The sequence below is a fragment of the Aegilops tauschii genome, chromosome 3 (assembly GCF_002575655.3).
Source record: "Aegilops tauschii subsp. strangulata cultivar AL8/78 chromosome 3, Aet v6.0, whole genome shotgun sequence".
Taxonomy (NCBI): domain Eukaryota; kingdom Viridiplantae; phylum Streptophyta; class Magnoliopsida; order Poales; family Poaceae; genus Aegilops; species Aegilops tauschii.
The window spans coordinates 34002718-34072948 of NC_053037.3; the positions used below are offsets into that span (position 1 = coordinate 34002718).

General features: G+C 45.2%; 5 protein-coding genes and 1 long non-coding RNA gene across 17 annotated transcripts; 2 read left to right on the forward strand and 4 right to left on the reverse strand.

Annotated features, from left to right (window-relative positions):
* Positions 1 to 6266: 6266 nt before the first annotated feature.
* LOC109734819 (BTB/POZ domain-containing protein At3g19850-like) lies at positions 6267 to 26681 on the reverse strand. Its single transcript, XM_020294001.2, has 3 exons — positions 26619 to 26681; positions 25550 to 26515; positions 6267 to 7067 (listed from the first exon to the last, which is right to left on the reverse strand). The coding sequence occupies exons 1-3, from the start codon at positions 26679 to 26681 to the stop codon at positions 6813 to 6815; spliced, it is 1284 nt and encodes a 427-aa protein (XP_020149590.2). The 3' UTR covers positions 6267 to 6812.
* Positions 7226 to 19177, forward strand: LOC109734818 (protein FAR1-RELATED SEQUENCE 5-like). 5 transcript variants are annotated; one of them, XR_005771798.3, is made up of 12 exons: positions 7229 to 7644; positions 7737 to 7870; positions 8165 to 8426; positions 8533 to 9223; positions 9331 to 9788; positions 9881 to 10168; positions 10277 to 10861; positions 11555 to 11639; positions 17883 to 17924; positions 18062 to 18139; positions 18220 to 18623; positions 18716 to 19177. XR_005771798.3 is itself a non-coding variant. In XM_040403365.3 (9 exons), exons 1-9 carry the CDS (start codon positions 17273 to 17275, stop codon positions 18789 to 18791), a joined length of 702 nt encoding a protein of 233 aa, XP_040259299.1. In that variant the 5' UTR covers positions 17233 to 17272; the 3' UTR covers positions 18792 to 19177. The 5 variants fall into 5 exon arrangements, 4 of the variants coding, with proteins under 4 accessions (XP_040259297.1, XP_020149588.1, XP_040259299.1 ...); XM_040403365.3 differs by lacking the exons at positions 7229 to 7644; positions 7737 to 7870; positions 8165 to 8426; ... (3 more) ...; positions 10277 to 10861; positions 11555 to 11639 and adding exons at positions 17233 to 17422; positions 17512 to 17568; positions 17705 to 17802 and having other exon boundaries at positions 18220 to 18295; positions 18409 to 18470; positions 18561 to 18623; XM_040403364.3 differs by lacking the exons at positions 7229 to 7644; positions 7737 to 7870; positions 8165 to 8426; ... (3 more) ...; positions 10277 to 10861; positions 11555 to 11639 and adding exons at positions 17240 to 17422; positions 17512 to 17595; positions 17705 to 17802 and having other exon boundaries at positions 18220 to 18295; positions 18409 to 18470; positions 18561 to 18623.
* LOC120976408 (uncharacterized) lies at positions 15218 to 16410 on the reverse strand. The gene is made up of 2 exons (XR_005771801.3): positions 15872 to 16410; positions 15218 to 15713 (listed from the first exon to the last, which is right to left on the reverse strand). It is a non-coding gene; the product is annotated as an uncharacterized lncRNA (long non-coding RNA).
* Positions 20339 to 21361, reverse strand: LOC120976407 (uncharacterized). Its single transcript, XM_040403361.3, has 3 exons — positions 21095 to 21361; positions 20770 to 20845; positions 20339 to 20650 (listed from the first exon to the last, which is right to left on the reverse strand). The coding sequence occupies exons 1-3, from the start codon at positions 21352 to 21354 to the stop codon at positions 20546 to 20548; spliced, it is 441 nt and encodes a 146-aa protein (XP_040259295.2). The 5' UTR covers positions 21355 to 21361; the 3' UTR covers positions 20339 to 20545.
* On the reverse strand, positions 21361 to 25401 carry LOC141042240 (uncharacterized). The gene is made up of 9 exons (XM_073509949.1): positions 25044 to 25401; positions 24862 to 24931; positions 23861 to 24589; positions 23571 to 23735; positions 23363 to 23481; positions 23024 to 23246; positions 22065 to 22899; positions 21701 to 21896; positions 21361 to 21552 (listed from the first exon to the last, which is right to left on the reverse strand). Exons 5-9 carry the CDS (start codon positions 23378 to 23380, stop codon positions 21427 to 21429), a joined length of 1398 nt encoding a protein of 465 aa, XP_073366050.1. The 5' UTR covers positions 23381 to 23481; positions 23571 to 23735; positions 23861 to 24589; positions 24862 to 24931; positions 25044 to 25401; the 3' UTR covers positions 21361 to 21426.
* Positions 26682 to 28460: 1779 nt separating the features above from the next.
* Positions 28461 to 34873, forward strand: LOC120976409 (uncharacterized). Of its 8 annotated transcripts, none has more exons than XM_045234605.1 (7): positions 28461 to 28687; positions 30203 to 30315; positions 32318 to 32390; positions 32437 to 32535; positions 32743 to 32911; positions 33979 to 34174; positions 34257 to 34873. In XM_045234605.1, exons 1-5 carry the CDS (start codon positions 28600 to 28602, stop codon positions 32835 to 32837), a joined length of 468 nt encoding a protein of 155 aa, XP_045090540.1. In that variant the 5' UTR covers positions 28461 to 28599; the 3' UTR covers positions 32838 to 32911; positions 33979 to 34174; positions 34257 to 34873. The 8 variants fall into 8 exon arrangements, with proteins under 8 accessions (XP_045090540.1, XP_045090539.1, XP_045090542.1 ...); XM_045234604.1 differs by having other exon boundaries at positions 34025 to 34174; XM_045234607.1 differs by having other exon boundaries at positions 34031 to 34174.
* The last annotated feature ends 35358 nt before the right edge of the window (positions 34874 to 70231 follow it).

Sequence of the window (70231 nt, forward strand, 5' to 3'; positions counted from 1 at the left end):
CTCATACCGTGATTTAGGGAGACCTATCTTCTTAAGGCCAGGAATGAAGTCAACACAAAACCCAATGACATCCTCTGTTTGATGGCCCATGGAGATGCTTCCTTCTGGCCTAGCGCGGTTACGGACATATTTCTTTAGGACTCCCATGAACCTCTCAAAGGGGAACATATTTTGTAGAAATACGGGCCCCAGAATGACAATCTCGTCGACTAGATGAACTAGGACGTGCGTCATGATATTGAAGAAGGATGGTGGGAACACCAGCTCGAAACTGAAAAGACTTTGCGCCACATCACTCCTTAGCCTTGGTATGATTTCTGGATCGATCACCTTCTGAGAGATTGCATTGAGGAATGCACATAGCTTCACAATGGCTAATCGGACGTTTTCCGGTAGAAGCCCCCTCAATGCAACCGGAAGCAGTTGCGTCATAATCACGTGGCAGTCATGAGACTTTAGGTTCTAGAACTTTTTCTCTGGCATATTTATTATTCCCTTTATATTCGACGAGAAGCCAGTCGGGACCTTCATACTGAGCAGGCATTCAAAGAAGATTTCTTTCTCTTCTTTCGTAAGAGCGTAGCTGGCAGGACCTTCATACTGCTTCGGAGGCATGCCGTCTTTTTTGTGCAAACGTTGCAGGTCCTCCCGTGCCTCAGGTGTATCTTTTGTCTTCCCATACACGCCCAAGAAGTCTAGCAGGTTCACGCAAAGGTTCTTCGTCACGTGCATCACGTTGATTGAAGAGCGGACCTCTAGCTCTTTCCAGTAGGGTAGGTCCCAAAATATAGATTTCTTCTTCCACACGGGTGCGTGTCCCTCAGCGTCATTCGGAACAGCTAGTCCTCCGGGACCCTTTCCAAAGATTACGTGTAAATCATTGACCATAGCAAGTACGTGATCAACGGTACGCATGGTGGGCTTCTTCCGGTGATCTGCCTCGCCTTTGAAATGCTTGCCTTTCTTTCGACATTGATGGTTGGTCGGAAGAAATCGACGATGGCCCAGGTACACATTCTTCCTGCTTTTGTCCAGGTATATACTTTCAGTGTCATCTAAACAGTGCGTGCATGCGTGGTATCCCTTGTTTGTCTGTCCTGAAAGGTCACTGAGAGCGGACCAATCGTTGATGGTTACAAACAGCAACGCGTGCAGGTTCAATTCCTCCTGTTTGTGCTCATCCCACGTACGTACACCGTTTCCATTCCGCAGCTGTAAAAGTTCTTCAACTAATGGCCTTAGGTACACATCAATGTCGTTGCCGGGTTGCTTAGGGCCTTGGATGAGAACTGACATCATAATGAACTTCCGCTTCATGCACATCCAAGGAGGAAGGTTATACATACATAGAGTCACGGGCCAGGTGCTGTGATTGCTGCTCTGCTCCCCGAAAGGATTAATGCCATCCGCGCTTAAACCAAACCATACGTTCCTTGGGTCAGCTGCAAACTCAGCCCAGTACTTTCTCTCGATTTTTCCCCACTGCGACCCGTCAGCGGGTGCATCCGTATGTATTTTGTAGTGAAATCTCTAAAAAGAAGCATATGTTGGTAGCCACTGATAACATGACATTATTAATTTATTACATGCAGATAAGTAAAGAGAGAAATGAACTGTGCACCATAGTAATTTCACATGTGGAGATCGCAAGCTCCTGGCGGTAAATTCTCTTCCCATTGTCAGTCAACATCCCAGTTGTGGCCATTAATTTGCCTGAGTCGAAGCAACGCCCAACAACAACTACTTCACTATGAGACTCAAATTGCCGCTGATGATCTAGAAATGCTGCGCGAAAAACATGGAAGGCCGCGACGCTGATAACAGCAACATTGTAATTTAAGTCATAGTATTCCAACCATCCCATGGAAAGATGATTATTCGGAAGGCGCACTTTAATCTGCAATGGTAATAAAGCACCACAACATGAATACACATCAGTTCGCAGAATGGTTACCATGATGGCAAATCAGCAAGCAACAAACAGAGCACAGGAAAATTGGCAGTACCAACCATCATATCTTGAAAGATCTTGCTATCATCATCAGTAGATCTAAGCAAACTTAACGAAGTCAAGAAATTAACTTGTAGTAGTTGAATTGCTCTCAATAATTATGCCCGTGCACGCAAAATACACCGACTTTCCTGCACAGATCGTGATTTCAATTTTTCAGTCACAAGCAACATAACTAATGATCAGGTACAAATTTGCAACCAAAGCCAACTTGTATAACCACGGTTATTTTTATGGAATGAAGCGAGCGACACAACACTGTCATCAATGTGTGCCGCGACTTCTTCGGTGAGTAGACTCCAGGCACCTTCACCGGAATCACTTGAGGTGCCGAATTCCTCTTCGAGAGGATTGACTCGAATCATAGTTTCTAATTCGGGAAGCATTATTAAACACAGCTCTGTTCGAGTGCTATATATAGTACAAATCGTACTTCCAGAAAAGAGAGTAGCAAAATTGAAATCAATCCTCACCGCTACTTATGCGCATTTTTTTGCGTCGTTTATTCGAGCTTCCAGGTTGAACATCCCCTCGCTCGATCTGCATCTTTCTAGCCTGGAGAAGAAGAAATCTGAGTCGTCGTCATTAGCAGTACAAACATTATACGAAGTTGAGAGGCTAGATTGTTGAGTGTGGATACGTTTGGACAGGGCCGCCCGCCCAGGGCCTCTTATCGAAGCTAGTCGGCGGCGAGGTAGAGCCAAGAGGCGGCGAGACGGGATAGACGGGTCCGGCGACGTCGATCTGCTGGAGTAGGAGCTCGATAGACGTGCCCGGCGGCAGAGGACGTGATCAATTGCAGGGCCGCTGCGGGTCGAGAGGAACGGCGGCGCGGGTGAAACTTAGCATTTTACTCGGAGCATGTTCAATAGGGATGATGCAATCAATTTATGCTTGAGTAAAATTTACATCATCAAAAGGTGAATTTTTACATCACCAAAAACCTCCAACTCGATGTAAAATAGATTATTAGAGCATCTACAGCTGGATATGTCAAATATGGCCCCTCAAACGCCCGTGGACGCGCCGGGATGCGTCCGCGGGTAGTGACTGGGCATGCCTCAAATTTCACGAGTTTTGATCTTATACTAGATTCTTAAATCCATACAAAGACATGCAAATAAAATAAACCTACGTACTAGGTCGATCACTTAGCTACTCGTCATCCAAGATGTCGACAATCTCCGTGCCCGGCTCCAGCAGCATGGCGGCAACTGCAACTTCGACGGCTCCGCTCCAGCCTCCTCCTTCTCTATCTCCGCGTCAAATTTGATGAAGAGCGCGTCGGACGCCGCCTGCTCCTGCCGGAGGAACGCCCGGTTGGCCTTCACATAGGCCCCATCCTGGATGGACTCCAGGATGGCCTGCTGCTCAGCAATCTCCTTCTATTGGGCGACGGCGAACTCCGCCTCTGCCTGCTCCATGTTGGAGCCTGGCAGCTCCTACTCCGGCAGCTCCACCTCCTCCGCCTCCATCTGAGCCAGCTCCTCTCCCTCCTCTCCCCCGGTTGCTCCTCCTCCTCCTCCGGCTCCGGCGAGTCCAGAGTCCAGAAACAATTCCAGGGGTTTTTCCACATAAACCAAGACACTTGGGGTGCCTCGTCAGGGCTGTGGACGTATACATATAAGATGTGAACCGTATTTGCATGTCCATGCCAAGTTATGGAACCAGTTCAATGTATTTTTCAAGTTCAGACACTAAAGTGCACATTCGTGGCAAGTTCAAGCACCAATGTTGTAATTACCTCTTCCATAAACCATAACACAAGTCCACCTGTCCATCGTCAGCATCCCATATGATGCATACAATTCGACTGCTTTGAAATGATCTCATTACAGAAGTATGGTGCAAAAGAGACTGTTAGAGCAACTCTAGCAGACTCTTAAAACACGCCGACCCACAACATAATCGTCCGTTTACGGTTTCTCGTGGAGAAGTGGCCCGATGAGACAACTTATATATCGGCCCGCGAACAGTAAAAAAAATTGCGGGGCGCGGAAAAACTTCTCCCTCAACCTTTAAATTCACGGGATGGGAGACCGACCAGAGCTTGACCCTATCTGCTGCGAGATTTGGTGGGGCGGGGGGGCGGGGGCATTTCCGCGCGGCAGTTCCTGCCTCCCCCTCCCCCTTCCGCCGCCAACCACCTCCCTCCGCCCGCTCCGGAGCACCTTCCCTGGATCCCCTCCGCCGTCATGGAAGCCTCCCAGCCGTCGGCCGTCACTGCGGATGCCATCCCGATCCAGTCCCGTCGGCAGATCTTGTCACCGGTGATGTCGCACCTATCGCCGTTCAAGGCTCCGCCACGCTGCCGCGCAAGCGGCAAGGCAACGTAGTCGTTCAAGGCGGCGCTCCCGCAGGCCCCGCTGGGAAGACACGCGCGCCCATTGCCCAAGCCGCCACAGCCGCTGCGAAACCGGTGTGTCCCATGCCGGCGAAGATGGGGAAGGTTACCGGTGTGAAGCGCAAGAAGACCGCCACAACAGCGACCCCGCCAACACCTCCCCCGATAGCTCCGGCAGGAACTTCCCCGAGGATGCCCGTCGATGGCGCTGCTGCCGCTGCCCCCGAGGTGTTCGACGGAATGGCCTGGAGGTATGATGCTTCGATTTGCTTGCAAAATCTGTCACTTTTGTGCATTGTGCATGTTCGTGACTTGGCGAGCGAAATTGCAACGCCGGTTTGCATGATGTGATGGTCGACTTCGTGCAAACGTTGGAAGAAAACACCGTCGACATTGATCAAGCCCTGATCGGTCATTACTGTTACAATGAGATGGATGGTGGCATGCACGGGCACGGTGAGGAAGAAGATGATGTGGAGGAGGTTGATGAGGGGGTGTTAGACGAAGCGCAAGCAAAGTCACGCGCAAGATCGAAGAACTACATGCCATTGCAAGATAAAGTCTTGATCAAGGCTTGGGAATCAGTATCTCTTGATGCATGCACCGGCACCGACCAAACCGCCAAGCGGTATTGGCAAAGGATCGAGGATCAATACCTCCGCATGATGGCAAAGTATCCCAACCAGACGCCATGCACCTTTCGGCCTCTTCAAGGTCATTGGGACATGATCAAGCCGATTTGTAGCCATTGGGCCGCATGCTTGCAACAAGTCCACAATGCACCTCCAAGTGGAACCGTTGAAGCCGACTATGTGAGTTGGTTTTCATGTTCCAAGTTGTGCAACAAGTCCACAATCTTTTGTAGCTGTGGGAGAGGTTGCATAATTTGACATTATTTTCGTTTTGTAGGAGAAAATTGTGCAAGAAAAGTACAATGACATGGAAGCTTCTGGCAAAAAGGCATTCAACTTGAGCATTGTTGGGAACTTCTCAAAGAAAGTGAGAAGTGGAAGTTGATTCACAAGGAATCCCCACCGAAGAGAGGTGCACTCACCAAGATTGATGATGATGATGACGAAGATGACGATGGCCCAAGAAACAAGAACAAGTCCGATGAAAACAAGAAGGCCAAGGACAAGATCAAGAAGGAAGCGGAGGTTTCAAGCTTGCGGGACAAGCTAGATCACATGGTCAAGTCCAATGAGCTTTTGGTGATCAATACATTGGAGGAAAAAAGGAGTTGCCCGAGAAGAAGGCTCGAGATAAGCAAGAGAAATGGCAACTACTAGAGAAGAACAAGAGCATGATGATGAACCGAAATGAGATGGGCGAAGTCACCAAAGAATGGCATGACATAGCAAGGATGGAGATCTTGGAGAGAACGAGGCTAGCCAGAAGAGGCCATGCGGTGCCAAGGTTCGGTGAGCATGGTGGTTCGGCAAGTGGTGGTGGCAATGGTGGCGGTGAAGATTTCATCTAGTGATGATGATGATATGATGATGATGATGATGATGATGATGATGATGATGATGGAGTGATGACGGATGCGATGTCTTTTGGGTTGTGGTGCAAAAACTATGTTCAAATGTCGCCAAAACTGTGTGGTGGTGGCAAGATCATGTTTGAATTCTCGGCATTTATGTTTCATTTGTCCAAAATCGCAGTCAATTGTGTGCTTTTACGGTTTGAGGGCTGCAGTGGAGCAGAGTCCGCAAAGCCGAGCGGTAAAAGAGAATATCGTTCCGCCGCAGCCGATTTCGGCCCTTAAAACACGATTTTCACGGCACTTATCCCCCTTATAAGGGTCGCGGTTTTGAGGGGTCTGCTAGAGTTGCTCTTATGATTGGTCTAACAATAATAATTTTGGAGTCTGCTAAATCTAGGTCGCATTGATCTTTTTTATGTCTATAGTCCATGGTCATGAGTTTACCCTTTATTTGTAAGGGATGAACAATACATGTCTTAATAAAGATGGTTATATGCATCACACTGATGCAATGGCTAGAGGGTAATATAACCTTATTTTCAGAAGAAGAAAAAAGTATGCACTTTGAGCTGTAGGATGTATCGCTGGGTGTTTGGTTAGATTAATTCTTTTTTTTGCGGGTGGTTAATATGATTAATTCGATTTGGTAAATATGGTTTCAATTCAATGTTTAATATTATATGAAACAACTATATTGTTTTTGGTTCGATAAATACCAAACTTTTTCGATACTGTTTCGGTAAATACCACATAAACCAAAGTTGATGCAAATTTTAAAATGACAGTCCACCACAGGCCACACAATTACAAATGACAAGTCACACACATCATGTTTTCTATTAATTGGCATCAAGTAGGCAGTACTATAGTAACAGCCGAGCATAGCACAACGTATGATCTGACATTTTTTTTTTAGAAATCAGTTTCAAATTTCATCATTTGCCTATTTTTGAATTCTGAATCGAATTTCCTCAAAATTCAGTTGAACATTTGAAATTTTGAAGAGAAGTACTTACCTTGAGGTAGATGTCCACTGCCCAGTACACGCCGTCGTAGGAGTCCCTGGCGGAGTCCAGCAGGCTCTCTGCGACGGCGAGGAACCTGGACACCCTCAGTCCGTGGTCCGGCGAGATCTCCGCCAGGTACTTGTCCATCAGCCTCCCCACCTTCCTCATCTTTTGCGAAGACGACCCGGCCTCCGGGGGGGACGCGGATTTTTCGAACAGCTGCACCGGGGCCGTGCTATCGTAGCGGTCGAAGCGACGCGCTTTCCCTCGAGATGCCCACCGCAGGATAGCGATTTAGTGCACGTATTACCGTGTCAGACTTCTGTCACGGATCCACCGCATCCTCTGTATTTTTTTGTCTCTACCCGACCCCTTGCATACCGACGCGGCCCGTGAGCACGGCTGATATTTCTCCCCTATACAGCGCACTGCTCGGTCTCCTAAGTCTTCGCTGTAATGGATTGGGTGCAAGGAGGCGAGTCAATGGCGCCGGCGCTCGCTGCACCGGGAATCTCCCCGGCGGCCGACTGCAGGTACGTATCAAGACTGGATACTGGTGTACTAATCGCAACGCTCGTCCGGGATGCGTTATAGTCGATTTCTTAAGATTCCCCAAGCGAGTTTCTGAATCCCCTCTCCTTCTTGTTCCTGAGCCGGAGCACAGATCCAACCAAGCCGCCGGCGACCCGTCCTCCGCAGTCAGGCCGATCGATGGAGGGTTGTCGGGGTTGGATCTATCGTGGCGTCCAGCCATCCAGGATATCGCGCGAGTCCCAGACGAAACGCCATACTCCAAGTAAGTTTATCCATCTTCAGTGTGTCCGATCCACAAAATCGCAGTATTGAGCTCATGTATGTCCTCCTAAACTTTTGATCTCAAATTTTCAGTGCGCACATAGGGCTAGTAATGCCTCCGGCCACACTGAAGGGCGCGAATGCATGCGCCTACAACTCAGATTTTAATCCATATGTACGTGATGATGATTCTGGAAGCGTTATAGTTGTGCCTCGATGAAGAAATGGTAAACACATCCGCCTACACAGATACACCATTTATTCAGAACTGGGTGATTCGCATGCCACAACGTTGAAAAAACATAAGTTGTCATCAATATTTCCGATAATCGAGCTTATTTTCATATCAGGTAGTCTGTTAATGATAGTTTTTCAAAATGAAATAATAATGTTCGGATGTTGCCTGGTCGTAGTCGCGATAATACTACCATTCCACAACATTAAACAATTTAAATATGTATTTTTATCTGGGATATTATGATTTTGTCGTAATGATAACAGATTGCTTACATTATAATCAGGAATGTTGGGGCTAATGGCCCTGACACGAGGACACCTCCGTCCACAAAGACGGCCATCGAGCGACGTCTGCTCGAAATGAATGATCGTAGAGGCAGTGAAATCTTCGAGCCAGTGGTCGGAACCGACTTCGACTCATGTCAAGAAGCATATGATTTCTACAATTTGTATTCGTGGGAGCACGGATTCGGCATTCGGCATGGCAGAAGCAGAGTTAACACAAACAAGTACAAGTTGATGCACGAACTTGTTTGTCAATGCGCGGTATGTAATAACTTCGTGGTCATTCTTTTCCCATCAAGATTCTGTTCTCTACTATATTTCCATGTGTGTCTGACCCGCTTTCACATGTCGTGGAAAAATTATACAGGGCAAAAATGACAAAGAAAACTCGTCATCATGCAAGATCGACTGCAAGGCCATGGTGAGATTGCTGCCTACCAAGGATCATGGATGGTATGTCAGTATGTTTGTCAAGGAGCACAACTATCGTTTGTTGGTTGGATACGATGCAAAACTCTAGTGGAATTCACACGATTTCATAGACCCCGTTTCATTTGACTTCATCAAGAATCTTCGAAGCAATAATGTCAGTGTTGGCAAGGTTTATAACATTTTGTGTGGAGCAGAATGGAATTCGCAAGCAGTTCCCTATAGGAAGCAAGTATTACGAACACTATGTGCCAAATTCTCTCAGGACACAATAAAAGATGATCTGACAAAAACCATGAAACTTCTGCAAGATATGAAGATGGAGGACATGAATTTGAAGGTTGAGATAGATGTAGACGGAGATGGTCGTGTCCGTACAATGCTATGGGTAACAGGAAAAAATCGTCAGGACTATTTTCACTTTGGTGACGTCGTTACCTTCGACACAACATACAAGACCAATTTGTATAATATGCCGTTTGCCTTGTTTGTCGGGGTAAACAACCACTTCCAGTCTGTTATATTTGGTGGTGCACTAATGCGAGAGGAAACTGAAGCTGCTTTTAATTGGCTGTTTAAGACTTTTGTGGCTCTGATGAATGACAAGCATCCCGTGACGATCCTAACAGGTATTGGTTAATCTAATTAACACACCTATTTGATCACAAAAATCCTACACATCATGATTAGCCTGTGATCTCATGTTTATATATATGTGCATTTGTTCATCTTTCAGATCAAGCTTTAGCTATGAAAGGTGCGATTGAGAGTGCTCTCCCGAACACTAAGCACAGATGGTGTAAATGGCATGTCCTCCGGGACGTTAAAGGAAATATTGGCCATGTGTACAACAAGTCTTCTGGGTTCAAGAAGGAATTCAACAAGCTAGTCAACGATGTGACGTGTGTCGATGAGTTCGAATCCAAATGGTTGTCCCTCGTGAACAGGTTCAATGTCAGTGATAATGAGTATATGGTCAGACTATATGATAAGAGGGCCATGTGGGCAAAGCCGTATTTCAAGGGAATTTTTTGTGCTGGAATGACAAGCACACAGCGTAGCGAGAGTGCTAATCATATGCTGAAACAGTACATACCGAGGTCATCCCCCATGCACGTGTTTGTTCGCCAATACAACAAATTCCTTGGGTCAAGGATGAGCGATGAGGCAAGGGAATTCCATCTAAATGCAAATGTAAGACCCACGACTCCGTTTACATCTCATTATCTAATATCATTATGAATTATGTTTAGTCGGTTTGCTAACGAGCCATCGTTTGTGTGTAGAAATCACGTACTTACGAATCCACATATCCAATAGAGGATGATGCTGCATCAATATACACACGTTCTGTTTTGCTGAAGTTCCAAGACGAGCTTTATAAGTGTGGGAGTTATGTAGTGACACCTGTGGTGCACGGTGCACAATACATGGTTAGTGTCGCACCATCCAAAGTAAAGGATGCAACAAAGAGGAAGTGGCGAAATGTCAAGATCGATGACGACGGGCAGTTCATAAACTGCAATTGTGGGATGTTCGACCATGTCGGTATGTTGTGCAGACATGCATTGAAGGTATAATGATGTCCGCATTGGTATAATGCATTCTTTCCGTACGGTTATCTATCCCAGATTAATAGCAAGTCCGTAAGATAATTAGTTGTAACCATTCACCCCGTGCAGGTAATGATTCGTGAATATTTTCTGAAGATCCCCTCTAAAAATATTTTGAAGCGATGGACTATATGGGCAACCGGATCTTATCCAGCAGGCATGGACATGAGCGATAACCGGCCACATACAGATGACACTAGTTATCTAAAGAACCTCCTGCATATTGCTGTCGAGGATCTCATGAAAGCGAGTTCACATGATAAGAAGAGTTTAGAAGCTGCGGTAGAAGGGATGGGCAAACTCACAGCTGCAATACGGAAGAACACTAGTATGACTGAAACCAACCATCGTCTGGAACCGCCACACGTCGAGAGTTTCGTCAACATCCACGTCAACACGGTTCTCGCTCCTGAACGGGTGAAAAAAAGTGGAAGGCCAGCGTCCGTGAGACCTAAGTCAAAGATGGATTATGCTGCAGCATCTGCTAAGAAGAAAAACAAGAGTAATAAAACTGCGAAGAAAAAGCCATGTGGTGAGTTGAAGCCAAGGGAGCGTGCTCTATCTTCCTTGTATGATAATGACCAGACTACAGATACCCCGTCTAAGGAGTTAGAAGATGAAGTATCGCCAAATATCCCCAGCAAGAAGAGGAAGGTAATATGTAGCACATGCCACGAGCCTGGACACACACGTCTGAAATGCACCAGAAGAGGCATTGCACAAAACCTGTTCGAGTGCCTTCAATTATAATCATGCCTGAACCTGGGCAAGTTGTGCACAAAGTTGTATTTGTTTGTACTACTCACATGCACGTTGGTGAATGCTTCTTACCCAGATTAGTTGTATGCATGGAACCAATTTAGATGCTGTCATTGTATTATTGTTAAAATTAGATGTCGCATTCTAGCGTTCTCTGCTTTGCACGTATGCTTTTGTACGTTACGCCTATATTCAAAATGCTTGAAAGTGCACAGCTTTAATCGGGCACGTGTAGTGTGAAGCAAACGTATTTTAAGCCTGCTTATTTCATAACAGCATATAAACTCATCACATTCGAAGATCATATTTTCCTTATAATATTTCGTAAATTTATTTCCTGTACGATCTTATTTGCTGGATCACTTTGTAGTAATACACGCATGTTTTATGCCGCAATTGTACGTGGATGCCATTAAGGTTTGCCGATATGTTAAATGTTGTCGTCATGAACCTTGTATTTACGTCCCTATACGTGGAGGTGGATTGTGCTACAATTCACATCCGCTTTGTGATTTACATGGTTTAAATTTACTTGCCTCGATGTGAACTATCTGTTGGTACATAATGCTAAAATGTTGGGTGATGCAGGTTGAAAATGTATGATGGCAAAAAGATGGCACCCGGCGCATTGCCATGATATAGATCGTTGAAGACACGACCATGCTTACAGGAGGTATGTATGCCGTCGGTGGTACCATATACCATGATCTTTTCATTTGCTAATATTAATATTTACCGATTCAACATGATTTGCTTTTTGTGTTCATATGTTTCGTCCAGTACTGGGCTGCTGATTCATGTTAGATTTTACATAGACCACGTTTTACTGCATGTTCGTAACAACGATAAGAATAAGCCAAATATTTGGCTTGCGGTGGGCTGGGTGTGTGCCAATGTATATGCTGTCCGCTTGGCAACCCTAAGGGACTATAACATTTTCAAATGGAGGCGGACCCTTAGACTTCTGCAGCTATGCTAGAACTCTATGGTCAAGTCACTGTTCACATCAGAATCCAGTTTCTCCAACGTAGCGTCCCACCTCCTGCTACCTGTTTTGTCTCTTGTACGTGCTCGTGAACCGGCGATGCCGGAGGCGCAAGCCGGGTAGCCAGCACTCCCTAGACGTATACGGTTGCTTGCCAGGGTTGGAAAAACGCCTTTTTGCATGGCTCTGTTGGGCGCATCGATTCCATAACCTTTGATGTGCATGGCCAATGCAAACATGTACATCCCGTCCTTGCCATGGTAACCACAGCACAAAACGTACAGGGCCATTGTGTAGTACAAGTAGTACAACCCGCCATCCAGTGACAACGTATCGCCCGGCCGGATTGCCGGCTTAAGTGTTTTACTGACTAACGTATAGGTATACGAGAATGCATCGGGACCTTACGAGTGTGGCTTAGGCATTGAAGCGCGTGTGTACAGAATGATTCGGCATGCGCAATCGATTAGCCATCCTGACGCATTAAATGACCTGACCTGGAATGCTCACTATGCATGGTTTTACGAACGTCATCTTGTACATATCCCATGTATGCATATAGTGGTCATTGGTGTGTTATGCCGTGATGCACCATATGTAAATATTACATATAAGTACTGTAAATTTGTGTGCGATTTGAGTGTATCATCCAGGGCCTGATTTTTTTATACTTACTATGTACGATTTGTATGCGCGCAATAACTCATGCAAATCTTGTTGCATGCCTTTTTCCATACACATCATTTATTTTATGATATAGAAAACGGCCGCAAATTATTTAAAAGCCAAATTCCGACGGGCGCTGTCTTAAGAAATCAAGTTTGTCGATTTTATTTTATTTTGTTTTACCGTCATAAGAAGTAGAAATTGGTATACCATCCATGATGGACTGCATGGAGTAAACCCCTCACTGATGCCGCTTTGACGGCTTGTGCTGGAGGGTGCACCGAAAGTTTTAATGTTGTGCCAAACCACGGAGACAGGGGGGCGTGGTAGTGGGGTGTGTCGGGAAAATACCCCGCGACTGATATCCAGACCGTTAAGCTCGGAGGTTAGTACCCGCCGATGAGTTCATTAGGACAAGAGCAGTCTTATGTCACATATTAACGATTAACCGGGAACTTCCTCCATCCATGTTTGGTACGGTCCACATATGCCCCCCTCCCCCACAAGTATATTTTGCCTGTACCCGCGGTTTATTTCGAACACTAGCACCTGGGCCGCGTTGTTATGCCATTCTAAGCCTTGCACTTTACCTTTAGATGGATTGTTGTTAACCCCACCCCATGATGGTTCCTGTGTATATTGTTTACTCGCATCCGTTCCATCGTTGTCACATTGCGACGGCTAGATTGCCATCACATTTTGGGCATTTCAAAAAACGTAGGCATTTGGCAATGGGTGTTATTTTTTTGATGAATCGTCATTTGTCGCTGGTTTGTGCTCATGCATGTTCTCCCCGACAGCACTTCGCATGTTGTACGTGTTATCATGTGCCGGACGATCCAAGTATAAGTATTATCAAAACGGAAAATGGTGGATGCCACAAATGCCACCCGACCATCTCTGGTTGATCGTGGCAATGCTGTTGTCTTGACCGAAGGTATCGTTAATGGTTTGGGATGGATACATGTACCAACAATCATGCACGGTTAAATATGCGTCAAGTTATTGAATGTGGACCCTGTGTTGTTTGTTTATTGCATCGATGCTTTTTTTAGTCCACATCCGCCCGACAAAATGTGAAACTGCATGGAGTAGAACCGTCACTGATGCCTCTTCAATGGCTTGGTTGGATGGTGAACCAACAGTTATGATGCCGTGTCAAACTAAGGGGACAGGGGGCGGGTCACAGGGGGGGATGTCGTGAATATACCTCTCAGATGATATCCCGACCCTTAAAACCCAGTGGTAAACACCCACCGATGAATTTGATAGGAGAAGAGCATGAATACGCTTGATGTAGCCGGGTTACGGAAGCCCATAAGATTGCTATGCATGGGTAGCAAGGTCCGACCAGTCCAGCAAAGAACTGTTGGAAGAGTCACGACCAAACGGAGGAAGCATGACCCCGGCAAATGTCAAACCTGGCCTGGGTTGTTTGGTGCGGCAGATAATATGGGTGACCTTTCGGGTGTGGAATAAGACCGAACATGGGGGTGGCCCGGCGGAATATTTTTTTTAATTTTCCAATCATCCCCTGTTTAATATATGTATTGTAGTTGAAAGAGTCTAGTTATAGTCATTTTGAATCATGATGTACCAACAAAAGTGATATGAGTACTCAGGAAAATGGTTGACACGAAAAGCAACATGTTGAGACATGTATCTGTCACATTGGGATTGTTGGGTTTACACGCCAGCCGAAGACACATGAGTTCTGGCAATGCACAAAACGAATAAAAGTGTCTAGCACATTTGCAGCAAACTCAAAAATGGACTATGTACGTTGCACGGTGAACGTGCATATAGCTAACCTGTCATTGCCGCCCCATCAATGCCTTGTGTGGTAGGGTGCACCTATATGTGCCATGCAATGGCAGCAACGTATGGTTATGGGGCGGGGAGGGGGGAGGAATGTCGGTGGTATAACGTGTGTAGTACCAACCGGCTTGTAAGCCTAGTGGGCAGTACCCGCTGACGGACACAATAGAACAAGAGCCGTCGTATCATTATGTCTGGTAACGCCGTGTTACGTAAGCCTGGAAGATTACATTGCATGATTGGCAAGACCCGGCAATGAAAACAAGAATTGTCGGAGGAGGCACGACCAAACGGATGGAGCATGACTATGCAGATGATAAAACTCGGGCGAAGTTGAATGGTGTAGAAGATGATACGGGTGACCCCTCATAGGTACTACGTGCCCCAACATGGGGGTGGCTCTGTATAATAGTTTCTTTTTGCGGAAAGATTAAGAGCCGGGATGTATCGCGGTTGTGCATTAAAAGTCGGAACGTCAACAACCATATGATGTGTGCAACCGAATGAAATACCCCAAAAACTATTTTTAACTCCTCAACCACATATAAGATGAAACCTATTATCATTTCCGAATAGGTCGATGAATCATGCATCGTTGGTGTCCGATATGAAGCTAACAACTTTGTTGTATCGTTTGATTTATACACACGACATGCCCGGCTGTGATCTATCAAATCATTTGTAGTGAGCTTGCCAGGGCGTAACATTTTTTGCTTAACATTGGTTTGAGAATACATAAAAATTGTAAATCAACCGTCATGTAGTTATATGAAAAAGGGGAAAAACGACAACTTTCAAATGATACATATTTAAAAACACGATATCATATCAAACACCATTCGCACCTAGTGACATGCGTTCTAAATGATCATAGGCGTTGATGTACCGCGTTTTACTCGCACACACTAACGACTAACCTTGATACGATTTATACCCAAGCACACCAAATGGATCCACCACATAATGATCATCTGACCGATTAGGTAAATTGTGCATACGATCTACTTATTTGACAAACACTAGCACTGCAACGGCCAGTAGTATGCAGCAGCATATCATCTTGATGGCCTACAAGCTCCCTTCTGTTTCTTTTAACTGACGGTTGAGCTCCACCGTTGCTCGTGCGGCTTCAACTTCACGCTGGTTGACCGCTTGCGACGTCAGCGCTACAGCCTGGCCAGTGCCGTGGCCCATCGAGCCTGCCTCCGTGTTGCGGTTCAGGAATGCACGGAGATAGACCTTCTCTGACTTGAAGAAACCACATCCGCCTGGCCTCCCCTACAGTATCACAACGAAACTACTACTCTGTCAAGGGGGGAATCATTATGGAACCAATTATGCAACAATAAAATGAATGTTTATAGCATCCTATCTAAGACGTGAGAGCACTCTCAGGATTTGGTCCACCGCGGATCGCGGTGGATATACATGCTTACCATGTAGTATGGGCACTTGTAGAATCGCTGCCCTTCGGTCTCGGGCCTCGTCGAAACGATCAATTCCACTTGCGTTCTTCCACAGAACGGACATGTGATCAGAGGCAACGGGGCGCCCGTGTTCGTCCACCCAGCGGACGAACTTGTCGACATAGCTATAGAGGCCGATCAGACGGTGCGAGACTAGATGAATATATCTAGCTGCGTGGCTTGTATGGATATATATAGGCTGCTTGGATGTGTATGATTGCATGTGCGTTGTGCGCGCCGAAGACATGCATGGTATTTCTTTTCTTTTTGTGAATGGTATCTTGTCTCACGGGTGAGAGACTTTCTATCATTTCGATAAAGCATATGTTTACTCTATTGTTTTACCGTGGGCTGACGTTGATGCAACGCCTCGCACGACGTATTCACCTCCATGAGACATGCTGTAAAAAAATGGAATGATTAAATAATTATATGGTTCAACTTTGGCACACACGTACGAACCAGCGTGACATAAGCTTTGGCTTCGACCTACACGCCTTCATGGTCTTGTTACGCATGGAATCTACTTTACCCTGTCCGCGTGCCGGTTTCTGAAAAAATTGGCAACCGTAACGTCACCTCTGTCTGCGCGTCTTACATGGCGGATGGATCATTTGTGGATTGTATACTCACTCTTCACTCACACTACCGCAGTCCCGCCACAGAAAATCAAAGGGCATCTCCGCGCGCTACCACCCGTGGTTCACCCTGCAATGATTCCTGCAACGCCAAGTCCCTATGCCTGTATAGATTCTTCTGTATATTCCAGCACAGACCTTGCGTACTTAATGTTTGTTTGAAATATGAGCGGGCTGGTTTTGCTTCCGTAATTGGTACATACGCTACCACTCAAAAAAGGTCAGTGCTTGTGTGACCATGTGTTATACCTAAGATGATACGAGGATCAATCATATGATTATGCATGAGCTAGTCGTATTACTACAGTAAAAATCATGTTGCTATCCCACGACCCACTACGGGTGATTCACATACTCATGGCGTTTTCTGGCTACTGACGTCTCTGAAAAGAGTGGTAAGCGGCATGGGTCTGTGACGCCGGGCCTCGCTACCACATCGCGCTTCGTGCCTTGTCTCGGCTTGTGCGTCCCTGAGTGCGCTGCTTCTCACGAGAGAACAGCGCCGCGCCGCCGGCCAATGCATGTTAGTCACACCGCTGGCATCTCCCACCAAGCAGTAAAAAACAAAAGACCCATTACAATCCACTCCCCGATGCATGCATGCACCCGTGAGCCCCCGTGTCTCCACCACCCTCACTGAAACTCCTTAAATGGATGTGGGCGACCATTGCATTTGTACATCACACGCATCGCGTCGCACTCAGCCACCACAACACTTTCATAGTTTTTAGACATGTCGGCACCTCGTCGCTCCTCGTCCGGACCGCGGGGCCGCACGCAAGGCCAGAACGTAGGATCTGGGAGCAACTCCTATATCTCTCGTTCTACGGATGCCTCGCAGGGCCATGCAAGCTCCCAGCCTGAACGCTCACGGCGATGGCCAGTAAGACACTTTTGTATTTCCTACTCACCATGATGTACATACGTGTTTTGCGTTGCCGGGTTATAACCGTATTGTGCATATTCTTTCAGCTCGCACGTGACGACATGCTCGTGCCAGTCACCGTCAAGATGTTAGGCGACGCATCTGTACGCACAGTTGATGGCAATTGTCCGGTTATCAATGGCTATCGCCCGTCCACTCTGATTCCACCGTTCCCATTTCCGAATTATTTATTGCCGCGCTAGATAAATTTACCAATACCCAAGTCATTAAAATTGATAGGTCACCTTGGTCGCACGACTAATTACACCATCTGCCACTGGAAACTCTTATCGATTTGTCCTGGATGATGGCACCGGCAGGATCGTTTGCACCTACTGGTAGGTGGTAAAACGATTCATATGTCCCGTTGCTAAAAATTGTTGTCCGCATAATATTACTGATCTGGTGCTATCCACAGGTTTGCTGGGCACGGTGGTGACAATCGCGTCATGAACATACCGTACGTCTCGAAACGATTAACATTGCTACACATGTATATGACCCGACAAACACGGAACATTAGTAAAAATTAGGCACTTGAACACATTTAGTATGAACTATCATATATTCACAAACGCTTCGCTGAATGTGAACTAGTGTTGGAGACTATGTGGATGTTAGCGGGCGTCCAGACGTGAACTCGAACACCCCTACAATCACCGTGTTCAGTTGCAGGTGAGCATGATTTCACTGATATCAATGGAATCATCTTGTTTGGCCAAAAATGATTTTCTAACGCATTTGATTTCGTGCAGACCTATTGCTCCGGATTTCGACCATATTACACTTCACTTCCTGCAAACAATTTATGCATACCTTGATCTACAGCGTGTACGCTGCATTCCCCTGTCTTCTTTAGTTTCGTAATCATTGTTCATATTGGATGAGTTATATGTTAACAATAACGTCTTATGTTTGTCTTTTATGTCGTACCAAAAAAACAGCCTCCTCCCGAAACACTCGTTACGGACATGTACAATTTGCTGCGAGACTACCTCGACACTGGGTGTTTATTGATTTGATTTTCTATGCGTATGATCCATACTATGGTTGCCAATTGCAAAATGGGAATAATTCCAACTGTTTTATGATGCAGTGACGAGGGTTTACCCTTCTCATGGATCTGCACAGGCACCAGCTTCAATCATGTTATTGTTAGGTATTTTTCGTTAAAATGTCTGAATTCAAAATATAAACCCATAAACGAAAATAAACATACAACTAACATTACAAATGTGTGGTTATGTGAAGGAGGGCTTTGGATATCCTTGTATCTCATGAGTTGGCCACATATGACCCTGCGGAAGACAAGTACAGTCTACCATGAAGTGTATTCGTCACCGGAGGATCCAAACCAACAACACACAATTATGATGCGTGCTATATTAAGTCGTGTCGATAAATAAAATGCGAGGGGAGTGTCCGCACACCTGATCGCCTGATAGCATGTCCGGCGTCATATCCCCATCGCATCAGTGTTGTTTCATGTTATAGTTATGTAACGCTAGTTAATCTAGAAGTACGTATTGCGTATCAGTGGTCATGTGTGACCCGCGTCTAAATCACCTTGTATCGTTATTATTTACTGTTTCGCCTATGCCTTATCCCGGCAACATATTAGGTGTATTCGGGCGTCCTGCATTTTTGGCGTCCGTTATGGATTGTAATGATGTCTGTCGAAGTTTGAATAATGTTGTGTCTTTGCAACTAGCATCATTTGTTGTTTTTAGTGGTCACCTTATGTTCTTCCAACCGATCGAAGCAGATCTTGCACATCCTACATGCATGATCCCGAAGAAAGCCGTTGACCTCATTGAGAGCAATGCGGGCGTCTTGGACAATTCAGGCGTCATCCTTCTGCATGATGATGTAGGAGCTCATGTAACGGCATCGTTCAAGAAATCAAAAGATGGCAGGCTCGTCATTCAAGGAGGTTTTCGGAAGTATGTCGAAAATCTCGAAATGAAGTAAGATGATATTGTGGTCATCACTTTTCACAAACGCGCTGGTTCTGCGTCCATGACCGTCCGGGTGTGCATCTTATCCTAAAACACCTATGTCGTGCTAGTGTCTGTTTAAGGCAGCTTATTAGTCCCTATGTGCCTCCTCGCTGATCGTGCAGCATCTCAATGCCTGCTCTTTTGTGAGAACTCATGAACCTGGGACATGTAACCTTCTGTGTGTGGTATGTGACTATGTGACTTTTCCACCTATGCATGTCCGTTGACTATATTTCCGATCCGTTGGCATATTTTCTACTAATGGCGATCTGCTCTGCATTGCTAAACTATAATTTCCCATGGCTGTATGTTTAAGTTGGATGCAACGCGCGCAATGACATGAATGGAATTTGTGATTTGTGTTGCAACGTTGGAAATTCTTCTTACATGATCACAACGCGTATGATATGTTCATCACTGGTATATAACCCACATCCCTTCCATCCATATTGTCATAATACGCATCATGTGCCCGGCACATGTGCCCGCATATCTTGTGCTTGGCACGTACTGTTTCGCAGTTGAACCCAGACCGTGCCTACTCTTCTTGTACCTTGTACATGATAACCGGACGACTCATCTTGTACCTCGTACATGGCATCAGGATCACTCATGCTTGGTACACGACACTTGATTGTAGTATACTCCACATGCACGTGATCGCAAGGCAAGCCCAATATGTGCCAGGTACATTGTGATGTTAATAGGTGCCAGGTACATGTTTCCGACTTGACTACGAATTGACCGACCTATGGAAACGTAACTGTTGGCCTATGACATCGGAATTTCGTTTACAATCTAACATCACACATATATTCAAAGCAATGAAAATCATGCAAACTGGTCATCCATATCTTGACATCCATACCAAGCAATTTATATATTTAGTCGTCTCCGAATACATTAGCTCACACATAACCTTCGAACCCATTCGGTGGTTTGACAGCATAATATATATGTCCACAAAGACATTCTAGTGCATTAACATACAAACGTTTGGGACCCAAACAGATACGGTCCCACGCAACATGTGCCCCTAACAACATTCGCCCCTTACATTCATTCGAGACTCAATTTTGTATCATTCATCGATAGACTCGATGAACTGATGTGGCCTCTTTGCATTGTTCCCCTTGAGATGTAGAATGTCATAAAGGTAATATGCCGCCAGAGAACTGTCATCGTCCTGGATATGATTGCGGAAACGTGATCAAAACAGTGGTAACAAATGATTCAGGTCATTTGAACCTGTGATGTCCTATTCTATCTTTTTGGTCTTAACGACTACTAAATTAGCATACTTACCACATGAATATTATCTGTCTCTTGGTCACCGATGAAGTTCCTGCAGAAGTTCATGGTGTAAAACCCAGATAGGTGCCTGCAATGACGATACGTAAATATGATGATTTTCTTGAATCACGGAAAATTCAACAGTATATCGTAGTAATATATAACAATTTCTTCCTATGACTGGAAACACTTGTTTCGAGAAATGGATGTAACTGGATGTATTCTGGTTCTATTTACGACCATTTGTATCCATTTTTTCGACAAGTACTTACTGACGAAGGGATTAATATTGAACGTGTCCTTATCGCAAGAGAAACCATGAGAATTCATTGATTACCTTTCAGACACTTGACGTTTAGGATGAATAATAGTCGGTTCTAAATCACCGAACCCGAAGTCCCAAGATTCAAAATATGTTTTTGCAAACTCAGTCATAGCAGACTTCAACAGGTTGCAGTTTCTCATATGTAGCTGTTTGATTGCTCCACCATTCTCCGATGCTAATGTCGGGTCATAGATGAACACCTTCTTTTTAATTGTATGTATTGCGTAACATACCCAAGCGAAGCTGACGTAGGCCGGAAACATAATCTGCATCGCAATTAAATATCTGTTGGACAAAAAATTACTCAACTTTTCATTCGAACATGAAAAAAATTGTATGCCTGCTCATATTCCAGGATACATTTTACATACCAGCATACAATTTGGTACGTCATAGGTGATATGATCTCCAATGAACTGATCCCGAATGGATTTATGCTGACATGGCATATCTCCTGCCATCACACGCATCTGCCAAAAGGGACAAAGTAGCAAGTAGTAAGAAGCCCACAGACAAAAATACACTCACCGATATGTAAACGGACGCTTTTATTAAAAAAAAGGTGTTTCACGCCTCATTCCTTCAGTTAAAACTACAATATTTGATGCGACATGTTACCATGAGATCAGCCTCCATGTAATGTTTTATTCTGGTCATATCCCCGCCTTGGGCAGCTCCGTCGTCTATCTGTTTAAGTCTCCGAATCATAAGGCTAAAAATGTCGTGATCTACATCAACCTTACCGCGGAAGGAACTCTTCAGCTGGTCTGCGGTCACCTCTATGTAGCTTGGTGTATGATGCATTATCCACACGCTGTACAGATAAAAGAAATAGACACAAGGTTATGCCAGCATTTATGGTGTACAATATAAATACGATGTATTGCTAACCATTACTTGACATACGTTGCAAGAACCTTTCCCAGCAACCGTGTTCTCTAAAAAACCTAGTAATGTTTGCAAGAGAACGTTGATGTCTTACCATTTATCTGCATGTGATTCTTCCATACTTGCTACGAAGCAGAAAAAATCGTCTATGACCTTCTTGTCATGATTGGCCAATGCAGTGATGCATGGCCCTGCCACCTGGTTTGTGTGTGACACAGTTCTCCTTTTGACCACAGGCGAGTTGCTGACGTCGAAATCCAAAGTCTTTGCGTTGAGGTTAATAATGTCCGTAAACCTTCTGTCCTTCTCAAATACAAAATAGTCTTGAATAATCTTATCAACGGATGTCGGTGAGGACGACCTTGTCTGCTCACTGAGGTACCAGTAGGGAGGAACAGAGTCAGCTAGTGAACTTGCAGGAGTGCCCAAATTGTCTGAAGGACATGCACTGGGGGTGTGTGATGACTGATTTGGTCCTTGACCATCACTACTCCCACCCGCAATGCCATCATTTCGCCACGATTCGCATGATGATGTAACACCTTGAGATCCGTTGTTAATGTCAGCAGCATCCCCATCCGATATATTTCCGAATAAAGCATAACCACCATCTTGATATCTACAGCTGACACTCTTATTCTTGCCCACCTTTGGTGACGGGGTGAAATCCAAACCTAAATCAAAACTCGGCTCATTGTCCCAGCGAACCGTGTTCACACGTTTCCTAACATCCATTGTGTTCCCCTCAGGCGTACTAGCCAACAGGTCGGCCACATTGAGATCGACATCCATCTCAGAATTAGACCTCAGCCCCCCACCATGTTGCGATGCTACTGCGTTGCTTGTTGCATCGATATCCACACGAGGGCGTTTATTTTGCATATGGAGAACGAAAGCTTCATCGTTCCTCTTTTCTGGGCTGCTCACATCTGCGATCCAACATATAAAACTTATGTCAACAACTTATTAGTTTTACACATGACCACGTATACATATGGGATACATGCTAACAAGACTAATAAAATTACGCGTCTGACATGTCGTAACACGTACCATCAGAAGCCATATCAGCCTCCACTGTTGACGATTTCGTGGCATTGTTGTCTCTACTTACAATCGTCGACCCGGATGCATGCATTACACCCTTATTACGTGTAAAGTTGTTGTCATGCAACATTCTGTATATCTTCCCATAAAATTTTGCATTCATAACTTCAACCTGTTTAATGATGCCCTCTTGGTGTGCTTTCAGCTCATTATATAGGTTAAGTTTGGCCTGCACACAGATCAGTTATATGGTTTCAGAAAAATGTATGTCATCAATTAAAAAGGACTGGCTCTCCGACAACGCACAAATATCATGTGAAACACCGCTGCGGTCAGGAATGTCACCTGATGCGTCAAGCCCATAGCATCACAAATCTTGGTTGCACATGCCCAAGCATCCCCCCTTGTTGCGCATTATCTTCGTCATCTGCCCTGGAATATGCTGAACTATCAGCATCACATGGCTGCAAAATGAAACACATATAAAAGATGAGTATGCCCTATCAGCGAAGTTGCGATGCTAATCTGGATACTGAACTGGGTGGGGACTTACTGCTAAAATCCCATAAATGAAATCTCCGTTTTTCGATGAATCCATTGGCCTTTTGTCGGCATTGATCATGGCTCTAATTTTATCCATGGTGAAAGCTTTAATTCTGGGGAACACATCATGTGTCATGCTTAAATCCCACAACTGAATGTTGTCTAGATAGAAAACCTGAGATACATGCCGAAAAACAAAACAACAAAAAACAATATTAATAACCCGTCGTTTATCAGATGCGTATACTGTAACATCAGCTGTGTGCTGATGAAGTAGTGAGGTATCTGAAACGTCTTGACCTGTAGGAAGAGCAGACATCCTGTTATGTTCGACACCGTGGCTTTCCTGCGAATATCTTGTTTCATCTTAACGGCGGCTGCGCACAGTACTTCAACAATATATCTTCCCCAATTGAACTTATCCAAGCTATCCGGGTCGACCAGTGCTGGCCAATAATCAGTGTAGAAGTAGTCATTCTTGACTGTCGGTGCAAATACATGTGTCATCATGAATACGATGTACGCACTTTTGAATGCAGCCACCTCTGTTTGTGACATCTTCCCCTTATAGTCACGTGACAGTATGGACTGTATGCTCTTCAGACTTCTTACCTCCTTGTTCTCTATCCCCAAACGACCACGCAAGTATGCATATACAGTGTCACTCCTATCAAGAGTTTTGTTCATGACATCTGTTCCAGCTGCCGGGATTCCGAATACCTTCTCAACATCACTCTCATTGAACTTAAAAACCTTATTCGGTCCCAGTACAATGGCTTGTCCGACCTCATCCACCATCCCTAGAAGCCAGACCATATGCCTGACGCTTAGTTTGCTGACCAGAGGCATGTATAGAGTGCCACCCCAAACCATAGAGTTAACGATTTCTCGTTTCTGCTGGTCAACTTGCGAAATAACAGAGTACACCTTCTGAATTGAACATCTGAAAGTAGGGCCATTATACCCGTCGCCCCTTTCTGTTTCGTCCTCTTCAACGATTGTGGGCAGCTTGTTGAGCTTGCAGTGGTTCTGCAGATTCAGAGCATTGGTCAAATGTAGAACTCTTGATACGGATAAACAAAAACGTTGATTTCTTTTCTACGGCTGTTACCCAACAAACACCTCGGCGCATCCCATCTAACAAAAAAGGCTAACTACAAAACCTTGGTACTTCTAAAACTGCATCAGTATCAGCTACCCTGCACAATCCAATCAGGACATAATGTGCATATCGTTTTGCATCCCCGGATCCCAGTATCAACAGTGGGAGATTCAAATATTAAGATTACATGCCATCTTACCTGCATAATGGCTGATTACTGACAAACACATGACGCTTATTTGCTGCCCCAAACCTGACCCTAATCTTGCCTGCAGAAGAAACAAATCCATGAACAATCTCAATCCTGGTATGCGCCCCATCCCCAAAAAACATCCCGACCATCTACAAAACCTATGTGATTAGCTGAAATCACAAGTTTACCTGGTGTAGCTCCGTTCAATGGCTGGCGGCGCGAGATGACCTGGGCGGCGGTGCCCGCCGCGGCCCGGCACTGGTCGTCCCCGGCGGCCCGGCGCTGGATTTCCCCGGCGGCCCGCCCGTACCGGCGACTCCTCTTTCACCGGCCACTCCTGCCTCCCGCAAGGATTTGGCTTCAGTTCATGTTCTGCCTTCCTTGGATCCCCCTCCCCCGCCGCCTAGCATGCTCCTGGAGGTACGAGTGGGGACGCAGAAAGACCTTTCTCACGGGCCACCTCCCCCCGTGTCTGATAGTGTCTGAACTTTTCTCTAGCTCAACAGCACCCTAGGCTATGAAATAGGCATATCACGGGCGACGGGTACTACTAACCCACCCGATGTAACCGTGGCCTGGCCATCTTCGGTAAAGGCTGACGCATATCCCGATGTATATGAAAGACCCGGATAAGAGGGCCGGGGTGCAGCTGTTCTATTTTATATTTTCGCCCGGCCTCCTCCTCCTCGTCCACGGAGCTCACGAAAACCCTGACGAGCCTCGTGACCAGGCTGACGTCGTACGCGCCGCTGCCGTCGCCGGAGACGAGGAGGTCGTCGAGCGTGGCCTGGTCCAGCATCTGCCCCACCAGCACCTCCAGCTTCCGCATGCATTCCTTGCTCAGGCCCACGGCTGAAACGACCCGCAGAACCCAGAAGAGACCCCTGCGGGAGAACGCCGCCCCGCCGCCGGAGTGCGCCACGCCGTGCACGGCCTTGTCGGCGAGTCCGACCAGGCTTCCCGAGTCGTCGACCTTGCGGAGCGCGGCGGCGCGGGGGAGGTAATGCAGCAGGAACCGCGTCAGTGTGAGGTTCTTGTTGTCCACGCCGTAGCAGCCCAGCAGTTTGATGGCCTTCTCGACGGTCGGCGGGGGTAGAGACGCCACGTCATCGAACCACCACTCCCTGCCGCCGCCCAAGCATGACCGCCTCACCGACTCCGGCGTCTTGGCGGGTGACGGCCGCCCGCTGGAGCCGCTGACCGTGTCTGGCGAGGACGAGGAGGAGCTGTTCGACGTCTCCGCGCCTTCAGCGATCCTCGAGAACAGAGTTGAGAGGAGCTTCGCTCGGAGGTCGGAGACGTCGGCTCCGAACGCCTCGCAGCTCTTGACGGCGGCGAGTACGTCGGCCCAGCTCCAGTAGCAGAGCCCGATGTCAACGAAGGCCTCCGCATGGGCGAGGAGGTTGCCGGCGCGCACCTCCTCGGTCATATCCAAGAACGCGGCGGCGCAGTGCACGAGCGGGAGGTCGGAGGGGCGTAGCGGCGGCAGGCGGCCATTGCTGTAGCAGAACTGTGCCACGAGGTCGAGGCCCTCGCCACCTCCAGGGAGGCCCGCAAGGTCGACGCACATTGATGACGCCTCTGCTCCTCCTCCGCTCTTGTCCTTCGTCTCTCGCGTCGCCATTGCCCTCAGCCTCCCCGAGAAGGCGCACATGACGCTCTGCGTAATCAATCAATCGTATCAAATGCACCGGTGAGAATGTTAGAGCCATCGGTCCCTTGATCCGACGCATGCATGCAGATTACGTACGCATGGCGGGTACCTGGTGGAGAAGAAGCGTGTGACGGCCATTGACGTGCACCTTGAGGTCCCAGACCTTGTCCATGGCTTTCGAGAGAAGAGAAGAACGAAACTGGAAGCAATGGCGGCTTGGGAGGTGAGAGATGAGAAGATTTGCTCAGCCGTGGCTGGGAGAACGTAGTAGGACGTACGCACAGTCACAAGGGCACAGTGTGGTCAAGTGGTGCGTGGGAGTCCATGTGTCCAGTGGAAAGAAAATGTCATGGTTCATATAGGAAGAAAATGAAAACAAGCTTTGGTTCAGGGTACAAATCAATGAACTCTTTATGCATGGTGTGCTGGTGTTGGTTGGCCTCTGTGGTTCAGAGCAGCAAGCAATTCATGGAGGAGATAGGGCAAAAAGGACACCCGGCCCTGCCTTCTGAATGCACTAGAGCAAGCAAACAAGATGCGATCTACGTGCAGATTGTTACGTATCTTACGTAAAGAATGAGGATACTAGTGAGGGCACCGGGCCCACCCTGAAAATCAGGGGGGGGGGGGGGGGGCATTTAGTTTTGGTGGAAGTAAGTTACGTAGCAACACGTAAAAGCATCATAGAAATACAAAAAAAATCCTTTTTTTGCAAATTTGGTGCGTGAGGTGTGCTCCAAATTTCAGATTATTTGAACATATGAGTAGCTCTCAGTAGAAAAAACAAATTGGGTTAGAACAGTATATGAACATGAACAGTAAACGCTTTTACAGAGTCTAAAATTGTCTTTTTTGCCTAGAGCTGCTCAAATATCCAAATGATCTGAAATTTGGAGCGCATCTCACGCACCAAATTATCTACCATGCAAAAAGATTGAATTTTTTTTGAATTTTTCTACAATTTGTTTTAAATATACTTTTTCATTGCAGTTGTAGATGAGCCTGGGCACCGAAACACTGCTCTCCAATCCCTACCCCTGTTCTATTGCGAGTCCAGCGGAGGATCCTAAATTAATTGATCATGGGGGTATACTGTGCATGGGTTGAAATTTAACACCGCTAAAACAGGCGCTTCACAAGCAGCTTCATAATCTTGAAGGACGTGTGCACTTGAAAAGCACAGCGGCTGTACTTTACCGGGATGCAGGTTGATATTACCACCTCCTTTCCTTTTAGATAGCCTAATCTAGGGGTCAAGGACAAACGACCTGTGGTTGAATAGTTAGTAAGACAGTGGCACTCAAGCCCAGCACACGGAGTTAAAGGTTCAGATTTGACGCTTTGGTGTTTTATTAATGCGGATTATTCTTACACGGGAAGGTGAAGTCCTGTCTATAGCGATGTGTCCGTGGTGACTTCGTCAATCTTCAAACTCCGCAACTTCTACCCGATCTTAAACGATTGATGATATGTGTGGTGGTGGTGGTACGTGCGTGCGTGCGCACGAGTTTTAGTCTGTGTTTTCAACAAAAACAAATCTAGGGCTCTCCAAGGTGACGTTGTCTCCCCTACCCTCCTAATTAAGAAGAGCAATGCTACACTTATGAATTGGGGCTAAACAACTGGTAATTACTACCAATTTAGCTACTTTTCCGTCAGCTGAATTTTTCAATTTGGGTCAGTCGAATTTCTGGCCGTTCGATTTGTGCTTTGAGATTTGTGGTTTGGTTTTTTTTTTTTCTGTTTTGTTTTTTGTGGTGAGCTGGGCCTAGTTGAAATCGACTGAGTCTTGTTCTGGTCAGTCGTTATTGCTTAATGGGCGCGCTCAGCCTCGCCGGCGCCCGTTTTTTTACGCGCCCGTTAACAGGCTTGGAGCCCAGCGCCCAGCGCCCAGCCCGCTTCGGAATCGCGAGCGTCGGTCCTTCCCTTCTTATCCTTTCGGTGGCTAGAATCTTGTCAGTCACTTTCCCCCTCGAGCTCTCAGTCTCTCTCCCGTTCCTGTCTTCTCCTCGTCGGCCTGTTCATCTGTTGCTTGTTTCTCTCTCTGCTCTCTTTTCTACCTAGATATGTTCTAGGTTTAGAAGTTATTGATGTGGTTTTTCTTTTTGTTTGTTGACGATGTTGTGTTTGCAGGATCCGTAACCGGGGGATTTCTTGGGGAATCTACTCCTTTTCCAGGTATTTTCTCATTCTCTTGAATCCTCTCTTTGTATTTGTTTTAGGGTTTTTTGCTATGATGCTCTTTGGTGTTTGTTTCTGTTTTCCTTTTAGATCCATTGTTGTCACTGATTAGGTGACCAGTTTAGAGTCCTTGTTGTTTAGTGGTAGGGTTCTTTGTATCTTTAGGGTTTCTTGTTTCTGATGTTGTTTGGTGTGTGTTTCTCTGTTGTCTTTAGATCTGTTCTAATGTTTGACTGATTAGGTGACCAGTGTATGGTTCTTGTTGTTTAGTAGTAGTATGATTAGGTGCTTAGTGTTCTATTTTGTATACGATGCTTCAGATTTGGTCTTTATTTCGTGTGGTTAGGTGTTTTACTTTTAGATTTGTGTTCTTGGTGGTAGTAGTAGTATTGCTAGGGTTGTTCTGATTGGTTAGGGTAAGTTCGGATTTTTGTGTGTGTATTAGGTGCTAGTAGTAGTAGTATGGTCAGTGTTCTTACTTTCTAGATTCGTGTTTTTGGTGGTAGTAGGAGTAGTATGGTAGGTTCTTGTTGGTTGGTTAGTGTAAGTTCAGACTTTTTGTCTATTAGGTGGTGTAGTAGGAGTAGTATGGTTATTTTTATTTATTAGGGGGTAAGATGAGATTTGCTACATCTGTCCAAATATGAAATCTTTTTTGTGTGTATAGTTAATGTAATGCTCTCTTTGTCTTAGCTACTAATGCAGGTGTAGTTTTGTTGCTTCTTGTTGCTGGTTTGTCAATGTTTATTTTAAGCATGAGTATTGATGAATTTGCAATGTTAGCTTGAGTATTACATGTATTTATTTGGAATGCAAGCATGAGTATTGATGTATTTTAGGTAGGTTTGTTTGTACTTTTTGTAGGTTCAGTTGTATTGATCAAATGTAGCTGCAGTAAGAATTTCTTTTTTGAGATTTCTTTTTTATCTCTTATATAGTCTGCTATAATTAGAATGTAATCTATATCTTGTAACAAATTAATCAAAATTTATTTAGTTTGTGCAACTTTGTTACGTCCTGTTGTGTACTTAGATAAATTTGGTAGGATTTTCTACTTTTACATTTTTGTACTTATGTTTGTTAAATTCATCTTTTACATTTGCTTACAGTTCCCATGTGCAATTTCCGTAGTGTGGTCTTGTAAATTAGGAAGATTTTCTTTACATTTTGCTTACAGTTCCCATGTGCAATTTGCATACTGTGGTCTAGTAAATTAGGAAGATTTTAAGATTCATAACTTAGTGTATGTAATATATTTGTCTTGCTTTAATAGTGTGTGATATATATTAGGGTTATTTTTAGTAGTATCTGAACATGATACTATTCCTCTTGCTCTTGAGCAGTTTTTGGAAGTTTTTAGTTGTAATTGTGAATTTTAGTGAGGTTTCTCTATTTCTCTTCCTTGGAGATATATATCTAGGTTAGGAACTCATTTATCAAGGTTTCTTTCTTAGGTTTTAAAATTGGGTAATTGTATAATTTTTTCTTTTTATATAACCTATTTTTTTGTAGCTATGGTTTGCTCCGTATGCCGTTGTCTGGGTGCTCCTTGCATCCCTGTGCAAGCTAAAGCAGTTCCTCAAGTTTTTGATGTTATGCTTGATGAGGATTGCTTCAGGAGGATGGTGAGTGGTAGGACCTTTCATAGTGTAGTTACAATTGTGAGTTTGATTGAGTTACTGTGTAATTCAAATGTAGTTACATTTTGTGCAGTTCATATCACTTCTAGTGAACCTTAACCCAGTGTACCCTCAAGTCTTCGTATGAAACGTGCTGTTGTAAAATGTATGCTAGTTTAGCAAGTTGAGGATGCAACTTTTATTTGTATCTTTTCAATTTATGTATTAGTTTCTTACTGTAGTAAAAAATGTGAATTAACTGAGGTGCTCTGTAATTCATCTAGTTTAAATTCCTTTCGTACAAACCACTCTTTTTGTTGTTGAAAAATATGTGCAAGTTTAATTCATGTGTAGTTATAATTGTACAGTATATATAACTTGTAGCAAATCTTAACATGGGGTTATCTATGAGGCTTGTATGAAACTTGTTGTTGTAAATTTTGTGCAAGTTTAGCATCTTGAGGATGCAACTTTTATTTTGTAGGTTTTGAATTTGTGGATTAGTTTTCTGCTGTAGTTAAAAATGTGTTTTTTGGAGTGAGGCACTCTCTCATTTGTTTAGTTTAATTTTTTTTTGTACAAACCCTAAACCAGGATGTTATCAAGGCTATTATCAATCATTTTTGCCATTTGTAAAATGTGCGCAAGTTTAATGAATTAGCTTTTCACAGTAACCCTACTCTAGGATATCACTCCTAGTAAACCCTGAACTAGGATATCACCAAGTTTAGCTTCTTGAGAATGCAAGTTTACCTTCTTGAGGATGCTAGTTTTTATTTGTATCTTTGCTTTTGTAAAATGAGTGCAAGTTTAATGAATTAGGTTTTTTACAGTAAGCCCTAAAGTAGGATACTATTCAAGTGTTGTTATAATGGTACAGTACATATCTCCCGTCGTAAACCTTAACCCAGGGGGTACCATCCAGGTTTTGCTTGAAACATGCTGTTTTATAATGTGTGCAAGTTTAGCATCTTTAGGATGCATGTTTTTTTTGTAACTTTAAATTGAGTGAGGTTCTATCTAATTCATGTAGTTTAAATTACTTTTTGTACAAACCCTAAACCAGGATGTAATCAAGGTTAATGTCCATTTTTTACGTTGTAAAATGTATGCAAGTTTAATAAATTAGGTTTTTCTAGTAAGCCCTGAACTAGGTTATTATCAAGTCTAGTATGAACCTTGCTGTTGTAAAATGTGTGCAACTTTAGCATCGTGAAGATGCAACTATTTATTTTTGTACTCATTGAATTTATAGTTTGTGCAAGTTTAACGAATTAGGTTTTTTACAGTAAACCCTAAACTAGGGTAGTATTCAAGTGTTGTTACAATGTTACAGTACATATCACTCCTAGTAAACCTTAACCCAAGGGTACCATCAAAGATTGCATGAACTTCCTGTTCAATAATGTGTGCAAGTTTGGCATCTTAAGGATGCAAGTTTTATTTGTAGCTTTTCAATTTATGTATTAGTTTTCTGCTCGAGTTAAAGCTGTGAATTGAGTGAGGTTCTATCTAATTCATGTAGTCTAAATTACTTTTTTACAAACCCTAAACGAGGATGTAATCAAGGTTAATATCAGTTTTTTAGTTGTTGTAAAATCCATGCAAGTTTAATGGATTAGGTTTTTATAGTAAGCCCTGAACTAGGTTATCATCAAGGCTAGTAAGATTTTTTTGCTCTTGTAAAATGTGTGCAACTTTAGTATCATGAACATGCAACTATGTATTTGTACTCATTGAATTTATCAATTAGTTTTTTGGTTTTTCTTAAAGTTGTATTAATTTTTTGCACTTTGTTTTTTGATAAATTGATGGTATTTATAGTTATAGTTGTGAATTCATTGAGGTATTGTGTAGTTCTAGTTTTAATACCTTTTTCAGCAAGGCTAGCATGTATCTTGTGCTAATGCAAAATTTGTGCAAGTTCAATATCAATTAGGTTTTTTGTTGTTTATATTTGTACTCATACTGATGCTGGTGGAACATCGATTGTGTTTATGTGTTGCAGTATATCCCGTGCCATGTGAGAGCTTCCCTAGCTGCCTACATTCAAGAGCACAGGAATGCTGGTGGAATACAAGGTATGTTAAAAACTAATTTGTCCACCTTGCCTATCTGCTCATTTAGAAGTTTCCTCCTCGCAGGATTTTTTGATGCTTGAGAAGCTAACTGAATCAGCCTTCTTGAAAATGAGAAGAATGCCATCTAATCATCCAAATCTTCAAGGTTTGCATCTTCTTCATTAACTTGCACTGATTTCTTTTTTTTAGGCCTCCATCTATCAATGAAATATTTATCTGCTAGCTCATCAATGTTGAATGCTTGGATGACTTTAAGTGCATGCAACATCACTTCCGCTTGTGCCATCAGTATCCGTTGTTTCTGGCCCTTGTAATGCTGAATCATTGTCTTTTGCCAATACTTCTTTCTCAGGGAACATAACTTCTTTCGCTAGAACTGAATCAATAGAGTTCCAACTCTGCTCTATTTGTTGCAATTCCGAGACCCCATTATGTTCACACAACTGAACAGAAGTTCTTGTATATTGTTCCAGGTATTCTTCCTCTGCACCAGTTTCATTCTGAGGTGTGCTCCATCCTAGGTAAGCTAGCTCTGAATTATGCTCATCTTGATCAGTTTCATCTTGGTCACTGTTGCATTCAGAATTATGGTCATCTGATTCAACTTGATCTTCATCTTCCTTTTCATCTTCATCATCATCTTGATTGTCTTCTTGTATTTTAGGTATTTAATTTTTGCTTGTCAATGGTTCTATCATGAGACACTGCGGTGCAATTTTATTTATGTCAGCATACAACTTCATTGAAAAAGCTAAAATACAGGTTTTAGTAATATCACGTACCTCATCATTCATGCCTGCATTCAAGAGTGAAGTGAAACTTGTTATAGGGAAACACATATTGTCATTCTGAAGAGGACTTAATACAGTCATCTGTTGCATTAGTTCTGCGTAAGTTTGTGTTGCTCCTTGTGGTGCCAGCATCACACTATTCGTCTCGAAATTTTGCTGAACAAGCACAGGCTCAACAAATTCCTGCTCAAGTATAAATCAAATATCAAGATTCTTTACGCAAGAAATTGATATGCATAGATTTGTTTGTTGCAATGTAGTATGGTACACTGTTTGCACAATACCTTTTGTACTAGATCCTTCATGTTTTGTTGTGTAGTAGAGCTCTTCCTGTCGTGCATAGCTTTGTGCAATTATTGCCTCCTGCAATGAAAGTTTTGCCATGAGGTTAGTTTTTTTGGGCTCCAACCAAGTTATCATCATGTTTTAGAAAATTAAATATAGTAACCTGACAAGTAGCATCAACCAAATTTTTAACTTGCATATCTTCATTCCCTTGATAAGAATTTTTCAGCGCCTGCAGAAAGTAATGTCACATTTTTTGTACTTAATTTTTTTCTTGAAAAATTTCATAGCTGCAAAAGAAAATGAGTCTTACGAGTCTCGTGCTTACCGTGTTGTTTTTTCCCTTAACTGTAATGTCATAACGACTTTGCTCTCGATTGTTTGCTGCAATTTCTAATGCCTGAAAATACAAATTCAATTTTAATTCATGACCTCATTCATGGTCAGCTATAGCAATAGTTAATTTCTACATTTTCCTCTTATGCAACGGTTAATTTCCTCTTATGCAACAGTTAATTTCTACATTTTCTGGTGGACTATCACAACTAAATGTTTCAGCTATAGCAACTTTGAAGCACTGTCAGAGAAGCTTCATCACCTAAATGCAAACACAAAATCTCTGAAGAGAAGGCGGTTATGGAAGGAACAGTTGGTGGGAATGTGATGAACATTTTACCTTTGACTCACCAGGAACAGCATCTTCTGCTGGTATCTTTTTTCTTCCTTTAGTTCTCCCTTTTGGCAGATCTGAGTTCTGAGTATGATGTGGACATTCATCCATTTGTTGCAGAACAGTGAGCAATCGAAGGAGGAGGAGGTTGGAAGGAAGAAATGTCAGCACAACATCTGAGGAGACATCAGAACAGAGCAGTGGATCTAAGGTCTTTTCTTTCACCCATGGCGGCGGCAGAGTACTTGGTCGGGCAAGGGAGAGAGGTAGAAGACCTAGTTCTATGTTGGCGAGCTGGATCTGGTTCGTCTTCTAGTGTAGTGGTTTTGGTGCTTAGCGGGTTGAGGCCCGTTTTGTTTTTGGGCTGAACAGAACGCAGAAGAGTAGCAACAGAATTTTGGGTTTTTGGGCTGGTCGACTGACCACTTTGTGCAATCAGTCGATTGGGTCAGTCAGTTTTCTGCTTTGTTGTGTTTTCTGCTATTCTGCCAATCGACTGACCACTTTATACAATCAGTTGATTGATCTGTAGCCGCTCCCAATTACTACATACTGATGTTGCATCATTTACTAATTATCATCACTAGACCCCATACTGAAATTGGGGGGTGCTAGTAGGTGGTTAGCCGAGGATTACGTCCGTAAATTTGATCTTGTAGGTTTTGCCCGTTGGTTTGGTACTCTTCTGTATTACGCAGCCTTACAAGATCTAACTTATGGATGTGATCTTGCTGACCTCATTTCATGTATCCTTGCAAAAAAAACTCATTGCATGTACAATTTTTTTGTAATCAAAAGTGTCATGCATCATGCCAAAAAGATGAGAGAATTGGAGCATGCATGGACAATTGCAAATACCTATTTTGGTGACCATCTGCCCCTCCCCTCCTCCCTGCACGCCAGAGAGCTCCTCTGGGCAAAGCCTGCTCAGCAATGGCATCAGCTGGTCTATCCTTCCTCACATGGCATGGAGTAGCACGGGTTTCTCGGCTGTGCATATGCACATTGCTTGTTTGCGTGGTTGCACGCAGTGTGGTGGGGGTGGGGAGCTCACCCAGCGGCACTAAGGGCATCAAGGGCTCTGTGGTGGCAATCTATTTCGCTAGTAAAAAAACGAGCATTAATTAGAAGCGGCCATCGAAGGCGGTTGTGACCAAACTAGTCAAAGTCACTTGTAATACATCTAGCGTAGGCGGTTTATATTTTTGTGGACAGCTCCGGAGGCATTTAGGAATATGAAACCGCCTGTAAGAAACATTAGAGGCGATTGATCTTTCCAACCTCCTCAAATTTCTCGGCATGGGCCGGCGGGAGGGCTCTGTTTTTAGTCGTTTCTTTCGGTTTTGCTAGGGTTTGTGTCGGAGAAATGACTAAAAACGGAGCCCTCCCGCCAGCCCATGCCGAGATCCACCACGCCCCTATGGCCCTAGGGCCACCGGAGAGGAGGCGGATCTGCGGCGGCGGCGGTGGGAGGCAAAAACTCTAGCTTTTTTATGGAGGAGAAGAAGAAGGCGGCTAGAGCAGATTGATAAAGCTCGAGCTCAAATGGAGGCAGAAAGTTAGGTTTTTTGCTTTAGCCCAATGATCAAACCGGTAACCTTTACTTGTATCAAAGGTGTTTCTAGCTTTGACTTGTTTGTGATGGAATAACAAAAAAAGTTAACTCATGCTAGTCGAAGTAGTTAGGACTTTGATGTCGAAAATCAAGGTTAATTACGTTATCCGATATCTGAATCTTTGTCTCTCTTTCTTCTATCAAGACTGTATACCTATGTGTTGACTTCTAAACAAGGTTGTCAGAATCGCGATTCTGTTGTACGATTCTACGACTTTATGATACAAACTATCCTCTCTGATTCTACGATTTTAATTCATAAAATCTACGTTTCTACTATCCTGATATTAAGATTCTATGATTTGTGATCCTACCATCGGAGCTTCAATCCGATTCAAAATCGCAATTCTGACAACCTCGCCTCCGAACATGCTTATGTCAAATATAACCCAGTAAAATTTAAACTAAATATTTTGTTTGCAGCTGTGTTTTAGTTTTGCATTGCATTAGAAAATTTGAAGAGAAGAGGAAAGTGCAAGTCGGTGGACCTGCCTACTAGAGTCTCTCCGGCACCTCCTTCATATGGAGCGCTTTCTAGTTCATAGGTTGTATGTATCGATAAATCTTATTGATTTACATACGTACGGATGTATGAAATCTTAACTGTATCAACATTAAATATTTTCTTTTACGGGTGTTCAGTTGAATTCATAAAATTATTTGAAGAGAAGATGAAGCCTTATTGTCAACAAACTCAAGATAAATGATCCAATTGTTGGGGATGTTTCTTGACTAATACTCTTTTCTCTAGAATCATTTTTAGGGTTTTGTAATATTCCATAGGTTGGCTATGAAGTGCATAAATGTATGTTGGCTCTGAATTATAGATTATGTACCCATGTCTTTTAGGAGATGCAAAGCTTTGCGCAAATGAATGATGTATGCCTATGTTTTTTTCACTCTATACTTTCAATTTCCTTGCCGTGACTGATTCAGAAATACAAATATTGAGGAGTGTTTCTTTTTTCTCGAATACGAATATTGAGGAGTGTTTCATCTGACTATATTAGCAGGCGCAGCTAACAAAAAAAAATTTAAACCCCTGCCATACAAATGGAGACAAGAGGGACCTAACCAGTACGTACGAGACAAACCGATTCAAGTGCAGACAGAAATTCGTAGTGCTAAGCCAATCGAATACCATGGCATGCATGGTAAGATAATGCACGCAGGCAGATGCCTCCAAGCTCGGCAGGAACAACATGCAGCGAGCTATAGTAGTGTTGCATGCTAACTAGCAATGGAATCATCCACACCGCATAGGCGACAACATGCATATATATACTCCGTATAGAGATGCCTCCGGAGTGTCAGTTCAGACCACAAATGTGCAGCCAACCTGGATATTGTGTGCGGTGTAAATACCACCGCCGAGTACACGTGTATACATCCCTCTTTTTGCCGGTTGTGGTTTTTCCTTTTGATTATTGTCCTTGTTTGGTTACATGAGATGCTCTTGTCACTTTGAAACACGGTATGGTTTAATTAATGATTGATGCTGAGGTCGGCGGTAATCCACTTTATGAGGGAAAAAAAACCGTGAATACATCCCTCATTATGGTAGTGGTTAAGCACTTAAGTGTGTCTCCAACGCTGATCCGTATATTTGCTTTGGTATCCATCTGTGAATAGGGGACCAGTCCGCGGACATTGATGAAAGAAACAACCATCCAACGCTATCCTGTAAAGGGCAATTTAAAATCCAAATAAAGTCCGATCCATACGCACGCCGGATCATACGAGCGCCGGATCATAGCAGCGCAGGATCACATGCCTGATCACACTCAAAAAGGTATGTTGTAGTTTTTACATGCCCGATCACAAAAGAATATTAGTCCGACAGTTCTTGGGGAAAATTAGATTTTCTGCCCTGCCGAACCGGCAGTTCGAGCTTCCAAGCCTAAGGTGCCGTCGCCGCCGTGTAGGCAGCCTCCGCTTCCTCCTCCTCTGCCGCCTCCATCTCCTCCTTGTCTGTCGCCTCCAAGTCATCTTTCTGCCGCTTCAACATCTTGCAGCGGACGGCTTGCATGATTATTTTTGTATCTGTATCCAAAGCATCCAAATTCAAGGTCAACATCTTGGCGTCCTCCGCATCTACTTGTTGGGAACGTTGTATTTAAAAATTTTTTTGCTACGCAAACGCAAGATCCATCTAGATGATGCATAGCAACGAGAGGGGAGAGTGTTGTCTACGTACCCTCGTAGACCGAAAGCGGAAGCGTTATGACAACACGGTTGATGTAGTCGTACGTCTTCACGATCCGACCGATCCTAGTACTGAAAGTACGGCACCTCCGCGATCTGCACACGTTCAACTCGGTGACGTCCCTCGAACTCTTGATCCAGTTGGGGCCGAGGGAGAGTTTCGTCAGCACGACGGCGTGGTGACGGTGATGATGAAGTTACCGGCGCAGGGCTTCGCCTAAGCACTACGACGATATGACCGAGGTGTAAAACTATGGAGGGGGCACCGCACACGGCTAAAACTGTTGTCAACTTGTGTGTTCTAGGGTGCCCCCCTCCCCACGTATATAAAGGAGGGAGGGGAGGCCGGCCGGCCTCTCTAGGCGCGCCAAGGGGGGAGGAATCCTCCTCCTAGTAAGAGTAGGATTCCTCCTTTCCTACTCCAACTAGGAGGAGAAGGGGAAAGAGGGAAGGGAGAGGAAGAGGAGAAGGAAAGGGGGGGCGCCCCCTTCCGTAGTCCAACTCGGACTCCCTATAGGGAGGGGGTGCGGCCGCCCCTTGTAGGCTGCCTCCCCTCTTCCCTATGGCCCATGTAGGCCCAATATTTGCCCGGGGGGGGGGGGTCCAGTAACCTCCCGCCACTCTGGTTTTATCCGAAACTTCTTCGGAACACTTCCGGTGTCCGAACATAGCCGTCCAATATATCAATCTTTATGTCTCGACCATTTCGAGACTCCTCGTCATGTCTGTGATCACATCTGGGACTCTGAACTACCTTCGGTACATCAAAACTAATAAACTCATAATACCAATCGTCATCGAACGTTAAGCATGCGGACCCTACGGGTTCGAGAACTATGTAGACATGACCAAGACACGTCTCCAGTCAATAACCAATAGGGGAACCTGGATGCTCATATTGGTTCCTACATATTCTACGAAGATCTTTATCAGTCAAACCGCATAACAACATACGTTGTTCCCTTTGTCATCGGTATGTTACTTGCCCGAGATTCGATCGTCGGTATCTCAATACCTAGTTCAATCTCGTTACCGGCAAGTCTCTTTACTCGTTCCGTAATGCATCATCCCGCAACTAACTCATTAGTCACATTGCTTGCAAGGCTTATAGTGATGTGCATTACCAGAGGGCCCAGAGATACCTCTCTAACAATCGGAGTGACAAATCCTAATATCGATCTATGCCAACTCAACAAACATCATCCGAGACACCTGTAGAGCACCTTTATAATCACCCAGTTACGTTGTGATGTTTGGTAGCACACTAAGAGTTCCTCCGGTATTCGGGAGTTGTATAATCTTATAGTCATAGGAACATGTATAAGTCATGAAGAAAGCAATAGCAATAAACTAAACGATCATAGTGCTAAGCTAATGCATGGGTCTTGTCCATCACATCATTCTCCTAATGATGTGATCCCGTTCATCAAATGAGAACACATGTCTAGGGTTAGGAAACTTAACCATCTTTGATTAACGAGCTAGTCAAGTAGAGGCATACTAGGGACACTTTGTTTTGTCTATGTATTCACACATGGATCAAGTTTCCGGTTAATACAATTCTAGCATGAATAATAAACATTTATCATGATATAAGAAAATATAAAATAACAACTTTCTTATTGCCTCTAGGGCATATTTCCTTCAGTCCCCCACTTGCACTAGAGTCAATATTCTAGTTCACATCGCCATGTGATTTAACATCAATAGTTCACATCACCATGTGATTAACACCCATAGTTCACATCACTATGTGACCAACACCCAAAGGGTTTACTAGAGTGAGTAATCTAGTTCACATCGCCATGTGATTAACACCCAAAGAGTACTAAGGTGTGATCATGTTTTGCTTGTGAGAGAAGTTTAGTCAATGGGTCTGCCACATTCAGATCCGTATGTATTTTGCAAATTTCTATGTCTACAATGCTGTGCACGGAGCTACTCTAGCTAATTTTTTTTGAGGAAGAACGACAGTGGGAGGGGCTCCCATTGACTTTGTATTACTCACAAAGGAACAGTTACATATGTGTTACAAAGGGTTTTTGTGGCCCCCCGGCCATGCTAGCTATCCACGGTCCTAGTGACCCAAATTTACAATGTAGTTAGACACGAAGGGATGAAGTTCCTCTCGGCAGTTATGTGTTAGCAACTCCAAGAGATGCTTGAATCTAGCTAGCCATGCTCCATAGGAGTGCTGAATCCCTCTAAAGTGTTGATTGTTTCTCTCCATCCAAAGACTCCAAGCAGCCAAGAGAAAGATATCCATAAAAAGAGGGTGTCTCCAATTGTCCCTACCTCCATGCAGAAAAGCCAGTCTGTTGTCATCTATCGGCCATGTCATTCCAACTACATCCCAGTAGCGTTGACTAAAGGGGCAATGGAAGAACAGATGTTCTACCGTTTCCTCTGGAGGGTTTTGACAGAACATGCATGCATAGTTGCCCCCCACGACAACAAAATGTCTGCGTTTGAGCATATTCCTGGTATTCAGACGATCAACTAGGAGTAGCCACCCAAACATCCTGAATTTGATCGGGCTTTTAGCTTTCCAGAGCCATCCAAACGCCTCATCTGCCACAACCTGTTTGTAGCAGTGGTTATAGAACTTCTTGGACGAAAACTGCCCGAGCGTGCATTCCCAGACATCACAGCTATCGGCGGCCAGCCGATTTTGCGGCAATCCCTCCTGGATCTCTTTGATTTCCTCTCTCGCCTGGGTCGAGAGAGGTAGACTAAAAATCGTGGCTGGGTCAGTTGAAGTAAGAACCTTAGCAATGGAGTCGTCCTCATTCAAGCAAAAAGAAAAAGCTCGTGGGTATATATCCATTATTGGGGAATCCTGAGTATTCTCAAACCAAACATCTTTCCAAAACAAAGCACTAGAGCCATCCCCGGGGGTGACTTTAGTGATCCCTCGGAAGATCCCACTGAGTTGCATCACATCTTTCCACCAGAAAGAGCCCACCGCCTCAGATGAATGTGGTATCTTGTTTCTGTAGTAGGCATCCCAAACAAGCTCCACCCAGGGAACATCTTCATGATTATAGAATTTGAATAGATGTTTTAGGAGGAGGGCTGCATTCTGTGTTTTAATATCAATAACACCAAGGCCTCCGCAGCGTTTTGGGCGGCAGACAAGTTCCCAGGCCGCGAGAGAGTTATTTTTGACCCCATCGTCAGAGTTTTTAGCCCAGAGGCAATATCTACGCAGCCTGTCCAGATGTTCAATCACCTTTGGGTGTATTTTGATTGTGCACATTGCATATATCAGCATCGAAGTCACAACTGAGTTGACCAAGGTCAGTTTAGCCCCGGATGACATCAGTGACAGCGCAGTGGATGTCTTCCGCTCAACTGCATGAACCAGCGGCATAAGATCAAGGACACTGGGCCTCGTCGTGCCCATTGGCAGGCCGAGGTATGTGAAGGGCATGGAACCAACAGAGCAACCAAAAACCCCAGCCAGTTCACAAGCACGTCGGTGATCAATGTTAATGGGTATGAGAGTTGATTTCTGAAAATTGATCTTCAGCCCAATGGAAGTAGCATAATCTTCTAGGATAGCTTTCATACGGGCAGCCTGCACGGGACATGCCTGCATAACTAAAATCGTGTCGTCAGCGTATTGGACAACCGAGAAATCACCCGCCCTATCACGAGGGAGAGGAAGATCAAACAGTCCTCGAGTAAAAGCATCGTTAACTGCTGCTTGGAGGAGATCAGCCGCAAGGACAAAGATCAACGGTGAGAGAGGGTCCACCTGGCGCACTCCACACTTACAGTTGAATTTTCGACCAGGGACTCCATTAAGGAGTACAGAAGAAACCCCCGAGCCAAAGATTGTATTCATCCATCCAAGCCATTTGTCATCAAAACCCATGTGTTTCATAATTGCCATCATGGGGGCGTGCTCAATAGTGTCAAACGCCTTGGCAAAGTCTAGTTTGAGGAGGATGGTTTCCCTCGCTGAGGTATGGCATTGATGGATGTATTCAAACGACCACGCTAGGCAATCTTGGATTGTCCTCCCTTTGAGGAAACCGTACTGATTTCTGTGTATGATCTTAAGGATGACTTTCTGTAACCGATTTGCCAAGATCTTGGTGATGATTTTCAGACAACAATTCAGTAAAGTAATTGGTCTATAATCATTTGCAGTTTCTGGAGAAGAGTTCTTTGGGATCAAGGTGATATATCCCTCACTAATACTGGTTATATCTAGCCCTCCGGCATGGAATGCATGGCACAACTCATAGAAGTCCGACTTGATGATCTGCCAGCAGCTCTTGAGGAAGCACCCATTAAAACCATCAGGACCCGGAGCCCGATCACTCGGCATTTCCTTAATGACAGTGTCAATCTCTTCATTGGAAAAAGGTGCCGACAAGTGCTCCAGTCCCTCAATCCGACGGATGATTCTGGAAAGGTCAAAACGCATGTGAGTGGGTTTAGAAGAACCCAAACGTTCCTTATAGGTTTTGAACAACACCCCTTCCTTGCCAACATGGTCATGTATTTCCACATCGCCATCACGAAGCATGGCGATAGAGTTGTGTCTGTATCTCTCCGTGGCCAGGGATTGAAAGAGTTTGGTATTTTCATCCGCAAATCTGAAGTACCTGATCGTGCATCTTTTCCTCCAGTATTCATTCTGAAACTGTAACAATGTCTGCAAGTGAGATTTCAGAATTTTCTGGAAGTTTGATTCCTGGATAAATAGAGGTCTTTTGTCCTCGAGATTATCCATCGTAGCTAAAGATTCATTACTGTTTTGAATTATGATTTTCAGCTTTGAGATATCCCTGCTCCATCTCTTGAGATCATACCTCGGAGTTTTCAGCTTTTTACAAATGCGGGCGGCAGCGTTCGGAGCATGGCATGCCTTGGACCAGGAGGCGGCAACCACCTCCATAAACCCAGAATGGTTAATCCAAAAATTCTCAAAACGGAAGAGTTTGGACTTGGGGATAGAGGACTCAATTGTAACCACACAGGGAATATGATCAGACACCGGTTTTCCTAATGGCAAGACCATTGTGTTTGGGAACGAGGTGGTCCAGCAGGAGGACGAAAAGAACCAATCAAGCTGTTCAAGTAGGGGGTCATCTTGCATATTACTCCAGGTATATGTTCGGCCCTTCACAGGTAACTCCATCAGAGACTGCGCTCTAATGATTTCATTAAAAAGCAACATGTCCGCAGCGTCACCCCCAGGTTTGTTTCTGTTATTCGTGGAACGAATAAAATTGAAATCACCGAGGACCAACCAGTTCTCATCATCAGGTATATGTAGGTCAAATAACCAATTAGTAAAATCCACCCGACGCTGACCAGAACATGGACCGTAGACATTGATCAATTTCCACGAGTCACTGGACTGTGTAGCAACAAAAGAGACACCCACAGCAAACGAATCAACATACCAAGGTGTGCCCACAAACACGGAGCTATTCCAGATAATAATAAGACCACCAGAGGCACCCACAGATGTGGCAAACACAAATTTATGAAACCGCTTAGGGCAGAAAGTTTTAATAAACGCCAGATCAAAAGATTCACGCTTTGTTTCCTGGATACATATCACAGAGCACCCACTAGTATCGATAGCATTCCTGAGAGCCAGAGTTTTAGCATCGGAGTTGATGCCCCTGATGTTCCACGACAAAACATTCCACGACTTATTCATGAACAAGCAAAAGTTCAGTCGCCAGCTCCCGTGGACGAGCGCTGATCATCCAGCAGCTTCTCGGGAGAAAGAGCATCCTGCGCAATCCCGCAACGTTTTCCCATCTGTTGAAGATCTTCAATCGTCATAGGCGGGGGACAATCATCAGACCGAACCTGCACGGGGGCAGCAGCCAAAGAAACAGCTGTGATAAAAGAAGTTTCGCGTGGTTTCACCCGTGACTTAGAGTGTTTGATGTCAGAGACGTGGTTGATCTTGAAACCATCATACTTAGTAGAACGAGTGCTTCTTCTGACAGTGGTTGTGTCAAGAGGCACAAGCACATTGCGGGACTGGGAAGCATTATAAAGCGAAGTAGAAGCAATCACTTGAAGAGCCGTTTCTTGAACAGACAAGGTCACTGGAAGTAACTCTGCATCTTGGGGGGCAAGACATGATATCTCCTTAAGACCAGGAGAGCGAGCCGCCCTCCCCCAAGCAGTGTCAGACGCTGAAAATCTGCATGCAGTGGCCTCCTGCAGCCAAGACGACGGTATGATGGAAGCCCCTATCTGAAAGATTGAACTGAACACCTCTGTCAGGACATCACGCTCTGGGACTATGCCTTCCAGCCAGATAGACACAGCAACATTCAACTGGTTCTGAATAAACGTGAAAGGATTAAGGGGAAACATAACAGCTTCAGATGTCTGAGAGGTTAGAGCTGGCGTATATATGCGTTTGAGCATCCCTCCCATCCAGAGCAACAGATCATGATCGACAGCCACAAAGAAACGAGCTGAAATTCCTCCAGCTCTGATGAACGCAAGTCGTGCAGTAGGATTCCCAAGCACGAACCCATCCGCCAATGCTTCCACCGCTTGAAACTCTAAGTCAGAAGACCAAACATCCGACAGGTTGTCCTGGACATTGTTTTCAGGATCCACACCATCCATCAGAGATGGTCCGTCGTACTGGAAGAACGTTCTGAAACTGAACCCTGCGTATGGCGGAGGAATCACAGGCCACATAGGCCAACCATTATCCTGAAATTGCACCTGGGCCGGTTCTGGGGCGTTCCATGCCGCTTCATTCAGAGCCTTTTGGGCAGCCATCTCATCAATTCTTGCTTGCTGCATGAGAGTGTAGTAGGGAAGCTCATAAGGGTGGGGTGATGCATTCAGAAGCGGAGGAGCATCTTCATTGCCAACTAAATTGGGAATAGTATTCCTGCCATTCAGAACATACACTGGTACAGACCAGGATCGAGCAAGCCCTGGCAGCAAACCAACCCTGGTAACCAACAGACTGTGTGGCACTTCAGCCACATCTTTGATATGACACTTAACCAGAACTCTAGCTTTGTTGAAACCCGGACGTGGCCACACAAGGAGTTTTCCAAAATTAGAAACGGCCTTATGAATATAGTGCTCAGTCTGGTAATCCATAGGGAAAGCTAGAAACATAACCCAAACCTCATATTCAAAAGCAGGCATGAGCATATTGAGACCTTCATCATGAGGTACTAAAGAAAAAGTAGAATCCTCAGACAGAGCGTGAGGTCCCTCCCTAATTGCAGCATCCCGACTCTCCATATCCGCAAAGACCACACAGCCAAGTCCTAACGGGTAAATAAAATCATCCACCAAATCATACTCTAGATCTCCAGTGATGATGCGACAGACCTCAGCCAACCAAAGCTCCTTTTGATGATCAGGGACAGGAGGATGGACTGTAAGAATGGCATACCTGTCATGGTTGAGGGGCGGATCATCGACCACCATGACATGGCGATGAACGCGATGAGCAGGGCCACGGTCGAAGGTCGATCCAACCGGAGCGAAGGCGAACGGGCGCACGGGAAAGTTCTCCATAGCTAGAGTTGTCGGAGGTGTGGAATCCGCCGAAAGAGGAATCGCCGATGACGGACAGCAAGAAATCGGTGGGAGCGGGGGCAATGAAGGTTGGGGTGGTGAGCTCGAGGACGCCAGCTGACTCGATTGGGGTTTTTGGCAGACTGAAGTGACTACACCCTGACCAGGGAGGCGTATCGTCAAGCGTTGGGCAGTGGCCACTTCCGAGGAGCGTGGGATTTTCTGTTTCTGTTTCCAAATCCAACGGGCCCGTGTATCCCTCGCAACACGGGCCATACCAACAACCATAGAATTACCAAACACAGACGCCCCCAGCTCACCCCGAGGCAGGATCCTCTCAGATTTTGTTTCTGATAAAGATTTTGGTGCCCAAACCAAATGAGGTAAAGAATTGCAATAACTGGGCTTACGGGCCGTATGACCCAGACGGTGGCATAACGTGCAACGACGAAGCCCAGGACAAAGGCTAGTCATATGATCAATTGCAGAGCAGGCATTGCATGGATGGCCTAGAGGGTTCGGGCCCACCTTGCATGGCATCTGGTAATTGGGAATATTACGTGTAGAAACACAGGAACCGTGCATAGAAACATCCCCACAAGTCTGATAAAAATACCCAATGCAACAATCAGCAACATGACCAAGCCGATCACATAAAGAGGAATGCTTAAGCCGCTTGTATATGTAATCTTTGGTGGGAACTGAAGAGATTTGTACCATTTGCTTGACACTGTCATTATCATAACCAGCCTGCCATCCATCCAATATGGAATAAAGAGTGTCATCCGGAATGGACTCCCATAAACCCCGATCAAACAACTCACCTCGAAAAGAGGGCAACTTGGCCGGAATATCGGATGAAATAGGTACGGATAAGGATCCAATCCGAAAAATATCCGGAGAAACCGGAGCCCGAAAACTACCAAAAGAGAGCACAGTCGGGGGCTCGCCTGAATGCAAGTCCGTCGGCAGCGGGATCAAACCCAAGTTCTGAAACACTGAAATAGATGCAGGATCCATAGGCCTATTATGTTGAGATGATAACCATTTAGATTTGATCGTCGGGCCAGGTGAAGAAGCCAAACCAGTCAACTCAGAATCCGTATGCCATGATTGAATCCTGGGGCGCTGTCCATACCACGATGCAAATGAAAATGACAAATAAAGTCCGGCCAAATGCGGTCCTGTAGCCCAAAGATAAAATGTCCCACTCGATTTGATGCCACAGAGAACCGGAAATGACGATCACCCAAGCGAACGACATTGAAACCCGCACCAAGCCCTCCAATACAAGACTGAAGAGCCAAACCAACCGAATCCACCGAAAGGGGAAAAGAGGCCGAGGAGAAGGAAACTTCAAGGAAGAATTCCTTGGAGCCGGAGTTGGGGACGAAGTGGACCGTAGATCCAAACCGTGCACGCACCTGTGCCTCGACCTTAATGCCGGGGGAAAAGTCGCAATGGAGGAGGCCATCCATTGGGTTCGCCAGGAGGAGATCGTAGGGTTAAACCCTAGAATCGCCATCGTAGTCGCCAGAGGTGGAGAGGAGAGAGGTGGGAGCCATCGTTACTCTAGCTAATTGCTCCCACTTTCAATATGTATCCGGATTGTGACTTAGAGTCATCCAGATCGGTGTCAAAGCTTGCATCGACGTAACTCTTTACGACGAACTCTTTATCACCTCCATAACCGAGAAATATTTCCTTAGTCCTCTAAGGATAATTTTGACCGCTGTCCAGTGATCTACTCCTAGATCACTATTGTACTCCCTTGCCAAACTCATGGTGAGGTACACAATAGGTCTGGTACACAGCATAGCATACTTTATAGAACCTATGACTGAGGCATTGTAACATCCCAAATTTTCAATTTGGAATGTTATACATAGATCATCATTGCATATCATGTTTTATTGCATTTTGACAAATCCTCGATAAATCCTAAGCAACTCAAGGACCCTCGGAGAGAGTTGGGGATTTTCTCAAATTTTCTTATTTGATTTTTCAAACGAGGATTGGGATTTTAATTATTTTTCTCTCCGGAAAAATATTTCATTTTTTAAGATAAACGAGAGGAGAAAATATGACTTCTCCAAAACAATTGAAATACTGGAGGAAAAATGTTAAAAACATTATTTTGGAATTTATTGGATTTTAGTTACAATTTTATTGCATTTAAAAATATGCATGTTTTCAAAAATGGTTATTTTTGATTTTAAAAATGTTCACCCTATTATAGATTTTCTAACTAGCCGGGGAAAATTTATTTCATATTTTTCTGAGTTTTATTTATTTTTCTACGCATTTTCTTCGCGGAACTTTAAAAAAAAAACGCGCGCCCGCGCGCCGACTGGTCCAAAGGCCCAGCCGACGGCCCGCCTCGCCGGTTTCCTCTTCCCGCACGGCTGCCGGAGTCCGGCCGAGCCACGACGCCGCCGCCGCCTCGGTTGCCCCTCCCCCAAGCCGCCCTCGCCCCCCCTCCATATATACCCCGCCCCCTCTCCGTTTTCGCCGCCACCATCGCCGGAGGAGCCGCCGCCGCCGCCGCATCTAGCCCCGCCGCCGCCGCCCGCCTTTGCCTCGCCGCCTCGCCGCCGGGAGCCCCGAGCCGGAGCCCCCTCGCCGCCGGAGCTGCCGCCCCCGAGCCCCGCACCCCCGCCGCCGACCCCGCCCGCCGGAGCCCCTCGCCGGAGCGAGCCCGTCGAGGTACTGCCGCCGCCGTTCGTCGAGTTGACCGGTTTTCTGAAAAAAAACCTTTTGTTTAGAAAAAAAACCCTAGATCGGTTTTTTTGGGTTTTCTTATTTCGCGAGCGTTTACCGAACCGTTCGTTTTAACGAACACGTTCATCGGTTTTTTCTCTGTTAACGAACGTCCGTTATTTAACCGTTCGTCCGTTTTTCTTTTCGTTGGATTTTCTCGTTATTTTCTTAGATTCGATTTCTGATCGAATTTTTGAATCTGTTTAACTTTTCGCTCGTTTATCGGAATCAGGTGATTCAAGCGCCTAGAGTTTCGTCTCGAAATTCTCTTTCCGTTTAATCTACTCAAACAAGTTTTTGCAACAGTAAAATTTGACCTAGATCCAGATTAGCAAACGAAGTTTCTTTCTTCCGCCGTTTGACTTTCGTTGCTTCTTTCGAGTTGATTCTTTTTGCAAACCGGAGTTCTTAAGTTGAACTTTCTGGTTGAATCTTTCATTCGAGTTTTACCTGTGCATTAGATGAGTACTGATTGTATGCTTGTTTGTTTGCGATAGAGTACCCGGAGTGTGCCGCTTGTTACTTCGACTCGTTAGTTTTCGCGGATCATCAGCAAGGCAAGTAACACTTTGATCATACCCCGTTCATACCCAGTTTTATTGCATTAGATCTATTTCCTCAAACACATTGCGTGATTAGGATCTAATAAACTGTGGGTATTGGGAAGTAGTTGAGGTAGTACCTATTACCTGTTTTTCTATCAAACCCTCGGGAGTTACTTCTACGTCGCTTTTATTATCGCCATGCTATGCGTAGACGTGGATTGGGTTTGAGAGATATTCATGACAGATGTGAGTGTTTAATAAATGGTTCAACTTAAGGTGGCAACTAAAACTCACATCTGGGTGGATTGAGACACCTGGAGAACCCAGTGTTGTCTGTATGTATAAGGTCCGCCACCCAGGCTCAAAGGGATCATAAGATTATTCATGCTAGAAACTTCCGTGTGCAGCCGCAAGCTATTATGGGCTCTAGCATAGCTGAGTAGGTTACAGGATCTCTTGAAGAGGTGGACTAGCAGATGTAGGGGAAAGTAGGTGTACCGGTCCATCCAGAGTAGAGAGTGACTGTTCCTGAAAGACTGTGTCTCGGTCATCCGTTTCTCAAACATCATGCAGTGCGAGAATCAAGCGGAGGCGATCGAGTCTTGTGGGGAAAAGTGCACAAACCTCTGCAGAGTGTACAAACTGATCATGATTAGCCGTGCCCCCGGTTATGGACAACTTGAGTATCTAGTACCTGGATTATCATTTGAATCTCATCACCGTGATACTTTTAATTAATTTTGTTGGGTTAATGATGACACTTAATTGGGATTGAGTTGGAGGTACCTTCTCAATGTTTCAACCACCATGATAGTTAAATAAAATTTATTCCTTTGTAGTAGGATAAAATTGGCTTTTCGCAAAAACTGTAACCATAGAGCTTTGCACCAGCCATATATGCATATAGTATAGCATTATCATTGTTCATTGTTCTCTATGTGTTACATTGCCAGCATATTCCATGTGCTGACCCGTTTTCGGGCTGCAACGTTTCATGTTGCAGATTTTTCAGACGACGAGTAAGGTGCCTTAGGTCGTGGTCTTATAATCAGTGATGCCGCTGGAGTTGATGGACTCACTTATCTTCCAAGTTTTCCGCTGTTATCGTTTAGATGGCCTTAAGCCATGTGTATCATACTTAATCTCTTCGGAGATATTCGATGTAATAAGTGTGTGATTGCTACTCTGTTATAAATCCTCCATTTATACTGTGCGTGTCAGCATTACTGATCCAGGGATGACACTGGTGCACAGCAGCACAGGCCATTTGAGGTCTGGTCGCTACAAAGTTGGTATCAGAGCACACGCTGACTATAGGACACGACCACTAAGCTTAAGCCCTAGAAAAACTTCTCTCTTCTCATTTCTGACCCCTCTCCACTTCTACTCTTTTAGGAATGGCGAATGCAAGGAGCAAGTTCATGCAACCCGACGAAGACACGCCGTTTGGTCGACACTTGAAGGAAGTCACCAAGTACTTGAACATAGGAATACCAAGCATCACTGGAACCTACAATGCTACATTACCTGAAGAGGAGAGCTGGAAGATTCAAGTTATCATTCCAGGAAGGACGTTTGCGCCAATTACGGAACCCATAAGAATGGTTTTCGAAGCACCAACTTGGAGTTTAGGGAAGAGCATGGCCGCACACATCGCCATGGGACGCATTGGAGAAGTCTATCACCAGGAGCTTAAGGATACAATTTATCAAATTTGTGGACGTCGAGACGCACAATGGGAGATGATCAAGACCAAGAAGGATGGATCAATTGCAGCTTTCATCCAGGAGCAGAACCAACATATTCGACGCCAGGAGAACAAGATATGCACGGACAAGGAAGAACTGAAGAAGGAATTCACGAAGATCAAGGAACTCCAAGAAGAACTCAAGGCTACACGCGAAGATTATCTGGAGGAAATCAACGCACTAGTAGGGAAGATTGACGACCTGGAGAATAAGATTGGAGCATTCGTGGGAAATCCAGTGCCAAAAGCAGAAGTCGATGAATGCACTTGTCCGGATAACTACATCATCATCGACGACACCGACTCGGAACCAAGTGAAGACGAATGGATTGATGAAGCTGGAGAAGACATCATGGAGTCTTCAACGGATCAGAATTTCTAGCAGACCACCATATCAGTAGTAGTTTTCCCCCATTTAATAGTTTAGCTCGAGCACCTTGTAACGCAAGTTAGATCGATTGTTTTGCCTTGTTTGGATTGATTGAGTGATATTGATTGAATTTGTCTCATGAGCATATGGGTAGTGTTTTCTCTCTAGACCTCATTCTATTCTTAATTCTCATCCTTTCTAAACCTACCAGATCCCTCCGAGACGCGACACCGGATTTGTTTTCCCGCCAGAGATCACCCAGTTGATTCAGCAACAGAATGCCCTGATGCAAGTGTTAGTTCAGAACCAAGGCAACAACAACAACAACAACAACCCACCGCCACCACCACCTGTTGATCACTTAGCCCGTTTCTTAAGGCTAAACCCGCCGGTGTTTTCCAGTAGCACCGAGCCGATTGTAGCAGATGATTGGCTCCGCAAAGTTGGAAGGGAGTTGACCACTGCAGGATGCACATATGCGGAAAGAGTACGTTTTGCCGCACATCAGCTTGATGGACCCGCAACATCATGGTGGGAGAATTATACAGCCACGCACCCCATAGACACTGTCACATGGGACCAGTTTCAGCAAGCTTTCCATACAGCTCATGTTTCAGCAGGAGCTATGGCTATGAAGAAGCGTGAGTTTCGCAACCTACGCCAAGGAGGACGCACCATAGGCCAGTATGTGGAAGATTTCAGTAAGTTAGCACGTTATGCACCAGATGACGTTGCTACGGATGCTGCCAAGCAGGAGAAATTTCTGGAAGGATTGAATGACGAGCTGAGTATGCAGTTGATGGTAGCAACCTTCAACAACTACCAGGAGCTGGTAGATAGAGCTCTCATGATAGAAGGGAAACAACAACAGATTGAAAACCGCAAGAGGAAGTATGGACAAGGGAAGTACAATTCTGGAGCCCAGCAGAAGCCACGTTTTACCCCGAAGCCGGGAGGACAATTTCAGCATACCCATGGAGGAGGTAGTTTGCACAACCATAATGGCTCCAAGAATGGTAATGGGAATGGAGGAGGAAACGGACAGAACCGCACCAACCCATCTACCCCAACCAAGAGAGATCTAAGTCACATTACTTGTTTCAAGTGCCAGAAGACGGGACATTATGCAACTGATTGTCCCGAAGTCCAAAATGGAAACGGCAATGGAAGCTCTGGGAAGAAGCCGAACCCGTTCAACAAAGGACATGTGAACCACCTGAGCGTGGAGGAGATTGAAGCTTAGCCTGATGCAGTAATAGGTAAGTTTTTGGTTAAGTCATTTACTGCAACTGTTCTTTTCGATACTGGTGCATCGCATTCATACATATCAAGGGGATTCGTAAACAAATTTAAGATGTCCACCCAAGTTCTCAAAACCCCCATGTTAGTAACCTCGCCAGGAGCAGAGTATATGGCCACCCAAGGATGTTTTAAGATACCGTTGGCCATTGGAAGGCATGTTTTCCCCACAGACCTCATTGTTTTGGAATCGCAAGGTTTGGATGTGATTTTGGGAATGGATTGGCTATCGTTGTATGGAGGAAACATCGATTGTGCCAACAAGACGATTTTGCTTACCACCCCGGAAGGAAAAAGGATCAAGTATGTATCCCGGCATATGCCGAAGAGGACTCAAGTGAATTCCTTAACAGGAGTTGTACAGGAGGAAGTACGAGTGGTAAAGGACTATCCGGATGTATTTCCAGAAGAGTTGCCAGGCATGCCACCGGATAGAGACATTGAGTTTTTGATTGAACTTTTGCCAGGCACAGGGCCAATATCTAAGAGACCGTACAGGATGCCCGCAAAGGATTTGGAGGAAATTAAGAAGCAGATCAAGGAGTTACTGGATAAAGGCTATATTCGCCCAAGTTCGTCACCTTGGGGATCACCAGTACTTCTAGTAGAGAAGAAAGATGGATCACTAAGGATGGTTGTTGATTACCGAGGATTGAATGAAGTGACCATCAAAAACAAGTACCCACTGCCAATGATCAATGATTTGTTTGACCGCCTGCAAGGAGCTAAAGTATTTTCCAAGATCGATCTACGATCGGGATACCATCAGTTAAAGATTCGAGAGTAGGATATACCCAAGACGGCTTTTACCACCAGATATGGATTGTATGAGTATACCGTTATGTCATTTGGACTGACTAACGCACCTGCCTATTTCATGAACCTGATGAACAAAGTGTTTATGGAGTTTTTGGATAAGTTCGTCGTGGTGTTCATTGATGATATTTTAATCTTTTCCAAGGATGAAGAAGAGCATGAGGAGCATTTGCGATTGGTACTTGAGAAGCTCAGAGAACATCAGTTATACGCCAAGTTCAGCAAATGTGAGTTTTGGTTGAAGGAAGTTGGATTCCTTGGACATGTTATTTCTGGAGAAGGAATAGCAGTAGACCCTGCCAAGGTTGACACAGTGACAAGTTGGGAATCACCCACGACAGTTGGAGAAATCCGGAGTTTTCTTGGACTTGCAGGATACTACCGGAGATTTATCGAAAATTTCTCAAGGATTGCTAAGCCCATGACTGAGCTATTGAAGAAGGACACCAAGTTTAATTGGACTGAGGAATGTGAAGCTAGTTTCCAAGAGTTAAAGAAACGGTTGGTTACATCACCAGTGTTGATTCTGCCAGATCAATGCAAGGACTATGAAGTTTATTGCGACGCTTCTCGTCGAGGACTTGGAGCAGTGCTTATGCAGGAAGGAAGAGTTGTTTCGTATGCTTCACGACAACTGAAACCCCATGAGAAGAATTATGCTACGCATGATTTGGAGTTAGCAGCCGTGGTGCATGCACTGAAGACATGGAGACATTTTCTCATCGGAAACCATTGTGAGGTGTACACGGATCACAAGAGTTTGAAGTACATTTTCACGCAGAAGGAGTTAAACCTCGGACAGAGGAGATGGTTGGAGCTCATTAAGGATTATGATATGAGATTGCATTATCACCCCGGAAAGGCTAACGTAGTAGCAGACGCGTTGAGCCGCAAGAGTCATGTCAACAACATCATTACAGGAGAGTTACCTCAGGAGTTAGCCGAGGACCTACGTGAGCTATGTTTGGAGATAGTCCCTAGAGGCTATTTAGCGACATTGGAGATTCAGTCTATCTTGATGGAAAGGATCAGAGAAGCTCAGAAGGCAGACAAGGAGATTGGAGAGATAAAGGAGAAGATGAGCACAGGAAAAGCCAAGGGATTTCGTGAGGATGAGCACGATACCTTATGGTTTGAAGACCGTGTATATGTACCAAATGATCCGGAGATCAGGAAGTTGATTTTGCAAGAAGCCCATGATTCACCGTACTCGATTCACCCAGGGAATACCAAGATGTATTTGGATTTGAAGAATATTTTCTGGTGGACCGGAATGAAGAAGGATATTGCGGAGTATGTAGCAGTTTGTGATGTATGTCAGAGAGTGAAGGCAGAGCATCAGAAGCCAGCAGGATTGTTACAGCCATTGCCGATACCCGAATGGAAGTGGGATAAAATAGGCATGGATTTTATCACAGGATTACCCAGGACCCGTTCAGGCTATGACTCGATATGGGTTATAGTCGATCGTTTGACGAAAGTGGCTCATTTCATTCCAGTAAAGACCACTTACACCAGTGCTAAGTTGGCAAAGATATACATGACCAGGATAGTGTGTTTGCATGGAGTTCCGAGGACCATTGTATAAGACAGAGGAACCCAATTTACCTCGAAGTTTTGGAAGCAGTTGCATGAAACATTGGGAACCAGGCTGGAATTTAGTACAGCATTTCACCCGCAGACAGATGGACAGACTGAAAGAGTCAACCAGATTTTGGAGGACATGTTGAGAGCTTGTACGCTAGATTATGGATCAAGTTGGGACGACAATTTGCCATATGCGGAGTTTTCTTATAACAACAGTTATCAAACCAGTTTGAAGATGGCCCCTTTCGAAGCTTTGTACGGAAGGAGGTGTAGAACACCGTTGTTATGGGACGAAGTTGGAGACCGTCAGTTGTTTGGACCAGATTTGATTAAGGAGTCTGAACAGAAGGTGAAGTTGATTCGCGATAGACTCAAGGTAGCCCAATCCAGGCAGAAGAGTTATGCTGATTCTAAACGAAAGGAGACAGTTCATGAAGTCGGAGACAGAGTGTATCTTCGAGTATCACCACTTCGAGGAGTGAAGCGCTTTGGAGTTAAGGGAAAGTTAGCGCCTCGTTTTATTGGACCATACAGAGTGTTGGAACGTATGGGAGAAGTCGCCTATAAGTTGGAATTGCCCGAAGGATTGTCTGGAGTACATGATGTATTTCATGTTTCGCAGTTGAAGAAGTGCCACGCAGAGATGGCTGAGATACCACTGAGAGATACTGTGCCACTGGAAGCGATTCAGTTGGAAAGTGATTTGACCTATGAGGAGAAGCCAGTTAAGATTCTCGAGTATGCCAGCCGAGTTACCCGCAGCAAGGTTATCAAGTTTTGCAAAGTTCAGTGGAGTCACCACACCGAAGATGAGGCCACCTGGGAGCGAGAGGAAGATCTACGGAAAAACCACTCCCACCTGTTTTCTAGCCAACCCGAATCTCGAGGGCGAGATTCATCTTAAGGGGGTAGGTTTGTAACATCCCAAATTTTCAATTTGGAATGTTATACATAGATCATCATTGCATATCATGTTTTATTGCATTTTGACAAATCCTCGATAAATCCTAAGCAACTCAAGGACCCTCGGAGAGAGTTGGGGATTTTCTCAAATTTTCTTATTTGATTTTTCAAACGAGGATTGGGATTTTAATTATTTTTCTCTCCGGAAAAATATTTCATTTTTTAAGATAAACGAGAGGAGAAAATATGACTTCTCCAAAACAATTGAAATACTGGAGGAAAAATGTTAAAAACATTATTTTGGAATTTATTGGATTTTAGTTGCAATTTTATTGCATTTAAAAATATGCATGTTTTCAAAAATGGTTATTTTTGATTTTAACAATGTTCACCCTATTCTAGATTTTCTAACTAGACGGGGAAAATTTATTTCATATTTTTCTGAGTTTTATTTATTTTTCTACGCATTTTCTTCGCGGAACTTTAAAAAAAAAACCTCGACGGTCCGCCTCGCCGGTTTCCTCTTCCCGCACGGCCGCCAGAGTCCGGCCGAGCCACGACGCCGCCGCCGCCTCGGTTGCCCCTCCCCCAAGCCGCCCTCGCCCCCCCTCCATATATACCCCGCCCCCTCTCCGTTTTCGCCGCCACCATCGCCGGAGGAGCCGCCGCCGCCGCATCTAGCCCCCCCCGCCGCCGCCCGCCTTTGCCTCGCCGCCTCGCCGCCGGGAGCCCCGAGCCGGAGCCCCCTCGCCGCCGGAGCCGCCGCCCCCGAGCCCCGCACCCCCGCCGCCGACCCCGCCCGCCGGAGCCCCTCGCCGGAGCGAGCCCGTCGAGGTACTGCCGCCGCCGTTCGTCGAGTTGACCGGTTTTCTGAAAAAAAAACCTTTTGTTTTAAAAAAAAACCCTAGATCGGTTTTTCTTGGGTTTTCTTATTTCGCGAGCGTTTACCGAACCATTCGTTTTAACGAACACGTTCATCGGTTTTTTCTCTGTTAACGAACGTCCGTTATTTAACCGTTCGTCCGTTTTTCTTTTCGTTGGATTTTCTCGTTATTTTCTCAGATTCGATTTCTGATCGAATTTTCGAATCTGTTTAACTTTTCGCTCGTTTATCGGAATCAGGTGATTCAAGCGCCTAGAGTTTCGTCTCGAAATTCTCTTTCCGTTTAATCTACTCAAACAAGTTTTTGCAACAGTAAAATTTGACCTAGATCCAGATTAGCAAACGAAGTTTCTTTCTTCCGCCGTTTGACTTTCGTTGCTTCTTTCGAGTTGATTCTTTTTGCAAACCGGAGTTCTTAAGTTGAACTTTCTGGTTGAATCTTTCATTCGAGTTTTACCTGTGCATTAGATGAGTACTGATTGTATGCTTGTTTGTTTGCGATAGAGTACCCGGAGTGTGCCGCTTGTTACTTCGACTCGTTAGTTTTCGCGGATCATCAGCAAGGCAAGTAACACTTTGATCATACCCCGTTCATACCCAGTTTTATTGCATTAGATCTATTTCCTCAAACACATTGCGTGATTAGGATCTAATAAACTGTGGGTATTGGGAAGTAGTTGAGGTAGTACCTATTACCTGTTTTTCTATCAAACCCTCGGGAGTTACTTCTACGTCGCTTTTATTATCGCCATGCTATGCGTAGACGTGGATTGGGTTTGAGAGATATTCATGACAGATGTGAGTGTTTAATAAATGGTTCAACTTAAGGTGGCAACTAAAACTCACATCTGGGTGGATTGAGACACCTGGAGAACCCAGTGTTGTCTGTATGTATAAGGTCCGCCACCCAGGCTCAAAGGGATCATAAGATTATTCATGCTAGAAACTTCCGTGTGCAGCCGCAAGCTATTATGGGCTCTAGCATAGCTGAGTAGGTTACAGGATCTCTTGAAGAGGTGGACTAGCAGATGTAGGGGAAAGTAGGTGTACCGGTCCATCCAGAGTAGAGAGTGACTGTTCCTGAAAGACTGTGTCTCGGTCATCCGTTTCTCAAACATCATGCAGTGCGAGAATCAAGCGGAGGCGATCGAGTCTTGTGGGGAAAAGTGCACAAACCTCTGCAGAGTGTACAAACTGATCATGATTAGCCGTGCCCCCGGTTATGGACAACTTGAGTATCTAGTACCTGGATTATCATTTGAATCTCATCACCGTGATACTTTTAATTAATTTTGTTGGGTTAATGATGACACTTAATTGGGATTGAGTTGGAGGTACCTTCTCAATGTTTCAACCACCATGATAGTTAAATAAAATTTATTCCTTTGTAGTAGGATAAAATTGGCTTTTCGCAAAAACTGTAACCATAGAGCTTTGCACCAGCCATATATGCATATAGTATAGCATTATCATTGTTCATTGTTCTCTATGTGTTACATTGCCAGCATATTCCATGTGCTGACCCGTTTTCGGGCTGCAACGTTTCATGTTGCAGATTTTTCAGACGACGAGTAAGGTGCCTTAGGTCGTGGTCTTATACTCAGTGATGCCGCTGGAGTTGATGGACTCACTTATCTTCCAAGTTTTCCGCTGTTATCGTTTAGATGGCCTTAAGCCATGTGTATCATACGTAATCTCTTCGGAGATATTCGATGTAATAAGTGTGTGATTGCTACTCTGTTATAAATCCTCCATTTGTACTGTGCGTGTCAGCATTACTGATCCAGGGATGACACTGGTGCACAGCAGCACAGGCCATTTGAGGTCTGGTCGCTACAGGCATAGGGAATGACTTTCATTCTCTTTCTATTTTCTGTCGTGGTCGGGTTTTGAGTCTTACTCAACTTCACACCTTGCAACACAGGCAAGAACTCCTTTATTTGACTGTTCCATTTTGAACTTACTTCAAAATCTTGTCAAGGTATGTACTCATTGAAATAATCTTTATCAAGCGTCTTGATCTATCTCTATAGATCTTGATGCTCAATATGTAAGCAGCTTTACCGAGGTCTTTCTTTGAAAAACTCCTTTCAAACGCTCCTTTATGCTTTCCAGAAAAATTCTACACCATTTCCAATCAACAATATGTCATTCACATATACTTATCAGAAAGGTTGTAGTGCTCCCACTCACTTTCTTGTAAATACAGGCTTCATCGCAAGTCTGTATAAAACTATATGCTTTGATCAACTCATCAAAGCGTATATTCCAACTCTGAGATGCTTGCACCATTCCATAGATGGATTGTTGGAGCTTGCACACTTTGTTAGCACCTTTAGGATTGACAAAACCTTCTTGTTGCATCATATACAGCTCTTCTGTAAGAAATCCATTAAGGAATGTAGTTTTGACATCCATTTGCCAGATTTCATAAAATGTGGCAATTGCTAACATGATTCGGAAAGACTTTAAGCATTGCTACGAGTGAGAAAATCTCATCGTAGTCAACATCTTGAACTTGTCGAAAACTTTTTGTGACAATTCGAGCTTTGTAGAGAGTAACATTACTATCAGCGTCCGTCTTCCTCTTGAAGATCCATTAATTTTTAGTGGCTTGCCGATCGTCGGGCAAGTCCACCAAAGTCCACACTTTGTTCATATACATGGATCCTATCTCAGATTTCATGGCCTCAAGCCATTTCGCGGAATCTGGGTTCATCATCGCTTCCTCATAGTTCGTAGGTTCGTCATGGTCAAGTAACATGACTTCCAGAATAGGATTACCGTACCTCTCTGGTGCGGATCTAACTCTGGTTGACCTACGATCTATGGAACTTGATCTGAAGTTTTATGATCGTCATCACTAGCATCCTCACTAATTGGTGTAGGAATCACTGGAACTGATTTCTGTGATGAACTACTTTCCAATAAGGGAGCAGGTACAATTACCTCATCAAGTTCTACTTTCCTCTCACTCACTTCTTTCGAGAGAAAATCCTTCTCTAGAAAGGATCCATTCTTAGCAACGAATGTCTTGCCTTCGGATCTGTGATAGAAGGTGTACCCAACATTTTCTTTTTGGTATCCTATGAAGACACACTTCTCTGATTTGGGTTCGAGCTTATCAGGTTGAAACTTTTTCACATAAGCATTGCAACCCCAAACTTCAAGAAATGACAACTTGGGTTTCTTGCCAAACCACAGTTCATATGGTGTCGCCTCGACGGATTTAGATGGTGCCCTATTTAACGTGAATGCATCTGTCTCTAATGCAAAACCCCAAAGCAATAGTGGTACATCGGTAAAAGACATCATAGATCACACCATATCTAATAAAGTATGGTTACGACGTTTGGACACACCATTACGCTGTGGTGTTCCAGGTGGCGTGAGTTGTGAAACTATTCCATATTTTTTAAATGAAGGCCAAACTCGTAACTCAAATATTCGTCTCTGCGATCAGATCACAGAAATCTTTATTTTTCTTGTTACGATGATTCTCCACTTCACTCTGAAATTCTTTGAACTTTTCAAATGTTTCAGACTTGTGTTTCATCAAGTAGATATACCCATATCTGCTCAAATCATCAGTGAAGGTCAGAAAATAACGATACCCGACGCGAGCCTCAACACTCATGGGACCGCATACATTAGTATGTATTATTTCAAATAAGTCAGTTGCTCGCTCCATTGTTCCGGAGAACGGAGTTTTCGTCATCTTGCCCATCAGGCATGGTTCGCAAGCATCAAATGATTCATAATCAAGTGATTCTAAAAGTCCATCCGCATGGAGTTTCTTCATGCGCTTTACACCAATATGACCTAAACGGCAGTGCCACAAATATGTTGGACTATCATTATCAACTTTGCATCTTTTGGCATCAATATTATGAATATGTGTATCACGACGATCGAGATTCAATAAACCATTTATATTGAGTGCATGACCATAGAAGGTTTTATTCATGTAAATAGAACAACAATTATTCTTTGACTTAAATGAATAACCGTATTGCAATAAACATGATCCACTCATATTCATGCTCAACGCAAACACCAAATAACATTTATTTTAGGTTCAACACTAATCCCGAAGGTAAAGGGAGTATGCGATGGTGATCTTATCAACCTTGGAATCACTTCCAACACACATCATTACCTCGACCTTAAATAGTCTCTGTTTATTTTGAAACTCCTATTTTGAGTTACTACTCTTAGCAACTGAACTAGTATCAAATACCGAGGGGTTGCTATAAACACTAGTAAAGTACACATCAATAACATGTATATCATATATACCTTTTGTTCACTTTGCAATCCTTCTTATCCGCCAAGTATCTAGGGCAGTTCCACTTCCAGTGACCATTTCCTTTGCAGTAGAAGCACTCGGTTTCAGGCTTAGGTCTAGCTTTGGGCTTCTTCACGGGAGTGGCAACTTGCTTGCCATTCGTCTTGAAGTTCCCTTTCTTTCCCTTGCCCTTTTACTTGAAACTAGTGGTCTTGTCAACCATCAACACTTGATGCTTTTCTTGATTTCTACCTTCGTCGATTTCAGCATCGCGAAGAGCTTGGGAATCGTTTCCGTTATCCCTTGCATATTATAGTTCATCACGAAGTTCTAGTAACTTGGTGATAGTGACTAGAGAACTCTGTCAATCACTATCTTATCTGAAAGATTAGCTCCCACTTGATTCAAGTGATTGTAGTACTCAGACATTCTGAGCACATGCTCACTAGCTGAGCTATTCTCCTCCATCTCGTAGGCAAAGTAATTTGTCAGAGGTCTCATACCTCTTAACACGGGCATGAGTCTGAAATACCAATTTCAACTCTTGGAACATCTCATATGCTCCGTGGCATTCAAAACGTTTTTGAATTCCCGGTTCTAACCATAAAGCATGATGCACTAAACTATCAAGTAGTCATCATACCGAGCTTTGTCAAACGTTCATAACGTCTGCATTTGCTCCTACAATAGATCTGTCACCTAGCGGTGCATCAAGGACATAATTCTTCTGTGTAGCAATGAGGATAATCCTCAGATCACGGACCAAGTCCGCATCATTGCTACTATCATCTTTCAACTTATTTTTCTCTAGGATCATAAAAAATAAACGGGGAGCTACATCGCAAGCTGTTGATCCACAACATAGATATGCAAATACTATCAGGAGTAAGTTCATGATAAATTAAAGTTCAATTAATCATATTACTTAAGAACTCCCACTTAGATAGATATCCCTCTAATCATCTAAGTGATCACATGATCCAAATCAACTAAACCATGTCCGATCATCACGTGAGATGGAGTAGTTTTCAATGGTGAACATCACTATGTTGATCATATCTACTATATGATTCACGCTGAACCTTTCGGTCTTAGTGTTCCGAGGCCATATATGCATATGCCAGGCTCGTCAAGTTTAACCCGAGTATTCAGCGTGTGCAAAACTGGCTTGCACCCGTTGTATGTGAACGTAGAGCTTATCACACCCGATCATCACGTGGTGTCTCGGCACAACGAACTTTCGCAATGGTGCATACTCAGGGAGAACACTTCTACCTTGAAATTTAGTGAGAGATCATCTTATAATGCTACCGCCGAACTAAGCAAAATAAGATGCATAAAGGATAAACATCACATGCAATCAATATAAGTGATATGATATGGCCATCATCATCTTGTGCCTTTGATCTCCATCTCCAAAGCACCGTCATGATCACCATCGTCACCGGCGCGACACCTAGATCTCCATCGTAGCATCGTTGTCGTCTCGCCAAATATTGTTTCTACGACTATCGCTACCGCTTAGTAATAAAGTAAAAACAATTACAGGGTGATTGCATTGCATACAATAAAGCGACAACCATATGGCTCGTGCCAGTTGCCGATAACTCCGTTACAAAACATGATCATCTCATACAATAAAATTTAGCATCATGTCTTGACCATATCACATCACAACATGCCCTGCAAAAACAAGTTAGACGTCCTCTACTTTGTTGTTGCAAGTTTTACGTGGCTGCTACGGGCTGAGCAAGAACCGTTCTTACCTACGCATCAAAACCACAACGATTTTTCGTCAAGTGTGTTGTTTTAACCTTCAACAAGGACCCGGCGTAGCCACACTCGATTCAACTAAAGTTGGAGAAACTGACACCCGCCGGCCACCTATGTGCGAAGCACGTCGGTAGAACCAGTCTCGCGTAAGCATACGCGTAATGTCGGTCCGGGCCGCTTCATCCAACAACACCGCCGAATCAAAGTATGACATGCTGGTAAGCAGTATGACTATTATCGCCCACAACTCTTTGGGTTCTACTCGTGCATATAACATCTACGCATAAACCTGGCTCGGATGCCACTCTTGGGAACGTAGTATTTCAAAAAATTTGCTACGCACACGCAAGATCCATCTAAGTGATGCATAGCAATGATAGGGGAGAGTGTTGTCTATGTATCCTCGTAGACCGAAAGCGGAAGCGTTATGACAATGCGGTTGATGTAGTCGTACGTCTTCACACGATCCAACTGATCCTAGTACCGAAAGTACGGCACCTCTGCGATCTACACACGTTCAGCTTGGTGACGTCCCTCGAACTCTTGATCCAGTTGAGGCCTAGGGAGAGTTTCGTCAGCACGACGGCATGGTGATGGTGATGATGAAGTTACCGACGCAGGGCTTCACCTAAGCACTACGACGATATGACCGAGGTGTAAAACTGTGGAGGGGGGCACCGTACACGGCTAAAACTGTTGTCAACTTGTGTGTTCTAGGGTGCCCCCTCTCCCCACGTATATAAAGGAGGGAGGAGAGGCTGGCAGGCCTCTCTAGGTGCGCCAAGGGGGGAGGAATCCTCCTCCTAGTAGGAGTAGGATTCCTCCTTTCCTAGTCCAACTAGGAGGGGAAGGGGAACGAAGGAAGGGAGAGGAAGAGGAGAAGGAAAGGGGGGCGCGCCCCCTTCCCTAGTCCAATTCGGACTCCCTATAGGGAGGAGGCGCGGCTGCCCCTGTGGGCTGCCTTCCCTCTTCCCTATGGCCCATGTAGGCCCAATCTGTCCCCGGGGGGTTCCGGTAACCTCCCAGCACTCTGGTTTTATCCGAAACTTCTCCAGAACACTTCCGGTGTCCGAACATAGCCGTCCAATATATCAATCTTTATGTCTCGACCATTTTGAGACTCCTCGTCATGTCTGTGATCACATCCAGGACTCCGTACTACCTTCGGTACATCAAAACACATAAACTCATAATACCGATCGTCATCGAACGTTAATCGTGCGGACCCTACGGGTTCGAGAACTATGTAGACATGACCGAGACACGTCTCCGGTCAATAACCAATAGCGGAACCTGGATGCTCATATTGGATTCTACATATTCTACGAAGATCTTTATCGGTCAAACCGCATAACTATGATACGTCTCCAACGTATCTATAATTTTTGATTGTTCCATGCTATTATATTATCCATCTAGGATGTTTTATATGCATTTATATGCTATTTTATATTATTTTTGGGACTAACCTATTAACCCAGAGCCCACTACCAGTTTCTGTTTTTTCCTTGTTTTTGAGTCTCGTAGAAAAGGAAAACCAAACGGAGTCCAATTGACCTAAACTTTCACGGAGATTATTTTTGGACCAGAAGAAGCCCACGGAGTATCGGAGATGGGCCAGAAGAGTCCCGAGGCACCCACGAGGGTGGGGCGCTGAGGGAGTCCCGGACTAAGGGGGTCCTCGGGCGTCCGGCCTGTTAGCCATGGGCTAGACTGATGGGCCGTGAAGATGAGGAGACCGAAGACCGCACTCGTGTCCGGACAGGACTCTCCTTGGCATGGAAGGCAAGCTTGGCGATCAATCGTGTAGATTCCTTTGTATGTAACCGACTCCATGTAACCCTAGATTTCTCTGGTGTCTATATAAACCGGAGAGCATAGTCCGGATAGGCGGATACTCATTATCATAGTCATACAAGCTAGGCCTCTAGGGTTTAGCCATTATGATCTCGTGGTAGATCAACTCTTGTAACACTCATATTCATCAAGATCAATCAAGCAGGAAGTAGGGTATTACCTCCATAGAGATGGCCCGAACCTGGGTAAACATCGTGTCTCCCGTCTCCTGTTACCATCGACCTTGGACGCACAGTTCGGGACCCCCTACCCGAGATCCGCCGGTTTTGACACCGACATTGGTGCTTTCATTGAGAGTTCCACTGTGCCGTCGGCAAAGGGCTCGATGGCCCCTTCGATCGTCTATAGTGACGTTGTCCAGGGAGAAACCTTCCTCCCCGGACAGATCTTCTTATTTGGCGGCTTCGTACTGCGGGCCAACTCGCTTGGCCATCTGGAGCAGATCGATAGCTACGCCCCTGGCCATCAGGTCGAATTTGGGAGCTTGAACTATGTCGCAGACATCCGTGGAGACTTGATCTTCGACGGATTTGAGACCGCGGCAACCGCTCCCCTTCGCCCCGATAAGCATGGCTTAAACCTGCCATCGGGCCGCATCCAGGAGATAGCTCCTGTAAGAACTCTGGCCTTAGATCTGGAGCACATCGAGTCATCCGAAGATGGGAAGCTCAACCCCATCACGGAGGCTACCGATTCCGCGGTGTTGGAGCAGCACAAAGATTCTACTTCGCATGATATCTGCATCAACAGAACCCCGGACTGGCCTCTGGCGACAAGCTCCGAACCCTGCGAGTCCGCAGATACCGAACTCGATCGGTTATCGATCCTCAAGTTCAGCACCGCAGACGTCTTCCAACACTCGCCCATGGGCGACGTACTAAACTCACTAAAAAGCCTATACCTGGCAGGTGACTCGCCGCCGAACTATGTCCGGTTCAAACTTACGGCGGAGGAAGGAGAATTTTGCTTCCCACCCACCACCCACTTCATAGCCACTGTCGAAGACCCAACCAACACGCTTGACCCCGGCTCCGAAGACATCGACGGTATGGACGACGATGAGGGGCAAGGCCAGAACTCTCTATCCACTAGACACGAGACGGCCACTTCCTGGTATGACGTGTGTATGGTAGACACACCCAACGACGCTCCCGACAATGACAAGGAGGATCCAATTGAGGATAAGCCTCCTGGTACACAGTCTGAACACCGGCGCCCCCGGCGCCGCTCCAAGTCGCGTCGCCCAAGAGAAAACAGTACTAGCACCGGAGAAGATAACACTCCGGACATTGAAGACCCTGTTGAGGTAGGGTCCGAACAGGAGGAACAAGAAGGCGGGCAAGATAGCCCTGATGAACAGGCCATATATGGAGACTCGGAGGATAGTAATTATCTTCCACTCTCCGAGGAAGAGGAGAGCCTCGGCAACGAGGATTTCATCGTGCCTGAGGAACCTCTCGAGCAGGAGCGCTTTAAACGCCGGCTAATAGCCACTGCAAGAAGCCTAAGAAAGAAGCAGCTGCAGCTTCAAACGAGCCAAGATTTGCTCAATGATAGATGGACCGAGGTCCTGGCCGCCGAAGAATATGGCATTAGCGGCCCAGACAAGAGCCACCCCAAGTGTAGGTGGCTCCCTCAATACGACGGCGAGGCGCTGGAGCCCGCACCACCATCGCATAATGCGGCAGGCCGACCACAGTTCGGTCCGGATCAAGCAGCAGCCCAAGTAGAACACCATACCACCCCACTCGGTCGTCAAGGCAAGAACAAAACAGCTCGGGGGCACACTTGCGACATCCAACAAAACCTGGAGGGCAGAGCAGGACACACAAGATCGATGTACAGATCGCGGGGACATACCCCGACCGGCGATGATGGTTACCTATTCGGACGCCACAGACCCGACCACGCCCGGTCCGAAAACCGCAAACGGAATCCACCGGAGGTGCTCCACAGTGTGGCCCAACATAGAGGAGCCGCACACCCTCTCTGCTTCAACGACAAGGTCATGGAGCATGAATTTCCAGACCAGTTCAAACCCATTAACATCGAATCATACGATGGAACAACAGATCCCGCGATATGGATTGAGGATTTCCTCCTCCATATTCACATGGCTCGAGGAGACGACCTTCACACCATCAAATACCTACCTCTCAAGCTCAAAGGACCAGCGCGGTATTGGCTAAACAGTTTGCCAGAAAATTCTATTGGCAGCTGGGAAGATTTGGAAGACGCCTTTCGAGACAACTTCCAAGGAACATATGTCCGGCCACTAGATGCCGATGACTTAAGTCATATCGTCCAGCAGCCCGGCGAGTCAGCCAGGGAGCTCTGGACTAGGTTCTTAGTCAAAAAGAACCAAATTGTTGACTGTCCGGACACGGAAGCCCTCGCGGCCTTCAAACATAGCGTCCGGGATGAATGGCTAGCATGTCACCTCGGCCAGGAAGGACCCAAATCCATGACAGCCCTTACCGCTCTAATAACTCGCTTTTGTGCGGGAGAAGACAACTGGCTCGCTCGTAAAAGCAATAATGCCAGCGACCCGGGCACATCCGAAATCCGAGACGGCAATGGCAAGACACGACGAACCGAACACAACAGTCGCAATAACAATGAAAGATCACGCGACACAGCGGTCAACGCCGGATTTAACAATCCAAAACCCGGTCAACGGAAGAAGCCACTGAAGGCAAACCAAGACGGACCATCCACCCTTGACAGGATATTGGACCGACCTTGCCAGATTCACGGCCATCCTGATAAGCCAGCTAATCATACCAACAGAAACTGTTGGGTCTTCAAGCATGAAGGCAAGCTCAATGCCGAACACAAGGGGAGGAGGCCGCCAGGCGATCAAGACGACGGAGCGGCTCACTAGCCAAATACCACGGGCCAGAAACAGTTTCCCTCCGAAGTTCGACCACTCTCGGAACGGAAATAGCAGTTCGGCTTCCGCCACCCACCTCTTATAACGGCAAGATTTACACCGCGCGTACATCACTACACACTCAAGATACCATGGGCGTCGATGGAAGCACAATACGGACAACCCTGCAAACATTCCCGTAATGTTTTTTATCTGTTTTTCTTTCTTCATTATGTCTTAAGAAACAAGTGACGAGAAGGACAACATCTACAACGGACTCTATCGGAGTTCGGATCCGTACACTCACCTAAGGGCCTACTTCCGTTAATGACCCCCCCCCCCCCGAGGACGGGCGGCGCAGACGTGCGACAGGAGGTCCAAAATAACTTTTTGTAGACCACACTCTTTATTTTTGAGCCTGTATTATGCCTTTTTTCCTCCGTTCCCAACCCCGAGCATGTCAAATAGCCGGGTTTGCGGTTTTATATATATATATATGGATTTATCATTGGCATATTGCTCCGCTCCCAGTAAAACGTTATCTGAACTAATCTTCCATACTCTCTCAACAATGAGTACGGCCTTAACGGCCGCTTTACAGATGCACATCGGCATCACCTACCGGGGGCTCGGTATGGGAACAAATGAGTTGCCAGCAAAGTCCGAACAGCTTTATAGCGTACTTCGGCGTCACGAGTTTTGGCCTTATATGCATCAGCTCCGAATCATGTCTTGGGTCAATGGTTGGGTTGCCCGGCTCCTGTGCTTGCTACCCTACGTTCCGCTCTATCGGCTAGGGTAGTAAAGGGAGAACTACTGCGATTGTGCTTCCGGTTCATCTGGTCAAGCACCTCAGTAGAGAAAGCCGAAAACCGACTGTCATGATGCTGCGCGAGCTAGTCAACCACTCGATGACTTATTGGAATCTGTCGCGATTCCTCCGTGTAACACGAAGGACCTCCTTTTCCGGTCATATATGTAACGCATCACATCGGAATAAGTCGTATACATACCAGGGGCTACGTCATAGCCCCAACTATAAAACTCATATGGCTAAGTGAAAGTGTTTACGCCCTATAGTCCGATTGCTTGGTTCGCCGCATTGTCACCTCCTTTATGGACCAAGACGTTGGATCAAGAGTGATTATATGCTTTTTCCGAACACCCCCGTACCTATGAGGGGGCTGAAGCCGACGACTGGAAAACTTTTAGATTATATTAAAACGGCCGCACAGGAGGAGCACAAGCTTTTGAGCAAAATATAAAAATAGATTAATTATAAACTTGTCTTTTACAACGCTAATACACCTCACTTGAACATTTTGTTCTTCGAGCATTGACCCTCTATCTGGCGGGCGGCTTCCAGGACATCTTCAAAATAATGCTCCGGCTCATTACGGTCCTTGCCCTTGGGCGGACTCTTCGCCGCAACATCGATGGCCTTCATCTTCCCCCAGAATGTCTTGACTCGGGCAAAAGCCATCCGTGCACCTTCAATGCACGCCTACCGCTTCACAGCGTCGGTACGCGGCACCACGTCAACAAGACGCTGCACCAAGCCAAAGTAACTCTTTGGAATAGGCTCATTTGGCCACAACCGGATTATGACGTTCTTCATGGCGTCGCCGGATATCCTATGAAGTTCGGCCCATTGGGACATCTGTTCATTCAGCAACAGTGTGCGCTTTGATGCGCCAAATTGTGACCAAAAAAGCTTCTTCGTTGAATACCCCTCTTGCACTTGGTAAAACTGCGCCGCATCGGAAGAACTCTTCGGCAAGTCCAAAAATTCAGCCGGAGAACTCCAGACTTGGTTCAGCTGAGCATAGTCCGGATCGCCAAACTTAGTCTGAAGCAAAAAGGGCTTACCGGCCGCTATCTCCTTAGCCTGCCGAATCTCTTCCCGAGCTGCCCTGGATTCAGACCGAGCTTCACTCGCCTCTTGTAAGGCCTTATCAAGTTCAGCCGTTTTGGCTTTACTCTCCTTCTCAAGATATTCACGGCGGCTGGCAGCATTCTTCAATTCAAGCGCCAGTGCGGATATTTTCCCCTCATTTTGGCGCCGAGCTGCTCGTTCGGCTCTAAGATCAGCCGATGCCTTTTCGGCAGCCGCATTACTACACCGGGCCTGCTCCTTGGCCCGGGCTAGCTCCGCCCGAAGAGCTTCAACGGCGGCAGCACCATCTGCATTCATGCACATTTCATATAAAACTCTCTTCGGCGTCAGGCTTCAATTACAAGCACATTGGTGTAAGGAATGCTCGAAATATATACCTTGCGAGTTGTCAAGACGCCTGTTGATCAATGCAATGTCATCCCCCGCAATATCCAGCTTTCGGTGCAGTTCAGCCACTTCCGTATTTCGGGTAGCTGCCGGGGGGGAGGCAGCCTGTATTCAAAATTAAATCAAGGTTAGTACCTGAGCATATCTTTTTGATCCTCCGATCGCTTCCTTCGGCAGGCAATCCGAGTCTCAGGGGCTACTGCATATACAACAGGTGCATTCTGTCAATAAAATTCAATTGGCAAAATTACATCACAAACCTCGAAACCTCTTAGAAGGCTCGTGAAGGCCTCGTTCGATCCGCTCTTCGCGGATAGAACCTTTTCGACCACCGTAACCATCAAGGCACGGTGCTCCTCTGAAACGGACGCTTGTCGCAGCATGTCCATCAGCATTTCCGGCGCTCCGGGGTCTTCGGAAACCGCCACCGGAGTACGGCATTCCTTTGAAGGAATCCGCTTACTCGCCTCCAGAATTGTTTCCGGCTGTAAACCGAATAGTTCGGGGCCGTCATTCTTGACTTCCGAACCCTGAGTGACAGAGGCATCACCTTCAGGTAATGCCTTCTTCGTTCCCTGCACTGCTTGTCGATCGGGAGGAGCCCTCTGGGACGATACCTCAGAATCATCCGCCCTATTGGGCGAGGAGCCGGAGAAGGCGTACCACTCTCCATCATCTCCGGAAGAAGGTCTCCCGAGGAGGAGGACGGTTGAGAAACACCGGGCGTTAACATGCGAGGATGTACATATATC

Coding starts and splice junctions, on each gene's coding strand:
- LOC109734818 (XM_040403363.3), top strand. CDS start 8,890: ATGAAACTTCTGCAAGATATGAAGATGGAGGACATGAATTTGAAGGTT. Junction 9,224..9,330: donor TCCCGTGACGATCCTAACAG/GTATTGGTTAAT, acceptor TTCATCTTTCAG/ATCAAGCTTTAGCTATGAAA. Junction 9,789..9,880: donor AATTCCATCTAAATGCAAAT/GTAAGACCCACG, acceptor GTTTGTGTGTAG/AAATCACGTACTTACGAATC.
- LOC120976407 (XM_040403361.3), bottom strand. CDS start 21,354: ATGCAGATTATGTTTCCGGCCTACGTCAGCTTCGCTTGGGTATGTTAC. Junction 20,846..21,094: donor AAACGTCAAGTGTCTGAAAG/GTAATCAATGAA, acceptor TCGTCATTGCAG/GCACCTATCTGGGTTTTACA. Junction 20,651..20,769: donor AGACAGATAATATTCATGTG/GTAAGTATGCTA, acceptor AATCATATCCAG/GACGATGACAGTTCTCTGGC.
- LOC141042240 (XM_073509949.1), bottom strand. Junction 22,900..23,023: donor GGCTGATATGGCTTCTGATG/GTACGTGTTACG, acceptor GTTGGATCGCAG/ATGTGAGCAGCCCAGAAAAG. Junction 21,553..21,700: donor ACATGGAGGCTGATCTCATG/GTAACATGTCGC, acceptor CCCTTTTGGCAG/ATGCGTGTGATGGCAGGAGA.
- LOC109734819 (XM_020294001.2), bottom strand. CDS start 26,681: ATGGACAAGGTCTGGGACCTCAAGGTGCACGTCAATGGCCGTCACACG. Junction 26,516..26,618: donor ACACGCTTCTTCTCCACCAG/GTACCCGCCATG, acceptor TTGATTACGCAG/AGCGTCATGTGCGCCTTCTC. Junction 7,068..25,549: donor TCAGGGTTTTCGTGAGCTCC/GTGGACGAGGAG, acceptor GCCCCGGTGCAG/CTGTTCGAAAAATCCGCGTC.
- LOC120976409 (XM_045234602.1), top strand. CDS start 28,600: ATGTGGTTTTTCTTTTTGTTTGTTGACGATGTTGTGTTTGCAGGATCC. Junction 30,316..32,317: donor AGGATTGCTTCAGGAGGATG/GTGAGTGGTAGG, acceptor TATGTGTTGCAG/TATATCCCGTGCCATGTGAG. Junction 32,391..32,436: donor GAATGCTGGTGGAATACAAG/GTATGTTAAAAA, acceptor CTGCTCATTTAG/AAGTTTCCTCCTCGCAGGAT.